This window comes from Medicago truncatula, chromosome 8 (assembly GCF_003473485.1).
Source record: "Medicago truncatula cultivar Jemalong A17 chromosome 8, MtrunA17r5.0-ANR, whole genome shotgun sequence".
Lineage (NCBI taxonomy): Eukaryota > Viridiplantae > Streptophyta > Magnoliopsida > Fabales > Fabaceae > Medicago > Medicago truncatula.
The window spans coordinates 14,093,951-14,158,488 of record NC_053049.1 but is presented as its reverse complement, the minus strand read 5'-3'; the positions used below and the strand labels follow the sequence as shown (position 1 = coordinate 14,158,488).

General features: G+C 31.2%; 3 protein-coding genes across 3 annotated transcripts; 1 reads left to right on the top strand and 2 right to left on the bottom strand.

The window, feature by feature from the left end:
• Nucleotides 1-3,927: 3,927 nt before the first annotated feature.
• On the bottom strand, nt 3,928-17,262 carry LOC25501052 (uncharacterized). The gene is made up of 9 exons (XM_024773287.2): nt 16,656-17,262; nt 15,475-16,582; nt 15,011-15,286; nt 14,368-14,895; nt 11,795-12,378; nt 11,404-11,451; nt 8,411-11,265; nt 7,565-7,640; nt 3,928-4,159 (listed from the first exon to the last, which is right to left on the bottom strand). The coding sequence occupies exons 1-7, from the start codon at nt 17,156-17,158 to the stop codon at nt 8,415-8,417; spliced, it is 5,898 nt and encodes a 1,965-aa protein (XP_024629055.1). The 5' UTR covers nt 17,159-17,262; the 3' UTR covers nt 3,928-4,159; nt 7,565-7,640; nt 8,411-8,414.
• An 8,950-nt stretch (nt 17,263-26,212) lies between these two features.
• LOC25501049 (uncharacterized) lies at nt 26,213-27,147 on the top strand. Its single transcript, XM_013589596.3, has 3 exons — nt 26,213-26,373; nt 26,466-26,684; nt 26,785-27,147. Exons 1-3 carry the CDS (start codon nt 26,320-26,322, stop codon nt 26,917-26,919), a joined length of 408 nt encoding a protein of 135 aa, XP_013445050.1. The 5' UTR covers nt 26,213-26,319; the 3' UTR covers nt 26,920-27,147.
• A 22,133-nt stretch (nt 27,148-49,280) lies between these two features.
• Nucleotides 49,281-55,926, bottom strand: LOC25501046 (protein DETOXIFICATION 43). The gene is made up of 13 exons (XM_024771743.2): nt 55,898-55,926; nt 55,351-55,395; nt 54,579-54,700; nt 53,397-53,685; nt 52,421-52,571; nt 51,916-52,051; nt 51,625-51,721; nt 51,448-51,548; nt 51,087-51,250; nt 50,049-50,237; nt 49,855-49,950; nt 49,642-49,763; nt 49,281-49,435 (listed from the first exon to the last, which is right to left on the bottom strand). Exons 1-13 carry the CDS (start codon nt 55,924-55,926, stop codon nt 49,381-49,383), a joined length of 1,596 nt encoding a protein of 531 aa, XP_024627511.1. The 3' UTR covers nt 49,281-49,380.
• Nucleotides 55,927-64,538: the final 8,612 nt, after the last annotated feature.

Genomic DNA, 64,538 nt, shown 5'->3' with positions numbered 1-64,538 from the left:
ATGTTATTCGGAGTAACGGTGTGCATTGAAAACATACTCATAACTAGCATTAAAAGTGTTTAATATGCCATAAAGAATCAGTTAATGCAAAAGTATTTAATATAACATGAATCCATATCCATTGAACCCGGCATGCTTAATCGAGGCGCTTACTTTGTCTCATACTTTTATTTGTATTAATTTCATTTACTAATAAAAAGATATTATACTTTTAAAGTAAACAATTCTGTGGATTTTTTTTCGAAAAGAATGAGATTTTCCTAGAAATAAAATGAACATGTTCATCATCTTTATCTTCTTCTTTTAAATCTTCATCTTTTTCATTTGGATCTTCATCATCTTCCTTAAATAAAAAAATTTGCAAATGAATTGATACGGTCCAGTTAAATAATCAACATAACGAAAAAAGTGGCACGACAGCAGGAAATCAAATTCAATGGGATACGTAAGTGCAGTAATAAGAAAATAAGGGAATTGAAACATTAAGTGCAGAAACCAATTCAATGGGGTACGCACGTAGCAACAATAAAAATTAATAGGGATTGGAAATTTGGAATTCAATTGACACAACAATGGAGACTAACAATAATTTGAATTAAATAATCATAAAATCAAAGTTCTCAAGGTTCTAAACGATGCAATAGCTAGCGTAAATTAAATAGAAAAAATAATTTAAATTAGAAACGTGAATGAGCAATGGCATCGTGAATGAGCAATATCAATGGCAACGTAAATGCAAAGAATAAAGAGACAATTGAAACTTTGTATAAATTGAAAGTAGTTTGCAGAACCTCAACTATCAATTTATTGTTCCTAATTTTTTTTTTTGAAAGGAAGTTATTCCTAATTTAATTATTTAGAAGTTGAGTTTTGATTTTTGGACATATATTTGTGTAGAATTTTTTTTTATTCAAGGAAACGATGAAGATCCGAGTGAAGAAGATGAAGATTTAAAAGAAGAAGATGAAGATGATGAACATGTTCATCTTATTTTTTGATTTTTTTTTATTTTTAAAAAAATAAAATTATGTATTTTTTAGAAAAAAAATGAGAAAAAAGATTTATATGTGCTTTTATGAGAGATAAATGACTTAAATGGGAAAAAAAAAATATAAATGACCAAAGTGTTACAAATAAATAAGATAAAGGACCTCTAATATAATTTTATCTTATTTTTAATAATGAAATATTTATTTAAATATTTTTTGAAATAGAAGAAAGAAAAAGTCAAAAAGAGAAAGGGAATAAATATAGTGCGAAAAACAACACAATAACATTAGTGAGGTGTTTAATCTGATGGTTCAAAAAAGCTAGTCTACGATGGAACATATTGAGCAGGTACACAATACATACCATGCAACAATCAGCACAAATGCCATGTGACGCATTATTATTGGATGTAGAGTAACTTCACTGAAAAAGTCAATTGAATGACTTCACCATAGAATTTCCCTATTTTAGGTAGTATATCTTTTTAAATTAGCTTTGTTTTTATATTTCTTTTTTGAAGGATTGTTTTTATATTTCTTGTTTCTAGGATTAGTTTTGTTTTTATATCTCTTATTTCTTTTTTAAAAATACCAAAATTATTTTTCTGTTTTATTTTAGGCTAGAATATATATATTTAAAATTAAAAAAAAAAAACTCAAATCCTCTAATTCTCACTCAAACTTGTAGTTCCATTATTAGAAACGCTATGCCTAAGAAAAGAAAGGACAACCGTGTTCCATTGGGAAAACAACCGTTAAATTTGTTTTATGTGATCTAGGATCAAAAGTGAAAATGAAACCATCAAATATAACACTGACCTTCGCTGACGGTGCAATTAGAATTCCAGAGGGTATATAGGAAGACGTGTTGGTAGAAAAAAACCAAGTAATATTTTCGGCAGATGTTGTAGTCCTCGATATGAAAGAAGATCATAAATGCTCACTACTTCTTGCGAGACCATTTTTGACAACAGCTAGAGCCTTAATGAATGTTAAAACAGGAGAATTAACTTTCAGAGTTGGAGGACAGAGAATGGGATATAAGGTGTTCCAAGGAGGCAAAATCATCGGTCGCCAGAAGCGTCCACAAAAGAAGAGACAGCCTGGCCGAACTATCCCAGGAGAGAAAGAGATGAAGCATGCCACAATACTTGAAACACACATTAACAAATATTCCATTCAAATGAAAAAAGAGAAGGAAGATCCTGAATGAAGGGAAAAGTCCTGGTAAGTACCATGATCAATTCAAGATATCACATTAAGATCTCACCATTTAATATGAAAACCTCTTAAATTTAATATGAAAACCTCTTAAATGTAGGGTAAGTACCATGATCAATTCAAGATATCACATTAAGATCTCACGCATCTAGGGTAAAACAACGCATTTCACTGTCGTGGTAACCACTCAAATTTAATATGAAAACCTCTTAAATGTGGCATTATGATCACTCTAGCATGGTACTGCGACCACTTAAATATGTTGCTACCATCATTTTAACCTTTAACTTCTCCAAGGGAAGAAAATAATGAAAAGGCTATACTTTTAAAAAATTTCTTAATTTTGAAGGGACGTTAGATTATCGAAGGGATAATAGATTATCGAAGGGACTATGCTCTTAAGACCATTTTTTATTTCGAAGGAACGTTATACTACAAAAGGGACTATGATCTTAAGAACGCTCTTTGTAGTTATTCCTTGTTTAGGGTTTGATGATGTCTTTTATTGCTGTGTTATTCTAATTAGCTCATAAAAAAGGGCTTAGTTATGTTAAAGCACCCTATTTAATCTCTGTCCTAAAAATCATATACAATAGAACTTTTAAGCTCAAGTGTTTCTTCCTATTCAAGTTTTCTCAAGATGCCTTGTTATGTAAAACTTTGATTCAATCGAAATAGTTGTTATACAACCTTTGAATCAATTTATTGCTTTTCTATTAAGATTTGTTCAAGAGTTTTGATTCGATTTAAATGTTGACCTTTAGGCTTTGAATCAAATCATTTTATGCCTTTGGGATTTGTTTCATTGCAATTGAATCGTATCAATGTTCTTTGAATCACATCAATCTTCATCTAGAAATCATGATTCGATACATATCATTGTCTATGAAATTTAGAGTCGATTCATTCTTCATCTTAAATTGCTTTGATTCAATTCAAAGTTCTTAAAATTCGTTTCAAAATTCATAGCAACCAGGTTTTCATTTTACATTGTTTGATTCAATTCACACTTAAGTTGATTCAATTCAAGTTGGTTTTTCCTGTGTTATTTTGAGGCAAACTCCTCTCACCTATATGTACCTCCTCCCACTCTTTTTGTCATTCATAGAATCAATTTGCAAACATACTCTTGAGTCTCAAACCTCTCTTTTTCTACAACTTTCTTCAAACTAAACATTTTTTCTAAGAACTCTAAATCTCAGCATTCTTCTTTCCCTTATCCTTTTACTTTCAGCTCTTTTTCTTAATACATGAAATTATTGAATGTTTTAGTTAATATACGATAATGATTGATTACTTTTTACAAACCTAATCTCAATTGCTTCTTGATTGAGATCTACAAACACTCAATTCAATCACAATTCATCTTGTCAATAATTCATTTCGATAATCTTCCAAGTAGTGTGTTTTTGTTTATCAATAGGTTTGGCATGAGATAGTTATAGTTTTGTAAATTGTTTATTGTATTGAATTTTGATTAATCATAAAACAATTCATACTTAAATTTAGTTTTTTGCGTTGAACTCAATATCACTTTTTGATTTTTTTTGAACTGAGTGAAATCCACTATTTATATAGAGATTTCATAACTGAATTTAGTTAAAATTGCGGGAGCAGTTTCGTTAGTTCCACAAATCATGTGATAAAATCAAAAAGAAACTAACCCGACCAAGTGTAACATCTGGAAGAGATGTCCGGTGCTAGAGACCAAGGAAAATATGATAAAATTTGAACTTTGATAAATTATTTAATATTTACAAGCATATGATACGATGATTACTTAAAACCAATTAGATGGTACAACAGAAAACAAATGATAAACTATGACATTTTTTTGAACAAGTCATAAACTATGACATTGACTGTGATAAGTAAGAAAGAAGCTCTACATTGAATGGTTGACGAGTAGTCCGTACATACTTCTGAACATTCCAATATCTAAGGTAAACCTGAAACATCACCCCAAACATAATGATCACAAAAACTTAGCAACATCTATACTATATATAAAGAGAATTTTTTTGAGAGAAACACGTTTAGGGCTTGATATATATAACCAAATTTACATGGAAATTAGTGTAGCCGAGTTTGCATGGAAATTAGTATATTCTGTTTGTAAACGTATTAAATAAGTGTAGAAAATATTGTCAAAAAAAAAAAAGGCAACATGATAGGAATGAAATAAAGGCATGAAATTGGTTAAAAAAAATGTTTAAAATAGAAGACATCAAACGTGATCATTGATATGCTCATAGTTTCTAGAACAAATGTGCAACATCAAACAAGTGTATAAAAAAAAGGCAAGAGTATAGGAATGAAATTGGTGCCATACATTTTTTTAAATTGAATTTGTTAAGTTAAATAATTGCAAACCTAATAAAGCAAATGAGCAGGAAAAAACTAGGTTAAGTTGATGCAAACCTAACAAAATTAATAAATAAGGATATAGTATAGATGTCATCATCTTGCCTCAACACTGGTCATATAAAAATTAGTTGTTGCAGGTTCGACTTCCGACTTCCGGTTCCATTAGTCCTAAACCTCAATGTATATAAATAAAGGTCAAATGCATCTAAAGGTCTTTTAAGTTTTTCATTTTTCCCAAAGTCGTCCTTTAAGTTTCAAAAGTCTCAAACAAGTCATTTTAGTTTTTGAATCGTTTCAAACAAATCCTATTGTATATAGCATAGTTGGTAATTGCTTCTTTGAACTCATTTTGGTATCAAATCTGGCTCCTAACATCCACATAAAATTAGTCATCTTTTTAGGTATGACAAATGGTGGACGATGCTCTTTGTTGCTATCATCTAAATCATCACCATCATCCTTTAAAAGGACTTGTTTGAAACGATTCAAAAACTAAAAGGACTTGTTTGAGATTTTTGAAACTTAAAACGACTTTGAGAACAACGAAAAAGTTAAGGACCTTTAGATGCATTTGACCATAAATAAATGACTACATTTTATTCTTCAAAATTGTCTAGGCTAGCTATTTACTAGCCAAATTTACGAATTGAAAGTATAGATATTGTTTAGTTTGATTAAATTGTGATCTTTGGTCTACCAAAAAAAAATTGTGATCTTTGGTGTGTTTTTGTTTTTAAAGTGAAAGATTTTTTTTTTTTTGGCGTGTTTTATTTTTATTTGTTTTTCTTTGTATACTACTTGTTTATTGTTTTGTGAGGAAAAAAAAATCCACTAACTTATGGAAAATTGTCATTGTTACTCTATGCAAATATAGAATGTTCAGCCACAATATTTCAACTATGGTCAATAGTAAAAATACGGTTAAAATATGGTTTGGATCCCTGCAAATATGTCTCATTTTGGTTTTAGTCCCTGTAAATTTTTTTTGTTGTTTTTGGTCCCTGCAAAATATTTTGTTTTTGAACATAGTCTTTGACTATTTTCAAAAGTAAAATATTTTGCAGGAACCTTTTTAAAAATTAAAAGATTTTGCAGGGACTATTTTTCTAATAAATGAGTTTAGTCATCATGTATCACGTGTGTAAATCATCAGAAAAGTGGGGCTATGGACCAAAACCAAAACATACATATTTGCAGGGACCAAAACCAAAACAGACATATTTGCAGGGACCAAAAACAAAAAAAAAAATTACAGGAACTAAAATTAAAACGAGACATATTTGCAGAGACAAAAACCAGCCTAAAAATTCAGATTTAGGATTTATAAGTTTTGGGTTTGAATTTCGTTAGTGGCTTTGGAGGCTCCACGCGATGAGATATGATTTGAAAATATATTAACTAATGGGAGGCTTTACTTAAATAAGTTAGTGTAGGTTTATAGGGTTGAACTTCGTCCAACCCAAACTCTAAGATAGTATCAGAATTTTTTTTTTTTGAGGAACTTTAGAGACTTGCATTTAAGGTTATTAAATAATTAAGGCAAAATTAAATAATTTGATCACTTTCGTCATTTATCTTACTTTTTTTTTTCTTTTCGATTTCATCATTTATATTATAATTAGATAACACTTCTGTCCTTTATCTTATTCTTTTCTCGATTTAATCTTTTATGTTATAAAATGTCAACATTGTTATCCTTTTTTATGGAATTTTTTTAATGAAAATTGGGTTTCTATGTTAGTATGATGAAGATTTGGGTTTGTTTACGAGTTTGATGAATTTTTTTATAAGTTTTTTCTTTTCTGAATTTATTGTTTTTGTATTGATAAAAAGGATAACAATGTTGACATTTTATAACATAAATGACTAAATTAAGATAAGAAAACGATAAAGGAAGAAAATGTTACCTAATTATAACATAAAGATTAAATCGGGAAAAATAAGATAAATGACGAAAATGTTAGCTAAAATTAAGTTAAGGGACGAATTGTGTAATTTTGTCCGTAATTAATTTTTAAAATGATATAGTAATTATTTGTGTAAACTATGTTGCTTTTTTGTTTCTTTTTATGCAGGCAACAATGGAGTTCCGCAGAGAATAAAGATGGGGAGAAAAACCAGTGTTGGCCTAACACATTTTGTGGCCTAAAGCGGAGTATAATAAGAGGCTTTTTTAATGAGAGAAATTAATATAAACTCATAGGTGTTAAAAAAACATTACAGTTAAAAAAGAAAAGTAAATATTGCATTATAAAAGTGGAAGTGTTGTAAGTGAAGCACTAGTGGGAAAAATAGTGCGCATTGTAAAGATGTATAGGGAAGTGTTGAACTCATGTTGTAAGTATCATAAAGCCTCGCGTCTACCATCTTTGTTTCATGATAAGTTGTATAATTCATTTGTTGTGTGACCTTTACACACACACAAATTTGTCTATTGTTAGGCCTTTATTCTAAGTCCAAAATTCAGAGGCCTAAAGCGAGGGCTTGGGTCGCCTTACCCTTAGGCCAGCCCTGAGAAAAACTCTCCATGGTCGAGATTGAGGACAAGGTTAGGGCAAGTTGGGAGGAGTGAGACAAGGAGTAGGGGAGTACTCTCAGCTCCCACCACGTTGACATCCCTATTGGTCTCCGTCGATTGTTTTAATTTTTGGGGAAAATGTTAACTAGTGTCCCGCCCCCGGGCACTAGTTAAGAACCAAATATAGTATGCATCACATTGGAAATTGTGTTGTCAATGTCTTAAAAGTCAATAAAGAGTCTTTTTTTATTTAAAACTTTTCTTTCTTTTTTTGGTTTTCTTAACCAGTGTCTCGGGGAGACCGGTTAAGATGACCCTAATTTTTGTTACTTAGTTGGGAGCTTTAAGTTTTCTTTGAAAATCTCGTTGCATTTTCTGTTGCATAACAATTTACGATACTATCTTTCAGGAAAATAAAAAGGAATCAAAAAGTCATATTCTGGAAGTTGTAGGGCAATAGAAAGCTTACACAAAGAATCATGTGGAAAGCTCTGATGTACTGCTTTGTTCTGATAAAAGACGAAAAAGTGTTTCCTCGGTCCTCCCTATGCTAACAAATAATCGAAATCATCAAGATTCAAGATAACAAGTCAAATCAGTAGTATAGTACATAAAATTCAAATACTGAAGTGGATAAGAAGAAAATTGCGTAATAAAAAACTGCATGCAAATATCATATCATAGAAATGAGAAATAGTAAGGGAAGAAAGAAGCCAAAAACAATACAATGTATATGTACCACTCATCCATCTCCTAATCATTTCAAAATTAATCTAAAGCAACCCATGATCTAAATTAACCTTGGGAGACCAGTTTGATGATTATTGATTTACTTTTTGCCTATTTAAATCTATATAATTATTTATACCTACCGGTTAAAGTTTAGATTTCAGTTTTAAAGTTTTACCAAAAAACAAGTGAAGATAAAGACTAAACTCAAAGTACCTCTAAATAAGTGTTAGTGATGCATAACATTATGGAAATCCGGAAATTTCAGAAAATCTTCAGTATCTCAATATTTCAAAAGTAGATAGTTGCAATCGAAAATGCTACAGTGATACAGAAGATAAATTATTGATTCTTCCCATTTTCATTGGTCAAATAAGAATTTATGATTTTTCATTATTTTTCCATTTTCATGGTTAACATAAACTACTAATTTGGCTTCTTCAAAAACATAAACTGCTAAAACAGCAATTTAAAAGTTCACCTTTCAACTTAAAAATGCAAATGAGAAAGCCTGAATAAGTGAAGAGAAGAAATGCAAGTATGAGTTATTTTTTTAAGATGTATAAACTAGAAGGAATGTGGGTACCTTTTTAATGAAGAGATGATAAGATTATCTTTGGTACATGAGCAGTTTTATCCCAAGTTTCACCTGTCTGTGTCTGGCACTCTTCAACTAAGATGGGACATCCGATGATTTCTAGGGTCTGTAAGTTGGTTAGATTGAGCATTCCTTCAGGCAGTGATGCCAAATTTATGCAGTCATACACCCTAAGATGCTGAAGCGATGAGAGGTTGCATATCCAATCCGGCAATGCCTCTAGGTCTTCACAATTATGAAAGGCAATTGTTTGTAGAGATGGAAGGTACTTTAGATCATCTTTAAACCAGGTTTCGATTTGCTGAAATGCTTGGCGTGAAAACCAATTAATTTGAAGAAGCTGGAGAGAAGTAAGATTTTTCATCCAAACATTTGGGATACTTTTCACATCCAGTCTAACTCCATCAATGTGCAAGGATTTGAGCATGGAAAGAGGAGGGAAGTCATTCATTCTTTCTACTGCTGCTGTGTTCAGTGTTGCTATCAATGTTTCCGCCCTACTATTGTACAATTCCAACCCGTTCTCAAGATTTGGAAAGGTGGGCATGAAAGTCAACATCAGACATCCTATGATTGATAATTGACAAAGGCGAGGAAAGGGAGGCAATGAGAGATTTTGTGAACAGTTGTTGAAATCATCTCCAATCCTCCACCATCCCTTCAACTTGTAACAAAACTGCAAGGAGAGGCTCTCCAAAGATGGAAAGAACGCTGAAGTAAAATCTTGTTCATAATATATGTACTCCAGTTCTTCAAGGAAACTTATATGAAGTGACTTAAGGAATGGGAGACGCTCCAACGGTGGGAGATACTGCAGACTTCCGCACAAAAAGAAAGATATTTTAACAATATTTGTGAGTGGTGAGAGCCAGTTTGAAAAAACCATCCCTTCATATTGCCAAACGCTCAAGTTTACAAATTCAGATGGTGTCTCATCTCTGGAGGCTTCCCAATCAGAGATGTGAAGGTTTCTCAAATTGATTAATTTTGATACAACCAATGTCGAAAACTCCACCTTTTCATTAGGTGCCAATATTAGTGTTTGTAAGAAAACAAGGCTGCTAATGGATTTGTGAAGACTTCCCAGTCGTCTGCAGTGCGATAAGTTAAGATACCTTAAATGTTTCAATTTTCCAATTGAACCAGACAACTTGGTTAAACAACAGTATGACAGCTTCAAGACACGCAAGTGTTCAAAATTTAAAATAACTGACAATTCAACCCCATTCAATTCCTCCTCCTCATTGGAAGACAGAAAAATCAAAGTTTGCAACCTGCTTGCATCTAATGAGTCCAGCAAATGAACTGCACTGGGTTTCAACGATACATGCATGGGTTTTTGTACACATCTTTCTGCCTCACTATCCAAGTAACAACAATCATTGCCAGCTACTTTCATTGCAAGATCATGCATTAAATTATGCATTTTGAAACTAACTATATCTCCATCTCCACCCACTTTTGCATCTTGGAAAAATGACTTTATCAACAAAATCTTCACAAATTCGTTACCGGCATCTTCCATGAGTTGTTTTTCATCTGTGCATTCAAGATAACCCTGTGCCATCCAAAGTTGAATCAACGCATCCTTCTCAATTTCCCAATCCTTGGGATATAAAGAGCAATAAGCAAAACATTGTCTCAATTGAAGCGACAAACTTTGGTAACTAAATTTCAGGATTGACGAGATGCTTTCTTTGTCTTCGCATAATTCCCAAAAGTCACCTTGTAAGACATCGATCCATTCCCTTTCTTCACTTTTCCTTTGCAGTAAGCCTCCCAAAGTTCTAATTGCTAGTGGAACTCCCATGCACTTTTCTGCTATTTTTATACCAATTGATTCAAGTTGTAGATTCACTACACTGAGTTCTTTCCCAAATATAATTTTCTTTAACATACTCCAAGATACATCTAGAGTCAAACCACTCAAAACATAGAGCTCGCTTGCTTCAAGTCTCTCTGATACAACTGCACTACGCCTTGTCATTAAAACCTTACTATCTTCAGCACCACACATCAAATAAGTTCTCAATTGAGTCCATTTTTCATGACTAGCATTGCAAATGTCATCCAAGACTAACAAGTACCTTTCACCAGTTAAATTTTCATGAAGTTTCTGTTGTATGTATTCAAATGATAACTTATCATCAATTTTGCGATCGATTAATGACTCCAACATTTTCTTCACAATGGTCTTGACATCAAAGTTACTAGATACACATACCCACATTTTCTTTTCAAAATGCTTTTGCACTTCCACATCATTATATACGAATCGAGCAAGAGTTGTCTTGCCAATACCTCCAATACCTACAATAACAATTGACGAGATATTTCCATGTGGTTGTGTCAAGAGATTTATAATCTCCTTTTTATCATCTTCTCTTCCCATGATGTTTGATTCTAACAAAAAAGAGATAGATTTGTTCCTTAAACTGTCAGTTTGCTTAACCACTGGAACTTTTGAGCTTAAATTCAACTTAGACATTTGTTCTAGCACAACATCAAACTTTTTTTGTACTTTTTCAATTTCAGGAGCCATTTTTTGGTGTAGAAAATAATTGCTTGAAGAAGATGAATGAATCCATGTCACTCGGTTATTATCACCTGCATCCACTTTGTATCTCATACCTTCAATAATAAATTCATCTAGCAAGTCATCTGCAAGATGAAGCACATCTGTGAGCCTTCTTATCCAATTCTGTACAACAAAATTTTGTTCCTGTTTATCCTGGGCGTCAAGGAGCACAACTCTTACGCATTCAACAGAGTTCTTAAGTCTTTCCAACTCATCCATAACACCAAAAACTTGTCCAAGTTCACGAAAGGCTGCCGAAGTCAACCTATTGAAACAAAATATTAAGTGCACTAATTAATTGTTTTCATTTTAACAATTCTCTTGTATTTAAAAAAATTGAAAAAATATTTGTATCTTATATATGACAGGTATGATATTTATTAAAAGTAGAAAATTTACTCACCTGTTAAAGAGGCTTTCAGCAACAGCATATGGAATTTGCTCAGCCATCCTTCAAAAAGAGCAGAGAAGACAAAGTGAGGTGGTGTATAATGTGGGGAAGTGCTAAACTTCATTAAACATGGGAAAGACTTATTTCCATAATTGATATATATATATATATATAACAAGGATTAATGACTTATACCTATAATATATATTTGAGTTTTAGTTTTTACACAATTTTTCATATTTACAAAAAAAAAAAAAAGGGTCTTAATGAAATAAAATTTTAACAATGAAAATGCCAAAAGATAAAGGTCAAATAAGATGGATTTAATCATTGAAAATGAAATATTTTCATTCAAACAATCAATTTTAAAATACTACTATAAAATGAAAAACAAATTTTTAACCTTTTGTTGACATCAACACCATTCACCAAAGCCTCTTTATAATCTGCATCCTCTGATTGATTTAGAATTTCTTTGTGTCTTTTACATGCTTCATCCACATCTCTTTGATTATCACACCTTGAGGGACCACCTTTGGACTTGGCATCAACATCATTCTTCAAAGCATCTTTCTCATCAGTATCAACTTCTATAGTAATTGACTGGTCATATATAAGATAGACAGTTGTCTTCTTAACAATCAACCCGTCCCCAAAAACTACAATTATCTCCACCTTGTCACCAACACCTAAATTTGACACTACACCTTGCCAATCTTCATCGTTAAAAGAGGATAATGTGTCTCTCTTGTATGCTTGGATTGTGCATTTTGTGTAATTAGTGATTAAGACACCGTTAAGACATTCGGCTACCATGTTTTCAGGTGTTGATGAATAAACAACACATAAAGTTATTCCCTTCAAGCAGCAATCACTATCCTCAGGTACTTGAAAATTTACTGAAGATCCTTCACCTGTATAGGCTAACCAAGAAGGGTAATTGTCCCCCGGAAGGGAAAAATCTCCAGAATCATTGGTTGTTAATCCCTGTATCATGAGCATATGCTAACTTAATTAATAATGTTACTCTACTATTCAAATGGACTTTTTCTGAATGTCAATCCAAATTCCAAAAGGTTAATATGTTCAAGAAAATAACTGTGTACTGCATAAAGAAAAATATAAACTAGGAAGCTAGTTGAAAGAGCTGATACGGTCTCGGGGGATACCCTCTTTCCCATTAAAAAAATACACGGCTTTCAACTTGTGATGATTATGTTAGAATATAAAATAATATTCCATAATATCTTGATATTATGTTTAGAGTATATTAAATATCTTAGAATATATTATATTAGAGCGTCTTAGTTCATGTTCAAGGATCAGTTTGTAATCTTAGAATATCTTAGATTATCTCGTAGGATTAGTTTCATATTTATTAGTTATTATCATGATTTCTTTCAGATTTCTTTATTTATTCAGAATTAGGAGTCTTGAATCTCTAAAAAAGGAGTTAGTGCTTAGTCTTATGTATCAAGTCAAGTTAGTATCATTAACTTTCAAAGTTCTTGTTATTTTTCTCCTCCTTTTATCTAATACGCATAAGTTCAATAGGGTATCTAGTCTGTTTTGATCCTCCGTGACATTTCTCATCACTATTCCTCTACCGAGTTCACAAATCTTTGAGAACGTAGTAATAGTTATATTCAAGATTTATTTTACCAAACCATCTTTTTCTTCTTTGATTCAATCGGTTTTCTCCTTCTGTCGCTGTGTCATCCTTTTTTCTGACGTGTTTTGAGCTTTTCTGGCTTCTGAGCCGCAGTCACCTTTGACAACCACTGTCACTGTCATATCCGGCAACCATCATGGCTGCCTGCCACTGTCTTTCATCATACCAAAGCACTTTATGATAATGTTATCCAATGAAACCACCACAATGTGAATCATGGTGAGCCAATCTGCCTTGTTCCAGAATATCAAACAAAGTGCATAGCTAAGGCGCTGTCACGCATTAATCTCAGCCACAACAATTTTCAAATCCAGCTGCCACTTCAGCCTAGTGTGGCGTCATATGAAGCAATGTTTCCAGACAATTCTTTCTGCGTTGGCGTCACCTCTTTCTCGTCTGCTAGGATATATTCTTGTTTGGTTGTGGTTTGACTCTGAGACACGACTTACTGTTGTTACAATCACATTGCTTCCTATTCTTATGTGCTTGTTGTGCAATTCTTTTCTCACTATTGAATTGTATCACTATATCAGTGACTTACATTCCCACCGACGATACCTGGTGGTGACCCTTTTCCCACAAATGAATCATATTAACGGTGACTTATTTTCCTGTTGATGGTCATTTTGATGGTGACTTTTGTTGGTTATGACTCACGCTAGCGCAACACTTCGTCACAAATGCACTAGCCTCAGCCTTTCTCCTTTTATTTAAAACCCATAACTTCAACAGGGTTAATGCCCGTTTTCTCATGTTGGTCCACTCGCCTTTCATTTCCTCTTTATGATTCCCACATAGAAAAAAGTTTGACCATCTCTATGCATAGGATCGATCAATAATAATTGCATCATTCAATTTCTACATGGGTTTTATCATCTAAGACTCGAAATAGGGGGCATGCTTTATTATAGATGCAAAGCATTCTTTGTATTCTGCCATTTATTTCCGACTGAGGACTACACAGCCATATACTTCAATTGCTGTAAGCGCATCTTCAGACATTTGGCATGTTTTCCTTAGTCATCCCAGCTCACTCGTCATCCATCTATTGCATCCTAAAGCTGATTTGGGCATTAGTATCTCAACTGCAAGTATTTTATAATTTCTATCGTAGTTCAAGAATATTTTCGGAGAGCACAGCAGTTCTATTTCTTCTGGTTGTTATACTAAAGACAAATTTTGGAATTGATTCATATTCATCTTGTGATCGCCATCATTGTTTCAGTTTATTCTTTTCTTCAGGATTTAACATATTATATTATAATAGATAAAGGTTAGAAAAGGCAAAAGGATAGAAAAGGAACCTGTGATATGCTCTTTCCTATTCCAATCAAAAGTGATCTCAAGGAAAGATCCGAAATTTGTGATGCATGCGATGTTCCAATTTTAGTGAGACCTGCACCGTATAGACCTTCAAGAAATCTTCTTAATACTTCTTTCAGATGAATCTCTGATTGGCAATGTACCGAAACACTTCTATGTTTTGAAAAAACCACTTCTTTTACAAGTGTATTATTTGTAATCAGTTCTGTCAAGGATTCCATCTGCACTATGTCTTTTTCCAACGAGCCAATCTTCGTACAACCTAAAAGGATGAGAGTCTTCAATGATTTCAACTTAAAGATATTCTTTGGAAACTTGCTAAGACTTATACAGTTCTTCAAATTTATCAGATGAATATTATTGAGATCTCCAATGGAAGGGTGTATCTCAGACAAACATGGACAATCGTTCATGATGAGCTTTTCAAGATTGGGTAATTTTGAAAAGTCTGGGGAGCTTTCCAAGTAAATTGAATGACTGAGATTGAGAATTTTTAGATTCACCAGCACCTGCAAGAAGATAAATGTTTAAAATAAAAATTAGAGTAAAATGGAAAATGAAATGGTGGCAACAACTATAATTGTGTTGAACTTTTAGTTTCAAAAGAAAATGTTAATTTTATACCTTGGTTTCGTTCCATACGTGTTTAATATTGCTGTGTGTTAATTCAAAAACAACTAGATTTCCTTGATGAAAGTCATCAGGTATATAGTTGAAGGTAAATCCTTTCCAATGGACCCACCTCAGTTCTTTAGAAAGGTAACCATAATCTCCAGTGAGGTCAACACGATCAAGTTTCAGAAGTCTAAGGTCCTTCATCCTCTTGAAAGATTCAGTACTGAAGCAAACTCTGCCAGTTCTTTGCGACTTCAAAACCAACCCCTCTACATTTTTCCTTCCCTGCATGCGAGGAAAATATAAAATTAATGGGAAACCTTTTTCTTTTACTGGAAACAAAGTGATGTGTAAAGCTACTGTATTGCAGCCTAAGCACACTTGTAAGGAACATGACAAGAGAAAACAGTTCTGAAACAAATAAAAAGTCTTATGATTTTGATAAGAAGATGGAGGGTGGTTATAGTTCTTACAGTATTTTCTGTCAAAACATCGTGTATATCGTCATGAAACCACAATCGACTACGCTCCCCTGGCTCTTTTGCTGAACTTTCACGAACAATTTCTCTTCCCATGTCTCTTATTAACTTATGCATTCCAAGGGTGTTATTGTCCTCAACTTTTAAGAGGCTCCGCTCTATGAGGACAGCTATTCCAATATCAGCACAAAGTCCACAGCCATTTAGTATCTCTGTAACATAGGCTTTGTCCTCACCAATAAAGAAACAACATATGTCAAGAAATACAGCCTTTACCATATCATCCATTAAACCATCATAACTTATTTTCAGTATCTGCTGCATTAGATAATGGGGAATTTTCTCAAATTTTGACAGTACACTTCTCCATTCTTGTTTTGTCCTGTAATGTAACATAGACCCAATGATTTCAAGAGCCAGTGGTAATCCTCCACAATAAGCAACTACGCTCCTTGAGAGTTCACTGAAGTCTTCTATTGGACTAGGTTGTCTAAAAGCATGCCAACAAAAAAGCTCAAGAGACTTACCTTCGACCATTTCCTTCATTGTAAGCCTATACTTAACTTCAAGTAACCTAAGTATGCGTGTATCCCTAGATGTAACGATCAATACGCTTCCTGAACCGAACCATTTACTGTTTCCACATAGGGCTTCTGCTTGCTCAAGTGTGCTTACGTCATCGAGTACAATAAGTGCCTTTATCCCACTAAGTCTGTCCTCAATTGTGGTTATCCCGGATGCAGTGTTATATATCTTCTCATTAAATCCCAAGACATTTGCAAGAAGCTGTTCTTGTAAATGAATAATCCCTTCATCACCTCTTTCACAAACTTGTCTAATATTCGCAATGAAATGGTGATACAAAAATGTGTGATAAATTTGATTGTAGATGGCTTTGGCTGTGGTTGTTTTCCCCGATCCACCCATACCCCAGATCCCCATAGAGCAAACATTGTTTGATTGATTTTCAATAATCTGGATCGCTTCTTGCACATGGGTATCCAATCCAACTGGAAATTCCGGAATAGACAATAATCTGCGGCTGCCCTTTAGCTTTCTCAAGACGTCTTCAATAATTTTCCGCAGTAGTTCAGCTTCATTCCTTGGATGGGAAAACAGAGTGAGGATAAAAAATATTAGTGAAGACTACAAGGTCAAAAATATTCTAATGTTACCTGAAATTGGAGGCATCCCAACCTGAGATGTTAGCAGCTTCTGAGAGTGCAACCCTCCAACCAGATACCACATGTTCCCTCATTCCCTTTCCTGAGATTCTTTTTGCAGCAGCTCTAAGTTTTTTTCCAAAATGACCCTTCTGGTAGCGCACATCCGATGGAGTAACATCATAAAATAGAGGGACAACCATCTGCCCATGAGTTCTGCGACACTCCATGACTCTTTGCAGCTCGTCGAGGCACCAACTAGATTCAGTGTAGTTTTTGGAGAAAACAAGGATAGACATACGGGACATTTTTATTGCTTCAAATAGTTCTGACTCTAGCAAGACTCCATCGTGAAGCTGATCGATGTCGATGTGTTTGATTCTGGCTTTTTTAAGGACAGCATAGAGATGAGAAACGAAACTTTTGCCAGTGTCTTTTGATCTAAAATTGATGAACACGTCATATATCCATTCAGGATTTAATTGTAAAGGTGAAGAAGATGAAGAAAAAGCCATTGATTCGATTTGAGCGAGTGCACAGGAATTGAAGTCAACGCATGGATAAGGCAGTGCAGAAGAAAGAGAAACCACAGGTTTGTTTGTGTGTGTTAGTGTTACTACAGTATATACACGGAACGCGATCCCTTCAACTACCGTCTAGTCTCGTTCTTCTTTTTTTAGGCTTACTTTTGGAATTTTGCTATTCTCACTTTGATTTTTCTTCATTCACACATGAAATTTACCTTGTTAATTCCATGAATATGCTTTTCCCTCGACACAAAACATTCGCGCCCAACTGAATATCAAATATACCCCTGCGTTATTGTTATATTATATGTAATTTATTACAAGCTTCTTCTAATAATTATGTACTTTTTTCATAGGAATTATTACTAATTTGATTAATAATCAACGATAATTGTTATGATAGAGGAAAAAAGTTAATATCTTTTGAAGGTTTTTAAACAAACATTTGTACATAAATAGTCCCACATCGGGTGTTTTGAAAATATTAGAGAGTAAGAATGTATATAAGAGAGGTGGATGATAATGAGCATAAAGTGAAACATGGTATGAGCTACAGTAGTAAGTGCTACTGCCTTTCTACCTTCATAGTAACGAGCCGAATACGAGTTAAAAAAAAAATCGTTTCAAACTCGAGTCAAGTTTTGAGCCGAACCAATTTTTATCGAGTCGAGCTCAGACAGGTTCGACTCGACTCGAATCATTTCCAGCCCTATTTGCAAAAGATGGTAACACCTCGGTCGAGTATGGTTGCGGTGTACTAGATCCACTTCCCCCAAGTTGCTCAAAATTGGTCCAACGTTGAGCATATTATGTAATATGTAATATGTTGGTTGGGAAATTGATTTGGGTTTTGAAGATGTTGGTTGGGAAATTGATTTGGGTGTTGATAATTGTTGGGATTTTGGTAGCTAAATGAGTAATCAGAAGAATTTTAGGTGTTGAATTGATTATTATTGGGATCCATTTCACTAAACAAAAACTAGAACTTCAAAAGAAATGCTAATAATAAAATTAAGAGAGTGAAAATTTTGGTTTTTTTTTTTTCTGTGTCCAAATCAAATGATCCAAGTCTCTATTTGTAGAGAAAAAAATATCACGAATTTTGGTAAAAAAAATAAAAAATTATTTGCAATGAAATAATTTAATCCAAATTATTAAGAAGATAAAAATCCAACCAGCCAATCATGAAAGACCACGTGTCACAGCTTTATCCAAACAACCTTCTCTCTCCGCGTCCACCTGCAACAAACGCGCCCTGTCGGTGCGTGCATCACACGCGCTCAATGTGGCCAACCGGATCGCGACGTGTGGCCTTCCGGATAAGATTTTCAACATGTTGAATTGGTTCATCATCTCTTTCATCCACATCATCTTCAATAAGCCTTCTCCAATGGCTCGATAGGTTGAAAATGGCTTTCAATAACCCCATTGGGGGTGGTCTTACTACAATATATACACGGAACGTGATGCCTTCAACTACCGTTTAGAGGGGTTGCAGATTTAAAATTGCAACGGTTAGGAACTGTTGCAACATCCTTTGCGACGGTTGGAGCGACTGTTCTATGAAGGGTCGCAAAAGACAGTTGCGACCCCAACATCCGCGACTGTTGGGGAACAGTCGCAAATGTACATTTGCGACCCTTCTAACAGTCGCAATTAGCGATTTTAAAAGTCGCAAAATGCAGTTTTTCTTGTAGTGTTTGGCTGAGAAACACGGTTAATTTACTCAAATACCATTCGGCAGTTAACTGTCGAAATTTTAAAGAACCGGCTGCAGTTAACTGCCGAGGAAAACTTCGGCAGTTAACTGTCGAAGAATTTCAAACCTGAAATTAAATAAGGAAATACACCTAAATTTTCCCTTAATTAAATTTAATTCTTTACTACATGAATTCTTTTTGTAACGTTGTTGATTTCATTGATATAATTTTGTTGCCATAAATGAAAAAATATGAGATCCTAGAATTACATATTCGATCACGTTTCTTACTCGTAATAGAAAAGAGGTTTTATTAATAGAATAATTACAAATTACAAATATAGTTATTTGAAAGAGAGATGAATAATATCTAAAATATTATAAAGCAATAATAGGTTAGTCAACATAATGATAGACATCAATGAAATTAATTACAAATATAATTATTCTATCATTTATAATGTTTTTTGTTGTTGCATTTTTTTTTATTGAATCACTATTTTAGGTCCATTAATTACCGATGGCAAACATTTTTATTTTTTGTTGTTGCGTTTTTCATGTTAATTAAAGTAATAATATCTGAAATATTATTATAAAGTAATAATAGGTTAGTCAAACCTATGAATAATGACAGACATCAATGAAATTAATTACTAATAATTACAAATATAATTATTATATCGTTTGTAACGTTTTTGTTGTTGCATTTTTTTTATTGAATCATCATTTTAGATCTATTAACCACTGATTGCAGATATTATTCATCTATCATATTTCTTTATTTATGGCAACAAAATCATATGAATGAAATCATAAAAATAATTATGTTTAATTCCTTAAAATGATTAAAGAATTAAATTTAATTAAGGAAAATTTATTTGTATTTCCTTATTTAATTTCAGGTTTGAAATTCCTCGGCAGTTAACTGCCGAAGTTTTCCTCGGCAGTTAATTGCAGTCGGTTCTTTAAAATTTTGGCAGTTAACTACCGAGGGGCATTTGAGTAATTTACTCGTGTTTCTCAGCCAAATCAAATGTGTCAACAACAATACTCCTTTTTTTAGGCTTACTTTTGGAATTTTTCTATTCTCACTTTGATTTTAGTTCATTCACACATAAAAGTTAGTGGATTGAAGGCATAGACTAAGGAAATGTAATTGTCCGTTTAGGTTGAAAGGTTTATTTGATAAGGATATAAATGATTAGTGGATCGCAATGCTTTGTGGAATGCACAACCATGACTTGGAGGAAAAGTTATCAGGACACCTTCTTGCCGGTAGACTTAGTGCGGAGGAGAAGAAAAAAGTTATCGACATAACAAAGAGTTTGGCGGTGCCTCGGAATATTCTCACCAATTTGAAGCAAAATAATAAATAAAGTGTGACAACTATCAAGCAAGTGTGCAATGTGCGAACAAGAAGGCGCAAGGGGCAAAGATGTGACATGACGGAGTTGCAATATTTGATCTCGAAGTTTGTGGAGCATCAATACGTCTATTACACAAGATGCAATAGTGAGGAAACCACTTTTGAAGACATATTTTTTACTCATCCGGAGTCAATTAAATTGCTCAACACTTTTCCGACCGTTTTGGTCATGGACTCCACTTACAAAACCAACATCTATCGAATGCCGTTGTTTGAGATAATTGGTTGCACCTCTACAAAAATGATGTATTCTGTTGGTTTCGCCTTTCTTCACTTTGAACTAGAGGATAACTTTACTTGGGGCACTTACGATGGTTAAAGGGCTTTTGTCCTCAAAAGACAACATGCCTAAGGTGATTGTCACTAATAGGGATGGTGCTTTGATGAATGTCGTTGGCACAACTTTTCCTGAAACATACACTATGCTTTATTTTTATTTTATTTTTCATATTGGGAAGAATGTAAGGGCTACGTGCATCACGGATTTTAGAGTAAAATCAAAGCCTCCTATGGATGCAAAAGTTGACAAGAAACAACATGTGCCAGACCATTTATATCAATTTGGCACCTTAGGAGGCTTTTCAAAAAACAACCGCTCCGCTTTTCATCTTATATGGTTATCTTGTGTGTGGATGATTTGGCTTGAAAGGAATGCTCGGGTTTTTCACCAAATAGAAGCTTCGATTACTTAATTGTTAAATAAAGTTAAGCTTCAATCTTACTGTGGCTGAAAGCAAATCGTCCTAATTTTGTTTTCTCCTACCATTCTTGGTGGTTAAATCCTTTACCTTACTTGGGAATTATTATGTAACAGGGTAACTCTTTTTTTTTTGTTTTTCCTGTTTTGTTCCCCGTATTTTTTTTTATTGTATTTGATACTCTTTAAGCTGGGTTTTTGACACTCCTTGTGCTGAAATCTTCAGACGTTCAATAATATATTCTATTTTAACTTGTTCTAAAAAAAATATATTAAGCGCATTTAAGAAAACCTGTGCAATAAAAAAATGTACACTCTAAAAAATATTGATGGATTGAGTTGTTCTTATGCAAGATTTATGATGAGGTGGCACTCTAAAAAAGTTTTCTATCATCTCTCAAATCTCTTAATTTCACACAATGTTCAATGTACACAAATGCTTTAGAGAGAGTTCTCATCTCTAATTAAACATTATTGACCCACTAACTTTCATAACTCCATTTATTAAATATGTATCATTATTTGATGATTAAAATGCACTAGGTGCAATCAAAAGGTGAAACAATCAAACCCCCTTTAATATAGTACAACCCTTTGAAATTCTTCTCATCTATCAATTGAACACTAATAAAAAAAGATTCTACAAATTAATTATATTTAGATGCCTTATATACAATCTTTGTAATTCATGTAGGCTATGGAAATTTCAATTTTAGAGGATTGTACCATTGTATCTATTGTAGAAGAAGAATTTTATCGAGCTTTTGTGATCTTAATGTGTATTCTGTTTCATCAGATTCAACAGGTAAAAGTATTGCATGCATAGGGACACATTTGACAAGTTAAGCTTAGTGGGAATCGTTTGCCACTGGTATGCTTCAAAGCAAATTTAACTTTGAAAATGTCACATGAATTCAAGCGCAAAAGCATTTTTATTTTATCTACTCAGGTCTATCCTTGAACAATTAAGAATCCTTAACAAGAAATTGGATATATATCATTCTTTCTTATTGAGTCATTTCCTTACCTTAGTCTTTTTTTTTTAAAATCCTTGATGAATTAGCCTATGTGACCGATATTTTAGGGTTGGATATTTTTTTACTACTCCATACTCCATCCGTCCCAAATTGTATGTCACTTTAGAAAAAATATTTGTCCCAAATTGTATGTAACTTTCAAAAATCCTTGATGAATTAGCCTATGTGGCCGATATTTTAGGGTTGGATGATATTTTTTTACTACTCCATACTCCATCCGTTCCAAATTGTATGTCACTTTAGAAAAAATATTTGTCTCAAATTGTATGTCACTTTACAATATCAATGAAACATTAATGTTACTTTTCCTATATCATTAACTATTTTTTACTCTTTCTTCTTTCAATTCTTTCATTTATTTTTCCCATATCATTTATTAAGGACAATTTTGTAAAACAACTCATCATTTCTTTTTTCCACACAATATTAATTACATTTATTAATATGTGTGAAATGTCCAAAACGTCGTACAATTTGGGACGGAGGGAGTATAAAGTTTCTAAAGCATTTCATTTATCATTTTTTTTCGTTGCTAAAATATGGATTTGGTCCCTGCAAATATGCCTCGTTTTGGTTTTAGCCCCTGTAATTTTTTTTTGTTTTTGGTCCCTGCAAATATGTCTCGTTTTGGTTTTGGTCCATGACCCCACTTTTGTGATGATTTGCACATGTGGCACATGTAGACTGAACTCATTTATTAGAAAAATAGTCCCTGCAAAATCTTTTGATTTTAAAAAGATCCCTGCAAAATATTTTACTTTTGAAAATAGTCTCTGGAGGGACTATTTTCAAAATTTCCAGGGACTATTTTCAAAAACAAAATATTTTGCAGAGACCAAAAACAACATTTTTTTTTTACAGGGAATAAAACCAAAACGAGACATATTTGCAGGGATCAAAACCATATTTTAGTTTTTTTGTTTAGGTAAAGCAGGAGAAAGGACATGCATCAAGAAAAAGCAACGACATCCCAACTAAGTTGACACCCTGATAAACTCCCACCCCACACCGCCAAACTCAAATTTTATTAAAAAAAAGGAAAAAATACAAGAGGGGAAATAAACCAAAACCCTCAGAAAAAGAAAAGAAAAAACATAATTAGACAAAAAACCAAAAAAAGCATAAACAGCCACCTACTTAAATTTATCATTTATCATAAGATTTCAATATAGATATAATGGTTTAAAAAATGTGAGTTTATGCTATTCATTACAAAAAGCTTTGATTTAAATTTATTTCCACTCCAAACAATTGAGTCTTACTACTATGGAGTATTTTGTGACCCTTATATTCTTTTTTATTTTTATTTTTTGTACACTAGACCCTTCTATTATAACTCCTCTTATAACATAACAAATCCCACTTAATCTTTGAAACTCTCAATTAGTATTGTCATTCACTTTTGTAACTTCAATTAGCATTTAAATAATTTTAAGAGTCATGTATTAGAAGTTTTATTTCTTGGTTATTACTTATACAATAAAATGTGACATTTTAAATTTCTCTCGCTCTTTTTTATATCCTATGCAGTTTCAAAGTTTTTTTTTTTTGTCATTCTCTCATTTCCATTTTGGAGTACTTTGACTCTTCACTCTTCTATTCAAACTCTCCCACTCTCACCCTTTAAGGGTGAGAGTTAAATTAAGTAAATAGTTCTTCTAAATAAGAGTTTTGGAATACTTTAAATCTTCTATTCAAACTCCTCTAATTTTCACCTATTAAAAGTAAATGATTCTTATAATTAATATAAATATGAGGGGATATAAACTTAACCAACAAAATATAAGAATAAAAGTGATTATTATAATTCACTATGGAAGGTATATATGTTTTTTTTCGGTTAATAGCATATTTGGCAATCGTACTTCATGTGTCATTCAGTGATTATAGGCTTCAAATAATTTCCACAAATGTTTTTTTTCTATGTCGTTCAATTACTACTTTGTTTTGGTCTATACATTTATTTACACTATGTAGAGGAAGAAAATAAAGAAGTGATCAATTGTCTCACATAAACTATCTTAGCATTCTATCTGTTGCATCCAATTTAATCTCAAACTTTGTTATATTAAAGGTTTTAGCCGATTTTAAGGTGGGTTATAAGCTTATATTTTACATTTTTAACACTTATTAATCTCACAAGCTATGTTGATAAAGCTTATAAATTTTTTAAGACAATCTTACATGTTTGGTGTTAAATATAAAACAACTTTTTTGTTAAAATAAAAATGTTAAATTTTAAAAACATGAAATCTAATTTGAGCACAATCTCTACATTACTTGGGACTATAATTAGTGTAAATGGGACCATATTTTGCCTTTAAACACTGATTAAGCCACAACATCAATTAAACACTGATCTAATAATTACAAATAGTCTTTCTAAATCTAGATTTATAGCACATAAAATTAGTACATAAAATTATAATATTTTAGTTAGTATATGCCTCCCTCTAATTTTTTAGGCAATATTCGCTGAGGATTTCCTTGAAATTTGGGATTTTCTTTACTTTTTTGGTCAGACTATTTTTTATTTTTAAATTCCATTTCATCTTTTTTTGTTATAGAGCAATTGTTTTTCAACCAAAAATAAGGTAAAATATAATTGCCTTTAAATTCCTTTGCATGTCTTTCACAAACAACAAATATATTTTTAAAAATAAAATAAAATTTACAAGCATGCACCTTTTCTTATATGACAAAAGAAAAACATACAAAAATTATCAAATAAAATCCATTTAAGGTTGTACCATCAAAATGTCTATAGAATTCTATTTATTTTCTTAGTGTCAATAAACCTTCAACTTTTTTTTAATCAACCAGTTCCAATTTTAATTCTATCAAACAAAATGCTCATTATTTTTTTAGTTCCAAATTTTTTTGAAAATTGTTGTTTTAAATCTATATATATATAAACAAAACATTTTAAATCAAAATTTAGTGTATAAAATGAAAAAATTATAAGTGCATTCTATCAAGATTACCGTTTTTTAATCCATTAAATAATTTTTCATTATTGAAATCATATCTATATAGTTTTTTAACTATAACATGTCATTGTAAAGGTTAATTTTATTCAATTATATACTCATATAAATAAAAGAAACGGAGGAAGTAACTCTCATTTCTTTAATTGATCTGTGTTCAAAGATTTTTTTTTATTAGGGCACTGTTTACTGTAATTGTTTAATTTGGTTCCATTTTATTCCATGCTTAAACCATTTTAAGCTATTATGTTTTTCGATGTTTCCTTGATTCCATTGTCTCTTGCTACTCCCAAAGTTAGGGTCGATACTAAAATATTTGATGTATTAGGCGAAACAATAAAGGTACATCTTTTTAACTATTTAAATACTCATTTATTTTCTTTTTGTCAAAAAAGAAATAATTTTTTTTTTTTTGTATTTGTCTTATCAAAACGAATAAAAAATATATTATAATATTAACTATTGATAAAAGTAATAATTGTGATGTTTCTATTAAAATGTTGAGGTGCCGTTCATCCGGTCCACCATTGGAGCCACCCCGCCCAAGGCACATCACGAGTTTGTAGATAGAGACATTTTTCCATAATCACAAATATGAATGAACAATATTTGATCACACACATAAAAATGCATTTCTCCAAAAAATTAAATCATTATATTATCAATTTCATTTTTATTATTAAAAAAATGGCTTTAATATGAATGTCCGAAGATTATTCATTATGCTTGTGTTCATATTAGAATTTCTATTGTGCATATTGAAAAAGCCCCTCACTTTCTCATTCCTAGTTATGAATGTTGTGCGTGAATATTTGAGCTAATTACTTAATTTGTCTTTGCAAATTGCAACTATGAAAGACAAAACAAACAAATTAAGATGCATAGCTCTACTCTGATTGACAATAAAAAATCCTAGTCCTAGTTATGATAATCTTAAATTTTCCAGAAACATGTTGGCAGAATCACATGAAGTGAGTTACACGTGGTATCAAGTAATTGCATGCATGATATCCGCCACCATCACGTGTCCACTAAATAAAGACATTGAGTTATCTCACCCTTACCATTTCAAGCCATCACACGTCATCATTACACGTGGTGAAAGATGGTAGTAGCATTCCACAGTAGTATTTTGACACGTGGCAGATGTCATTTATTTATATTTTTATCCAACCTTCATTTTTCATTTATAAAAGCCATAGCTACAATCGAAGTCCAATCTGAAGCCATAGCTTGAATTGCAAGACTACTCCTAAAGTATTGGGTTTGAGTTAATTGTTTTTCTGGGAAAGTGATAGAAAAAATGGTTGCTACTGAGGTACCAATTCTCTCTAGGATTGACCGATTGGATAACATGGTGAGTATCCCTTTTAAGCCTAGGTTTTTTCTTATAGTATTTGAACCTAACAATGCTTCATTTTTTTTTCTTTTTTTTTTTTTTTAATTCAGTTGAGGCAGTTAGAGGAAATTAGAGGATACAACCGATCACCAAAGAGTTCATGTGCATCCACTCCAACAAGTGGAAGTGATGGACGTATTTCATCCGTTGATTTCTCCCCAAAGAGCTTGGAGAAGCACTGCCGTCCGATCGAGACCGTGATAATGGAGACTGAAGTCAAAGGAACATTGATAGAAAGGCTCAAACAAGTGGAGGATCGAATGCTGAAGGTAACGTTCACGTGTGTTATTTTTTACCCTAAGATATTGTGGTGTATGTATGATAAAATGTTATAGTGTCTAATGTTTTGTTTGAAAAATTTGTTTATAGCTAGAGGAAGATTGGATGGCAGAGAGGAAGAAAGAAGAAGAGGAAAAGAAAATGGGAAAGAGGCCAAAAAAGGGTTTGAAACAACTTGTGAAGCAGTGTATGATCAAATCAAAAAGAGAAGATCATAAGAAATAATATTAAGTACGAGTTAATGAATTACGACCATTGTAATTTGTATAGCTAAGGCACTTTTTGAGACACGGTTTCCATAGTTGTATGATGTTAATTCTAATGTTGATTCCTTTTAATTTCATGCATTTTATGAGGATTACATTAACTTTTTATCATAGTTTTGATCCAATAAAATGACTTGTATATCTTTTAATTTTGTTAAGAGGATACCCTTTATTGGTTGTTGTTCTAGTTTCTTATTTTTTGATGGATCCGATATTTTAATCATCTTTTTTGTATGGACACCGTTGTTAATGATATGCATGAGTTTTCTCCTTCAAATTAGTATAAAATTTCATTTTTTATATATAAAAAATTCACTTTTTATATATAGAAAAATCAATATATAACCTCTTGGGAACAAGGGTGGCTTTAAAGGAAAGGAATAGGAAAAACATTTCTATTCTTTCATTTGTTCGGTGGTGCAGTGTCGACTTTACAAAATTTATGGTTGAAACATACGTATCTTAAGACATCATGTCCTAGTGGAAGCATGATGAAATAACTAAAGGAAGTTTCTGGCACTTATAATTAAGACAACACTGCTGGACAAATCTATGAAATGTGAATTTTTTCTTAAGGTTTTCCTCATGAGTTTGGAGGAAGAGAATGGGGTCTTCGAAAAAAGGAAAAAAACCATGTGTAAGAAATGATAGATGTATTCTAAGGAAATTGTGATTTTTAGGTTAGATTTTTAATTTATACTTTGATGTTACAAATGTCACTAATTCAAGATTAAATACAATAAATGTTTTGTACTAACAAAGTATATGATGTGTCATAAGAATTAAAGTGAAAGTGAGAAATGTATATAATTCTGTTATGTATATCTAGAATATTGTTGTGACTATTTTAACAATAATAACAACAATAATTTAGGTGGTTGTTCCGTCCGTTACTTATGAACATTTACTTGGAAAACTGCTCATAGGTTTGCTAAAACTTTAAAGTTGGTTAGTCAGCAAATCAAGTGGGCGCTTAAGGTTGCTAGATGGTTGTTGCTTTTTTACTACCTTATTGCTATCTCTTCTTTAATCGTTTAGGATTGGTGTTTGTGTCTCTTATTTGTATCTTTTATTTTACTACCTTGGTGCTATCTCTTCCTTCTTGCTTTTCAGATTAGACATATAATTAAGGATGATCAAAATTTTGATATCCATGAATAAAATTTATTATAGACCATTACAGAACAAATATCTTAATTGATACCCATAAACAGAATATAATAAATCATATTTTTTTTTGGTCAAGTAATAAATCAGATTTTAAGTACCCGTAAAATAATAGATGCACGTGCTAATGAAATTAATTGGATTTACTAAAATTATTAACACACATAGAATATAATTAACATTTGTTAAATACCCGAACTTATAGAAATTAGTACCCGTTATTAAATTAGTAAAATTATAATAATGTTGTATTACTTAAATGAAAATCTTTAATCGTCGTATAAATGGATTTTTTAATTAATGATTTTTGTTTAATTAGGAATTTTTTGTCAAAGTGAAGATGAGTGGTATAATATTTGTCTAACCAAAATAGAAGGAATAAGTACAAGAGGTGTCAACTTACTTTGTAATTTTTAGAGACAATGTTCAAATCTCAAATGGAACAGTTGTAAAATGATCATTAGTGCCACAATTTATAATACTAAAATTTAAGTAATAAATCCCAGTGAACGTAGCTCAGTTGGTAGAGATATTGCATATTATATGTAGGAGCCGGGGTTCGAACCCCGGACACTTCACTTCTCCACATAAGTAATAAATTTTACATAATTTTAATTATTTTATAATGATTTTTTTTTTTTTGCATAAACAAATCATTTTACACTTTTATATTTATAAATATTTGTAACTACCTTAATATCCACTAATTCTCGTCTAGCAGGATATTCATAGGAATGTAAGAACGACGTAAATATAATTTTTACCAAATACTGAGTGTTAACTACCATGTATATGCATGGACATCCAATAGTATAGTAAAAATAACAACAATAATAAAATAAATATTATTATAAATAATAATAATAATAAAGAGAGAAAAAGTCTTGATAGAGTCCAAAAGGATAATATAAACCTTACGATAATTGACTCAAAGTTGATAAATGTTTATTTCACATTCTAAATAATTGCAATAATGTTAATATATAAGGAGGTAAACATCTAAGAAGAACAAATAAAACAAAACTTGATAAATTTAAGTTTTTCTGTTTGTTGCTTGATAAAGGAAAATGTTCAACATCATTTGCTTTTTCCTTATATGCCACAACGCATCCTAAAATAAAATCAAAACATACTTAAAAATAAATAAGTATCTTTCACTCTTTATTCCTAGTAGAAAAAATATGAAATACCCAAACAAAAAATAAAGAAGATTGAGATGAACAAAATAACATACCCAAATAAAAATTTATAGAAGAAATGATAAAATATACTACACATGAATAAAATACATAAAAAGTGTGAGAATAATATAAACTGCCAGTTGCCATAGAAAAGTGTGAGAATAATATAAGTTGTTAGTTACAGGATGAACTTAAGTTAAGTGTTGAAATTGGTTATTTTATTGAGGAATGCAAGTAGCACACATTTTAACACAAACTTTTAAACACATTCTCTTTGATTGATTAAAATTCACACGATTCCACCAAATTATATGGGTCCCATATAAGTTTTGGTTCGATGTGAATTTTAATCAATCAAAAAAAATGTATTGAAAAATGTATGTTAAAATATGTGTTGTTAGCATTCTCCTATTTTATTTGTCATGTATTTGGTGCAAGCAATCCTTCTCAAGTTTGAGATAGCCAAGAGATTCAATAGTTTGTTTTTTCAATTGTGAAACCTATTGGTTCTATTCACGAGAGTTTTATGTCATAAGCTTATATATTACTCTTCTACAATGCGTAAAATACATTATATTTGTGAATCTCATAGTGTATATTAATTTATACAAAGAAACACATAGTCAAGTACATACATAGGTTAGTTTAATGGTAATCAAATTTAAATAGGTCAATCCTTCAAAAAAAAAATTAAATAGGTCAAGTTTACCTAAAAAAAAAAGAAGCCAAGTTTATAAGTTTCTTAACATCCAATATAATTTTTTTTTTTTTGTAAATCTAATACAGTATTCTATGTGTATGCAACTTAAATTTTAATCAAATTAAAGGCCAAATACCATTTTTGGTCATTTTAGTTTGACATAATTCCCAAGTTAGTCCTTTAAGTTTCAAAAGTTTCAAATATGTCATTTTATTTGATAAACCATTTCACTGTTACCTTTACCGCCACTCTTCGTTTAACTGATGCTGATGTGACTGTTAAGTTGCTAACTAGGATCAAAACACTGTTTTAAAGCCTCCAGGGTGTCAAAATGTTGCGTTTAATGGTCAAAAATGATCATTTATAAGGCTAGAAAGGCGGTTTTTGTTGTCTATCTGGGGTGTTTTATGGTCACAAAACGCTGCATTTCTAGCCCTATAATTGATCATTTGTGACCATTAAGCGCAACATTTTGACCACCTAGAGCCTTTGAAACGCATCATTTTGATTCAAGTCAGCAACTTAACTGTCGCATTAGCATCAGTTAAATGGAGACTGCCAGCAGGGGAAATGGTGAAATAGTTTATCAACTAAAAGAATCTATTTGAAACTTTTAAAACTTAAATGACTAACTTGAAAATTCTGTCAAACTAAAAAGATTAAAAGAGGTATTTGACCCAAATTTAAATAGGCCAAGTTTCACAAATAAATACAACTTTTGTAAAAAAAAAAACAAATAAATACAACTATCATTTTATCTTATAAGAAGTTATCTGTCTAACTTCCCGATAAATACATAAAACTAAGTAAATAATCATATAGTAATGAGCATCAGTAATTTTAGGATACTCATTAGCCATATATAAAATCAATGTGCCCTTTCATGTAAGAATAATCTAAAAAAATAGCATGTTTTTTTTTTTTTTTGGAAATTCCATTTGTTTCCAGTGACCTTTCAACCTCCTTTAGAGTTTTGCTTCTGCCATAATTAGAAGCAGAGTTATTATTATGTAAAATAAAATAAAAAAGGTATGAGAGAAGATGATAGCTGGCAAATATTAGTGAATTAGTATAATGTGATTAATTGTATGTGTAGCTTCTAGAAATGGTTACTTGACATTTGAGATGGAAATGAATATAGGGTTTAATCGTACATGATAAGAAGGTGGTTGTCGGTGTTTTGTTTAATGCGGTGGTTCACGATGGTGAAAGAATTATGGTGAGCGTTGGACCGAATGAAGGGGCGTGTACTTGCAGACACTCCGACGCTCAAGTCAGTAGAGGTTTAGAATGGGGGGTTTGAGAATGAAAGAGATTCTACCTTGGAGGCTGCGAGAAGACTCCTATTTATAGAGGTGGGTGAATGCATGGTCGTTGTAATGGCACACACGTGTAACCGCCGCTTAAATATTCACGGGAACGTGGGAAAATAGATGTTATTGTTCGTTTGAACATGTCTCAGTTGCTCCGAGCACCCCCCCCCCCCCTCGCGAAGAAGGGGTGTGTTGCGAGCAAATTGCCAAATGCAGCATTTGGGCTTGGTTTTTAATTGGACCTAAGTAGTCAAGCCAAGGTCTTTGATCGGTTCAGAACAGGGTTAAATATGTTTTTGTTCCCTATAAATATGTCAACATTTTGTTTTAGTCCATTTAAAAAATTTCTTCAACTTTTAGTTCTTAATTTTTTTTTCATCTTCACTTCTGATCATTCCTTTAAAGTAAACTCATATGTATAATTTATATTTTTGAATAAAATTTAGCAGAAAAATTCATAATATTATATGAATATAAGTGGTTGCATCTGTTGTTGTATAGATAGATATAGATTCCTGAAATGAAAGAACTATTGAAACTAAATGGTTGAATAAATTTACCTCCATATATCGTATAGATGGTTAGTGCAATCCATATCCAATGAATTGTTTGCTCCTATCGGAGTAATGAATTGCACTTAGTGGAACCATGTCCAAAGTATAATCTATTAATAAAAATAAATAAATTTTCAAATGCACGTATAATCAATTTAATTAGAAATTATAAGTAATATTAAAATTAGAAGTATACTCAAAATTATAAATTTTTTTAAGGATGTAATAATGATGAGTATCATGAGAATGAATAGTATGAAAAGAAAATATGAAAAAAATAAAAGAAACGTGACCTAAATAAAAGAGAGTAGTGAAAAATTGCTCAGTAAATTTAGATGCAGATAACATAAATTTGAAAATAACAAAAATATTGTATCAATTAAGAAACGTGATCAATTACTAAGGAGTAAGCAGAATATGCAAAATCAGAAGATCTATAGTTCAGTCTCTTTCTCCTTCCGTTTACATCTCCTGGTGTACGTACTTATTTGATTTATTTGGTGATGAAACTAGATACATTTTGAATTAAGCTATTCAGCTAGAGGACATGATCCGTGATACCGGCCTGAGTCTTTTCAACGAGCGCATGTGTATGACAATTTGTGCCCTAACTCATTCGAATCATTGACACACATGCACGTATACCTTGTCTAACAAAATCGGTCACTGACTCAAATGACTTCATATAAAGCACTACTCTCTAGTTCTTATGTTTCATCACTCTCATGCTTTGATCTTTTTTTTTTCAGTCTTAATTTTATTGATGCATGATGATTATGTTTCTATTGTTTATCGGTTTTAATTCCTTTGATTTTTTGTGTTTGTGATTTAACTTTATTTTGTTTAATAATATTTTATATCAATGTTTCTGCTGTATAGCATTATAATATTTGTTAGTCGAAATGCATTTGATTTGCAAACCTCTAAGTACATAGCAAGAAATAACATAATATATTAAAGAACTTTACTGGAGAGACATAAAAAGATACTTTTTTTTTTGTTTGGAAAATAAAAATGGTATTTTAATATATTTGATAGTTTCTACCTGAATAAAATGTTGGTTTAGTGAGAGATAAAAATTCTTGTCTGTTCCTGATATTTGTTTCGTCTAGTTCTTTGAGTAATTTATAGTTTCTAAATCAATATATGACCAGTTTATAATTTCTAAATCAAACAAAGTTAAAAAGAAGAAGAAGAAGAAGAAGAAGAAGAAGAAGAAGAAGAAGAAGAAGAAGAAGAATGTCATCTCCAATAGATACTTTTTTCTTTGGTTGTTGTTGTTTCCAAAAGGATGGTTTTAACACCGTCAAATCATGAATTGAAAGCATGATACAACCCAGAAGAAGTTCGTTGCTTCATCCATCTTTTTCAAGGACACATTAACATAATTTGTACAGGCAGTTGCGACCAAGACTATAACTTAAGAAAGAAGCTCTGACCAAGAAAGAATGGTAGATAACTTCTTTGTCATTTTTAGTATTAGTTTGCGTTATCTAGCATTCTTTAAAATTTCTTTCCTTCGTGTTATTTTTTAGTCTTACGTTGCATGCAAATGTGTTACGTTCTATTTTTTTTTTTTTTTTTACCATTCTACGTAACTTGTGTTACCATGGTTACCATTATTTCATATGTATAAATTGGGTTTTTGAGTTTTAGAAATTATAGATTCTTTCCATTGGGTTTTTGAAAAACCTGTACTCGTTAGAAAAATAAGGAAAATCTGTTCTCTAAAAAAATACACGTTTTTGCTATATTATTGGGTTAATTTATGCGATAAATCGCATATTTTCTTGTGATTTGCTGTTTTATTTTGACAAGGAAAAAACAAATAGGAACAAGAATAACACAAATATAAATTTATGGGATACCGTTGCTACCTTTAAGATTTGACATATAAATAAATTAAATACATTCTACAGCGTTTGTTTCATGGTTACAAATTGAATTCCCAGGAATCTAAGATGGGAATCATTTATTCCCATATTTGGTAGAGATGCATAAAACAATAATTCAGGGAATGAATTATTCCGATAATTTTCTTTTACATTATACTGCATTGTTTTTATTCCCAACAAAAAGGTGGGTTTTATTTATTCCCGGCGGTTAACATCCTCTCTGTTTTGAAAGACCATTTCTACCCTCCTAAATAACCGCCGCAATATACCCACGTTTTTTGGTTACATATCCACGTTTATACACCAATTTATGTGCCACTCAGAATTTTTTCTTCTCCTTCTCTGCACTAATTTTGCCATGGGACAGATCATACGACTTTTAATATTTGGATGTTTAGGCGGTACACTTTTATTGGAACAATAAAGGTCACATTGTTTTTTCTATTATTACAAGTCATATTATATTTTGATTGCATCAATCATAGATGAATTGATGTATGAAATAAAACTATCAAATAATTTGATTGTTCACTGATAAGAACAGTAATAATTTGAAATAATAGAGAAAAATGAAGACACATCTCTATTACCAAATATGATATAAGGGTATTTTGATAATTATATATTTTTTTTACCAAATATGATATAAGGGTATTTTGATAATTATATATTTTTTTTAAAAATAATTCTCAGGAACTTAAATTTTCAACCAAACATATTTTTTGAACATTCCTTGGAATAAAGTTCACACCTTTTATTACTGGGAAAAGGTTAATCTTGAGAATAATTTTGGTAACCATGAAACAAACGCTCCCATATAGTTTAAGGGAGGGAATCTTAAATTATTTTGTGGTTATGTTTAATTCATTTCTATGATTCATGATTTAGTTTTTCTCTTCTTGTAATGTGGTTGCATCTACTTTTATGATTTTCATTTTTGAATCATGTGTAAGGTTATATAAAGTCAAACTCTTGTTCTCAATAAAATAAGAATAAGACATTCTCTCGTAAAATCAAGTATGGTAGTTATTAGTTTTAACACAATGCTTAATGTTGGATTTGAAACTTTGGGTAAGGTAGAAGAGATTCAAGCTATCTCATCTAAACGTCATTGACTTATCATTAGAATTTAGTTAAATTATCAAAAAATTTAAAGATGCAACTTTAATATCGTAATACGTAATAAGCGTAGGCCAAAAAACTGACCATAACCGCAATGACTATTAAATCTATAAAAATAAAAAGGAATATGAACTGCTATGTGGTAACCGAAAGAAGAAGAAAAATGAAAATGAGCTTTTATGTGGCAACCGAAAGAAAACAATAATAATAATAATAATAACAACTATAATAATGATGATGATGAAAAAGAATGGCCATAAATAAAAGGAACCAATAATGAAAAGATACTGCTATTAGAAAAGGAGACTTTTGTGGCTTTAAAAAAATGTTTTAGTACTGTATACCCAAAAAATTTCAACAAAATGAAAGTCGCCTAGTGGTGAAAGTTGTGAAGGGTAGACATATGGTACTCGGTTCAAATTCTTGTGGTGACGTTTAAATTGTAACAAACCCAAAAAATGATGTTTATCTTTTTCATTAACAATAATAATTTAACAAATATAATATAAATCTTTATCTTTCTTAATACCACTGTTGTAGTGTGATATTTCCTATTTTAATGAGATTTAATTTTTTAATTAAAATTTAAAATAATATTATTAAAGGATAAAATAGTAAATAAAATAATTTAAATGAAGGGTTAAATAGGTAATGAAAAATCCAACCCAGACTTATGTATTTTAAGCTTATTTAAATAAATTTTACAATAAATTTGTAATTCTAACATATATAATGTTCATTCTCATATGACATGCATGACTTTGCACCAAAAAAAAAAAATATGACATGCATGATTCAAAGATCCATATTTAATACACAAAGAGTGAAGAAGATATGCATTCTTTGAAATATATATTGGTGGTTCGTGTATGTAGTTGACAAATCAATTATGTGTGATTTATCTAATATGCAAAATTGATTTTTATTTTATTTTAAGACAATGATAAATTACTTGTGCTTTTTATCTTTTGTTTAATTAATAAAGCATGCATTATCAAAAGTTTGGTAGATTTATTAGTTCACGTTTTTAAATGTTTTAGTAACTAATTTCTTAGCATAATTTAAATTATTTACTAATTTTATTGCATAAAATTTTGAAAATTATGAAGGGTGTTTTTCAATAAAATTTTGATTTTGATTAAAAGTATAAATATAAATGATTGTTACTTTCAAATTATAACAAAGCAAACTAATCTTGTTTATCTATTTCAATGACACCAACAATATAACAAAAAAAATATAATCTAAATTCTTATCTTTTTAATGACACCAATAACAATCATTATTATAGAAAAAATTGTTTTAGAGTATAATTTAGATAATGAAAAATTCAGCCCAAAATCTTATGCATACTCGATCTAGTTTTCTACACATTTAAAAGCATAAAAGAAAAAAAATTAGACATATATTCATATTGTGTTTGTTACATTTTTTTTTTAATTTTGAATTCACTCCCATAAATTATCTTTTTTACAAAATAGGAGATAAGGAAAAAAAATTGATATATCATGGACAATAAAGATTGAGTTTGTTACACATTTATTTATAATATTTGAATATACTCTTATCTATGTGTTATATGTGTAATTTGTATTTAAAGTTTACGGTAATTTGAGAAAGAGAAAAGTTAACGCAAAAGAGGCTATTTTCTTTACATATAGTATAGATTCGACAGTTTTCCTCAAATGTATTTATGGAAATGCAAATCTCACAAGAAATGATCGACACATGACACCTTGAAATAAACCAATTTTTTTCATGTATTTGACTTTTAATGCTATTCCAAATTGGTTTTTGTAACCTTTTATATTTTTTACCTGTATATTCTCACTACATTCATCCTAGCCAATTTGGGCAACATCATTTATGACATTATATACTGTTCTGGACCATTTAGACGACCAATCTCATACTGACACGTGGACTAATGTCCACCGCCTTAAGGCTCGGAACTTGAAGGAACACGTTAATATTAGTGCACCGTATTACATTCAAACACACCTCCGCGCGACGATCACCATACACGTGTTCTCTTACCGTTCCTTAATCACAGACCGCAAAACTCGAAGACGGTTATTCTCACGCGCGCTTATTTAAGGGTGACTTAGCTTCACCTTCAAGACATTATTCACTTTACACAACACTTTCTACACACTCTTTCTCAGTTTCATTACTCACTTGAACATTGGAGTCTTAACGTGCCTGCAGACACCTTTCGTCACACCGCGAAGACTCTTCACCACCATACGGTTAGCCTGTACTTTCGACAGGCTACAATAAATACAATAAATTAAGTTTGACTTAGGGTTTGAAGAGAATTAAATGAGTTCGACTCACAAGTTGGATCGAGTTTATGAACTTAGAGAGATTTTGTCGTTCGATGGTGAAGCTTCAACAAGAAGGCAAGATATCGAAGAGAAGTTGGTGCCGGTTAACAAGTCAAATAACAGTTATTGTCGAAGAGATGTCATTTGAAATTCAAAAGATGTCTACAGTAGCTATTAGCGATTATGTTTGAAAATTTCTGTATAGGCAATTATTTAGTATAAATAAGAGTTTTTTCATAGGAAAAACGGGTCACAATTCAATTACACACAAAACTTACACACTTAAACTATCCGCGCTTAAGGAGAAACGAGTAAACAAGTTGCAAATGTATGAACATGTGTATTAATTTACATTCATTTATACAATTTTAGTTTATCCTTTTAAATTCCTTGCAATTTACTTCAACAGATTCGACACGTGTTTGATTCTGACGGTTACATTCATATTTTACATCAAGAACATTCATACATTCTGGAAAACATAAGCACAATATGCCTTGAGATTTACTGGTTGATCTCGCAAGTACATCATTTTGGAAACCAACGTTTGTTTACCCCAAAACCAAGGTAAACACGTACCGGAGCACATTTCGCCATCGCTGCCTCTCATCCATCCTCATTGGACAAATCATTTTGGGCTAGAAGGTGGGGATCGTTCGCTAACCGCCACGATATAATGATCCTCCACCGTAACTGTTTTTTTGTTATGAGCTCCTCTGTCGTAACTGTTTTCAGTTACACGTTCCTACACTGCAACGGTTGATAGTTACTGCTCTATCCACCAAAGTAATGGTCGAAACTCGTAGAAGAGCCACCACAAGTCGCTCCTCCACTGCACAAGAATCATGTCTTGTGATTCAAATCATCCAAGATCTAACAATTCCACTTCTTGAACCCATGAATCAAGGAGGAAACGTAAACGACGATGTCCTCAACGTAGCGATCGGCGCTTGTCCTTCCCCCAACAATGGATACAAAGCTCCTTCCTCCACATCCTCCGCGAACGGAGGATGTTCCTCTTCCTCCATCTCTGCCGCATGCAGAGGACATTCCACTCCCTCTTCCGCCAGAGACGAACGAAATCCTGACGAATCTAGTGAACTTGCTCCAACAGCAAAATAACAGACTCGAACACTTGGAAATAAATCAAGAAAAGTTTCCGACGGAAATCGCTATACAGATCTAGGTTGCTTAGCGAAACAAACACCATGGAACACCGGTAGCAGTAGATGACACCGCTTCAGTTCTGGCAGACCGTCGCAAAGGCGGTAGAAAGCATCCTGACGATTACGACAAAGGAAACATGAGTTACTCCCCTGAACGTACTCGTCGCGGTAAGCCTTTAGGCCACCACAGAGGGAAATACTCTATCCCACACCGAAACCACTGAAGGAAGGATGACTATTGCCGGGAACGTCGCCGCCAGGACCGGCGTGAAAATCCTTTCACTTGAAAGACAAAGGGGTGTCCTGTCTCTCTAAGGACAGTGAAGTACGAGCTGCTCTTCATGACGCTCCACTTGATCTGGGTGCGAACTTCAGCACATCCACTTGTGTGTATTTGAGTTTATAAATTAATGATTTTAGCATTTTGTCTATCTACCAAAAATTTTGTCTACCCAATTTAATTTTCAATACAATAATTTTAACTACTTTTTATAGTTTATTAGTGCTCTATCGATATACACTTATTTTATACGTGTTGTGTCGTCACATCAAATTAATGAGTATGACAACTATGTGTTTTCATGTTCATTAATTTACGTGAACATAACATATAATTTGATTCATATGTAAAATAATTTTAAATCGATAGAGTATACTAGTTAAATTCCTTCTTTTTATCAATTATACCATCTAATTAATTAATTTGTATATTTTTGAAACATGCACAATAACTTCATTGTGCCACTTTTTGTAGGTTATTTTCTAAAATATCCTTATAAATATCTACTTGATATAATTTGATTAGTTGGTTGCACGTGTAATTTTTTTTTACACGTCAATACATAAAAGTTGTTTAATAGAGTACTAATTACATAATTTCCAATTTAATATGAATTTATTTTCATGTTGTTGAATAATTTTGTTTGTATCAATGTTCTGTTGTATAGCATTTAATATTTGCTTGAAATACATTTGATTTGCAAAACTTTAAGCACATGACACGTTATAAAACTCCATCAAAGAGAGATAAAAATATAGTATTTTTTACATTTGAAAATAAAAATGGTATTTTTAATATATTTTATAGTTTGTCCTGTGAGCATAGTTCAGTTGGTAGGACAATGCATTATTATATGCAGGGGTCAGTGTTCGAACCACGGACACCCCACTTATTCACCTTACAAGGTAAATTCTAATCATTAGACTATCTGACAAAAAAAAAAAATTCATAGTTTGTACACGTATAAAATGTTCTTCATGGTTTAATGAGAGACAAAATTTCTTCTCCGATCCTATGAGTAGTTTTAGTTTCTAAATCAATATGACCGGTTTATAGTTTCTAAATACTTATTCATTAGGAAAACCTTCTTTCTTTTGAAGGAAATGATTAACTAATTGTTTTTGTAATCTAATCTTAATGTTTTCAACATAGAGATTCACAAACATTATTATTAGGTTTAGGATTTTATACCAAGAGGGTTATGAAGTTATTTATATTCAAATTGGTTTGACAATTGCTCATACTTTATTCATTTTTATCAAGTAAACAAGAAAGAAACATTTGTAATATTTTTTATGCATCAATCTCTGTTTATGTCGGTATAAAATAAGTAAATCCAACATGATCTCAACAGCTTTGAGAATGATGTGAAAAAGCTACAGGCCTATTTAGTTCGACTTTTTGTTGTGCAGATTTGACTTAATTATATCACTGAAGAAAGATATCAAGTGGAAAATTGGAAGGAGCTCCTATCTTTCGATTTTGCAATGTCACAAAATTTCGAATTTTTGGGCTACGGATGTGTTTTTCCTTTCTCCTGATAATATTCTAGTCTAGTTAATTATGATATTCTTTGTTTGTTAAAGTATCAAGTTTCAATGAACATCAATAGTGTGTATATGCAACAATTTGTTGTCAAATGTTCCGCATTCATTCGAATGTAAGAATACAAAAGCAGTTGATTGTATCCCTCCCCTTGAAAATTCTATCTGAATGGTAGCGACAACAGTCGGTTCATCTTTCATATTTCAGTTGGCCAATATTATGCGATTTTGCTACTCATTATTGCTGAATTGTTATAAATCTGAAAGAAGTAAGTTTATGAGGATTACCCAGGCATGTGAAATCATCCATGTCACTAAAGTCACTAATCTTGGAAACTCACTGAAATTTTAATAAGGTCCCCTGTCCAATTTCATTTTGAAACAGTGTTATTTATTTGGTAAATGATGAAGATGCAAATTACGTAACTATCATTCTTGATAATTTTTCTGAAAAATCAAGAATATCTGTCAATAAGAAAGAGAAAAATAATCGAATAAGAGTGACAAATCTTGAATATTGCAAAAGTTTATACGTAGATTCTTCAATCAAATTCTTGAATAATATAAGGTTTCTTTATTTACATTCCAATGTTAGATTTCTTGGCCAATTTACAGCATGCTGGAAAATTGAATTTCCAAAATCACACTTCATCATCCATATCTTTGCTTTTAGGAATTTTTAACTTGCATGGCAAAATAGTATACAAGAGTTTACTTGAATTTGAATGATTTTGGAACAACAAAGAATTGTATACATTCATCTTACCTTGACATGTCATTGAGGATGAACTTGATGGATCAGTAAGCAAGATTAAAGAGTTCAATATTTTAGCAGATGACCTTGACGTAATATTAGTTACTGCTGCTATTATAAACAACCGCAATTAATTGCTCTTCGACATAAGATGAGTCAAGCTACATGAACTTGGCCCCAACATTATGGTTTTATTGGAAGAGCATGATGGGAGGTTTTGCTAAAGTATTCAACTGTGCTGTTTCTGGTGGGTCTGCTAATGTTGTTCATGCTGCGGAAATTCTTATATCCGTGGTTTTTTCAAGATTACCTTTGAAGAATGGTGGGTAATTTACCTACCAACCAATGAAAATGAACAATTTGTTGGTGGGGTCAAGATAGTTCATGGATACCATTTAAAAATGTGCTTCTGTGGCTAATGTGTATTGATTGGGGTAAATTACCCACCATTCTTCCATGGGTGTACCCTAGTTGTCACCTTTGTTAAATACCCCTATTATATATTATATTTGTGACTTTTAAATCGTAACAAACCCAAAAAATCATGTTTATCTTTTTCAATAACAACAGTAATTTAACAAATCTTTATTATATACATTTGCGCTATTTTTTTTTTAAAGTACATGTGGCAACCTATTAGTGAAAGGATCATTTAATGTTATTTCTTATGTACACACAATTTAATGTTATTTCTTATTTCTTATGTACACCCAATATATGATAGAGTTTATAATAGAAAAAAAAACAAACGGAATTTGAATTTGATTAGGTAACCGAAAATGTTAGCATTTTTTTTCCAATAAGTTTCAACACATTGAATTACATGCATTATACATATTTAAATTTGTCATTTATTTTGATTGATTTATGGTGAAAAATAGCCAAAAAAAAATTAACGTTCAATGTGAAAATTAGCCAAATTTTCTTCTTATTTTTAAATGCTAATAATTGCAATAGTTTTCCTAATAAATGCATTACTAACTATTTAACAATTAATTAACCATTAAGTTTAGCATATTTCATCACTTTTTATATTTTACGATCTATAAATCATGCAATTGCTTATGTGAATTTTATTAAGTCATGTGGTTTTTTTAATAAGACCATCATCATTTAAATTTACTGAATTCCTTTGATTACGTCTTTTCCACCGCGTCTTTATTAACCTAACTTTACTACTCCATCTGTTCCCTTCTATTTTATTTTAATCCTGTTTTTTTGTCAGCATTTACTATGTTAGTGCAAATTTTACAATATCATATTTCTAATCAAACATTTTTTAGAGATATATAATACCAATTAACGGATAATTATTGTATTTATAGCAATATCGTTGACAATCAAACAATTTCAATGTATTTCAAAGTAAATAAGGATGCAGATTTTTTCTTGCTTTTTAAATTTGAAACATCGACCATTATTTATATTATTTGCACTCCCACATATTACATCTATTGAAGATCAAAATTTGTACATTTTCTTTTGTTGGGTACGTATATGTAACTCATTTACCAAAGATCAAAAGTGAAGGAATTTAAAATAAGGGTTAATGGTGCTTTACTCTCCTGGAATATAGGTCATTTTTGGTTTTCCCCCTGTAAAATATTTTTTTTGATTTACCCCCTGTAAAATATATATTTTTTGGAATACCCCCTAATAGGTCATAAAAAAAAAAAAAATTCTGCAAAAAAAAAATAAAGTCATTTTTTTATGACCTATTAGAGGGGGTATTCCAAAAAAAAAAAAAAATTACAGGGGGGTAAATAAAAAAAATTATTTTACATGGGGGAAAAAAAAATGACCTATATTACATGGGGGGTAAAACATCATTAACCCTTAAAATAATATAAGTATGCATCTTATCAACTCATCATAAGACATTGACGTTTTTCCATGGTTTGTTCCCAACCAAAGACCAAAAACGAAGGGATTTAAAATAAAGTAAAAATTTAAATAATTTTTCTATTTAATATAATTTTTTTTAGGCAAATGACATTAAAAAGCTAAGAAAGCAATTCATCTTAATGTTCATAGTTCTGCGGGAGTATACAATGAGTTGAATCATCATATTCGGCTAAGAGAATCCCCACAAATGAGATTGACACCACATTTTGACCCAAAACCTTAAGACATTAGGTATACGGGTCATCTCACTAATATGTTGTTTAACAACTACTCTTGCATCCAATAGGTTAACTCACACTTGATACATTAACATCTCTCTTTTAACTATGAGACTCTTTGTATTTGTGACTTGGTGAGATACCTAATAAGGCACATCATGGTATAAAAGGTGGGTTGATGACGGTTTTAAAGAGGAATTTTTCTGTTTTTTTTACTTCTTTTATGAGAAGAGAGAAAGTAAATTAGAAAAAGAAAGAAGATGAAAAAGGAATTTGAACATAGAGAACTAAATAAGGGAAAATAATAAGTTCTTAATTTTATGGGTTTGTCGAAGGAGTTTGAGATTATAGCTAACTATACTACAAAAATAATATACTAATAAAAAAAAACCAATATCAATTTTAAATGTATAGTAAATATGTATTTTGTTAATTAGTATAACACATCTACGTTTTTCTTTTGTGAGATCTTACAAAGGATCAAAGGTGAAGAATTTCTTTATTTTTTTAATAAAGGAATAGAATGCAAAAACTTTAAGAGAAAGTTATGACGTCTTAATTAGGTTGGCACCTCATAACTACTTTTCTCATTTTCCCATACTCTAATAATGGGGAAGAACTTTGAAATAATAGAGGTTGACCAAAAAAATACTGTCTTGCCAAAACAAAATTGCATGAATGTGAATGACATAAAAAATATAGAATTTAAGATGAAAAGAAGTTAAACAAATAACACACAAAAACCAACAAAACAAATCATAAAAATATTGATACATCTCATGGAACTTACATTGGATTGTATCAACATATTAGACTATATGACAAACCACACAAGTGAGATTAATATTACATCTTTATTTAAAATATCTAGGCATACATATATGAGTCATCTCACGTATATGTTATTCAACATCTACTATTACATAAAGTGTGAGACTCTCTGTGTCCGTAATTATATGATATAGTCAAATATTCTGAAATAGATGCACAACAAGATCAAAAAGGTTGGTTGGTGGTGATTTAATGGAGGGAGATGCCGGTTCCTTTATTTCATTAGAAGAGAGAAAGAAAATTAGAAAAAAAAATAAGATGAAAAATAAAATTGAGATTGTGATAAATGATACCGGTAAAAAAAATTGTTCTTTTTCCATGAAGTTATAAAGAATAAACTGAGTCGAATGATTCGGAGATTTTTGAGCAATTAATTTTCCAAAAATTAGACTTAATTAAAAAAACACAATAACATTTAAGAAATTTTAATAACACGTATTTTGTTAATTCAAGATAACACATTAGAACTTTTCTATGGTTAAATCTAACCAAAGACACAACATGAAAAAATTTAAAATAATAGGGATTGATTAAAAAAATTACAGGAAAACGAACAACAGCCAAAAATTTAAATTTAATATAAAAATTAAACATCTACTCTTACATTGATCAACACATACTCTTACATTTACATGTGTCTCGACATATACAATTGTATCTAATATGGAATTTTAAATAACAATTGACACATTAACATATCTTTTTTATGTGTGAGACTTTTTGCGTCTGTGATTTGGTGACATAATCAAATAAGGTAAATAGGTGATTGATGGTGATTTTATGGAGAAGAGTTTATGATTCTAACTTTCACGAAAAGAGAGAAATGAAATTAGAAAATGAAAGAACATGAAAAAGTAATTTGAAAATGAGAGAAATGATAGGAAAAAAGTAGTGATTGTTTTGTCCGTGGAAACATTGAAAATAGAGCGAGTTATTGGTTATTTTATGGTTTAGTTGAAGGAGTATTCATTCTACCCAAAAAATAAATAAACTCAATAAAAAATGACACATGATTTTAAAGTGTCGCTTTGTCAACTCAGCAAAAACATACATTTTTTCATTGTTAGATCCCACCAAAAAGCAAAAGTGAAGGTATTTTACATAATAGAGGTTGAATAAAAACATTTGCATGAAAGTAAACGACATTAAAAAAATGTATATTTAATATAAAAAAAAATTAAGTAAACGAATTTCAAAATATAACAAAACAATTTTAAAACTTAACAAAACTATTAATCATGTTGTTCAGAGTGTTTACAATAGGTTTGATCATCGCATCTGACCAAGAAAAAACCCACACGTGAAATTCACACAACTTCTAAATTCAAAACCTTAAGACATTGGATATATTAATCATCTCACTTATATGTTACTAAATATCTACTCTTATAAGTTTAAATGACTTATCACTTATATGTTACTCAATATCTACTCTTATAAGTTTAAATGACACATGACACATTAACGTCTTTCCCTCAAGTGTTATCTACTCTTATTTGATTCACAACTTCACCCAAAATCTTAAGACATTAGATACATGAGTCATTTCACTTAAATGTTTCTCAACATCTACTATTGCATTCAATGTGTTATTTTAACTCACACTTGACACATTAACATATCTATATTAAGCATGAGACTCTTTGTATCTACTATCCACCACCACGGACCACTTCCGCTCCCCAAAAATGTTGAAGCAGATATGATATCACCATTGGGACTTATGTGGAAGCCAACGCTTGTGTGAATCGACACATTGCAGAAAGAGCAATCACACAAGTGATAATGATGTTACATCTTCATCCAAAATTTAAAGTATATGAGTTTATTTTCACTTATTTACTCTTCAACCTCCAATATTTTATCCAATATTGAGATTTAACATATATTTAATACTTTACAATATTCTCTCCCTTAGAGATGACGAAATTTTAGCCCGTGCTTGGCACGGGTGTCCATGCTAGTATAATATAAATCCTTATTATATTTGTGACTTTTAAATTGTAACAAACCAAAAAAATCATGTTTATCTTTTCCAACAACAACAGTAATTTAACAAATATATTATAAATCCTTATCTTTATAAATACCATCAACAATATATCATTAAGATAGTCTGTCAAAAACAAAAATATAACATTAAGAAAGGAAAATTTGTTTAAGGGTATAATTGAAATTATATATTATTTAGCCCAAAATCTCTACCCCTTCAGATATAATATTGATAATATTGTTTGGGATATTTCCTATTTTATTGTGATTTAATTTTTTAATTAAAATTTAAAATAATAATATCATGATTTAAATAATATTGTTCGGGATAATATTTAAAATAATAATGAAAAATCCATCCCAAACCTATGCATTTTAAGCTTATTTTCTTTATATATACTATAGATAAATTATTAATATCATGATTTAACTAAATTTTACAATAAATTTGTAATTCTAACATATATAATTTTCATTCTCATAAGACATGCATGACTCAAAGATCCATATGTAATACACAAAGAGTGAGGAAGATATGCATTCTTTGAAATTTATATTGGTTGTTCGTGCATGTAGTTGACAGTGTTGTTTGTGGTTGAAATGCATGACTTCAAAATTTGTGTTTAATTCATGAGAATGAGATAAAATCATTTTTCTGTGATAAATTACCTGTATTTTTTATCTTTTGTTTAATTAGTAAAGCATGCATTATCCAAAGTTTGGTAGAATTATTAGTTCACCTTTTTAAATGTTTTAGTAACTAATTTCTTAGTTTGATTTAAATTATTTCTTCTTTTTATTGGGTTAAATTTTGAAAATTATGAACGGTGTTTTTTTAATGTAATTTTGATTTTGATTAAAAGTATAAATATAAATGATTGTTACATTCAAATTAAATCAAAACAAACTAATCATGTTTATCTATTTCAATAACACCAATAATATAACAAAAAAAAAAAATCTAAATTCTTATCTTTTTAATGACACAAACAACAATCATTATTATTGAAAAAGTTGTTTTGGAGTATAATTGGGATAATGAAAAAGTCAGCACAAAATCTTATACATACTCGATCTAGTTTCTTACACTTTTCAAAGCATAAAAGAAAAAAAATTAGACATATATTCATATTGTGTTTGTTACACCGCCTTAAGGGTCGACGCCGGAAGTAACACGCCAATATCAGTGCACCGTATTACATTCAAGCACGCCTCCGCGCGACGATCACCATTCACATTTCCTCTAACCGTTCACTAATCACACGCCGCAAAATCCGAAGACGGTTATTCTCATGCGTGCCTATATAAGAGTGACTTAGCTTCACCCTCAAGGTAGGATTCACTTTACACAACACTTTCTACACACTCTTTCTCAGTTTCATTACTGACTTGAGCGATGTAGTGTTAACGTGCCAGCAGGCACCTTTCGTCCCATTGCGAAGACTCTTCACCACCGTATCGCATCACATTTCGCCATTGTTGCCTCTCATCCATCCTCACCGGAAAAATCATTTGGTGCTAGAAGGAGGGGATCGTTCGCTAACCGCCACGGTCTAACGATCATCCATCGTAACCGTTTTCTGTTACGAGCTCCTCCACCATAACTGTTTTCAGTTACACGTTCCTCCACCGCAACGATTGATAGTTACTGCTCCATCCACCAAAGTAATGGCCGAAACTCGTAGAAGTGCCACAACGAGTCGCTCCTCCACTGCGCAAGAATCACGTCTTGCGATTCAAATCCTCCAAGATGGAACAATTCCCATTCTTAAACAGGTGAATCAGGGAGTAAACAGAAACGACGTTGTCCTTAATGCAACGATCGACGCTTGTCCTCCCCCAACAATGGACACAACGATCCTTCCTCTACCTCCTTCGCAAACGAAGGATGTGCCTCTTCCTCCATCTCCTCCGCGCATGGAGGACGTTCCACTCCCTCCGCCACCAGAGACGAACGAAATCCTGATGAATTTGGTGAACTTGCTCCAACAGCAGAATAACAGAATCTAACGTGTGAAAAGAAATCAAGAAAAGATTCCGACGGATATTGCTTCGCAGATCGAGGTTGCTCAGCAAAACAAACGCCACGGAACACCGGAAGCAGTAGATGACGCCGCTTCCGTTCCGGAAAACCGTAGCAAAGGCGATAGAAAGCCTCCTTACAATTCCAACAAATAAAACATAAGTGAATCCCCTCACTGTACTCGTTGCAGTAAGCCTTCAAGCCACCACGGAGGAAATACTCTCTCCCACACCGAAACCACCGAAGGAAGGAGGATTATTCCCTGGAACATCATCGCCAGGACCGCCGTGAAAGTCCTTTCACTTGAAAGACGAAGGGGTGTCCTCTCTCCAGGGACAGTGAAGTACAAGCTGCTCTTCATGACACTCCACTTGGTCTGGGTTTAAACTTCAACACCTCCACATGTGTGTATGTGTGTTTATAATGATTTTCTCATTTCGTCTATCTACCAAAAAATGTGTCAACCCATTTTAATTTTCAATACAATAATTTTAACTACTTTTTGAGTTTATTAATGCTCTATCGAATACAATTATTTTATACATGTTGTGTTGTCACTTCAAATAAACGAGTATGACAACTATGTTTATTATAAGACAAATCATAAGACAATTTTTTTAACAGCTCAAAACCAAAGGCACGATACAAATTCCATAATGATTTCCAATCTTTATTACAGAAAAATCATAAGACGAATTTTCTTTGTTCCCAGATTTTAGTGTATCATGTTCAAAGCATCCCCTCCTCAAATAACTTCTGATCATATTTACTGGTCTATTTGTACTGATAATATAAAGTTTGTTGAAAGACTAATAACCTGTTAGGTACTGCGTTGTGTTTCTCAAAACCATTGTGGGTTTTCATGTTGACGTTGAGGCTGGAATTTGACGCTTTTGGAGATCACGGCAAAAATGTCATTGGGACGCGTGAGTGCTATAGGAAACACATAACTAAACAATCACTAATCTTTCAAATTTTGGTTATAGTATGAGTTCCTTGAATAAATAGAAATTTCCTTAACTTGAAATGTGTGTGATTTTACTTGATAGAAACAAGCATCAATTTATAAATTATTTTGATACATATAAGTACATCAAAGTCTACACACTCATAATGTAATAGAAAGTAACATCTTCCAAAACTCAGAGTAGGATGCAGACCATAACAGTGTAATTGGAACTGTCTAAAACATAATATTACAAAATTATAATGAAAGTACGCATAAAGGCCTAAAACATAAGATTATTATTAAAGAGAAGTACATTGAAAATATATATATATATATATATATATATATATATATATATATATATATATATATATATATATATATATATATTGTGGAAATGTGATATGATAAAGATGGAATTCACAGCTCCATATGGATCTTAGATGCTGAAAATTGATGCAGAACACAACAAGTACTCCCAAAGAGTAAAAGATATATTCTATGGCAATGAGCTGGTTCTGAGATATCTCCAAGGTCCAGTTGCTGTTCCCATCCTGCATTTACATTTGTAATACATGTAATCTAACTTTATAATACAAATTAACAAAATAAAACCCTAGAGATGGATTAAACTATTAAGTCATGTGATATAAAAAAAGTTTTACTTGATATTTAAAATAATACATTTTCATGATTAGATTCACTCGAGATCGTTCATTAGTTAAGTAGGAACGATTCGAACTATAGAGAAAGATTTTACCTCCATATACCAGCAAACATGCGAAGAATCATATAGATGGTTAGTGCAATCCATATACCGATGAATTGTTTGCTCCTATAGAGAAAGAATTCTGTAACAATGCTTACAACCGACACCATGACCTAAATAAAGAGTGTAGCAAAAAAAATACTCAGTAACATAAATTTGAAAATAACAAAAATATTGTATCAATTAAGAAACATGATCACTTACTAAGGAGTAAGCAGAATATGCAAAATCAGAAGATCCATAATTCACACCATCAAATACAAAGGCTAATGAATTGATTGGTTGTGTTGCAGCAACAAACTGGTTGATTAAATGGAATTAAATCAAAATAACAATCATAGAAAAAAGACAATAATTTAATTTCTAATATTTTTTTGAAGGATATTGTGTATATATACCGGGATGCCAATTTTGATTAGATGAACAACATGAACATCTTTTGAGAAAATTCCAGCTCCAAAGTAAAATCCAATTCCAACAAGTATAGAGAGTCCCATTCCTAATACAAAACTCATTTGGAGTGCTCTTGTTGCTGCAGCTGTAGTCTTTTTATAGTCCTTTTCAGTAAAGGAACATGCTAGTATTGCCTGTGAACAATGCAAACCATAACTAGTCTTTTTTGTTGTTGAAAGAAACCATAATTAGTCTTATTTATTTGATTTTTTGTATATATAAATGCACAATGTTTATGTTAGATTAATCATTGAGAAAATGATTTCAATTTCTATTTTTAATCTATGATGACACAGAAGCATAACATGACACCAGTACACCTACACTGATAATAATTTGAGAAAATAAATAAATTGAATTGCAATTACAGAAACCGGACACGCTAGTATGTATCTCAAGGTTTTGATCATTCTGGAAGTTTATGAGCAGGCCCAGCCCTTGGCATGTGCAAGGTGAGCTACGGTGCCGCACGTCTTTAGTAAAAATAATTGCTAATTTTAATTTCGATGGCTAATAATCATTATACGAGTGTTATTTTCAATTTAAATAGAAGATTAATCTTTTCAAAAAATTGTGCGTTTTTTTTTACTAGGAGCCTATTTTTACTATGAGAGTCAAGCCTCCAGTTTTATAGGGACGACCCTGTTTATGAGACTAATCTCGGACCCGACTTCTAAGTGTTTTTCTTGTTGTCGGGATCAAGGATCGAACCTTTGTCCTTCCACCCACACAAGTTTAGCGTGTATTGTCAACTTAGCCACATCCATTAGGTTTGTGTTAAATTACTGACAAAATTTAGGTGCATTTTTTCTTGTGTTATTTGTGTTGTTCTTCGTTTATCTTAATTACAAGTTTGTCTATTATAACAAACTTTGACAAAATTATAGATGAATTTGAAGAAATCATGGGTAGTTACACCTATGCTTTGTCCATAAAATTAATCATTCCAAAAAATTAGGGAAAAGAATGAAGTATTAACATACCTGAACAGCAACAGCCAAACCATCAGCAAGAAGTGATGATGTCAACCAGATTTGTAAGCAAGGTTGAAATGCAGCCATAGGAACAGAACCTAACCTTGCTGCCAATGATGCTGCAAAGGTCATACAGAATGTCACTGCTACTACTCTTGCCAACAATAAACCACCTGTAGTCAACAACCATGGAATTACAAACAACAAAATCCAACATAAGTAATGCAAGTTAAATTTCCTATAATCATTTACCGATGTTGTATATGGAAAATCGGTGTGAAAAATAATACGCGCAAGTCGCAACAACTTACATATAATCACTATGCCACTTTACTATATATATGTTCAGTTTAAAGTTTAAACATGTTACCATTTTTAAGAAACCGGAATATCTGCAAATCCTTAAGGCTTGGAGGTAGGATATACACTTTTCTCATTAATAAAACTAAGAGGGTGAATGCCATCAAGTATCTGTAAGGAGATATTGTTAGAAGTGTAAATCAGTAAATGCATGTTCCATTTATTAAAGTGATATATAAGAACTTACTGGGAGAAAACATGTGAAATGGCTGCACCATTGAGTCCCAATTTCAAATAAAAGATGAGTATTGGATCCAATATGACATTCAATGCGTATCCCGAAACTGCATAAAACCCAATGATCAAAGGAACAAAGTCAGCCAAAATATTTGAATATGAAAATGAAACAAGATATATATATATATATAGAAATATGGAACATATAATTGCTCATATTTATCAATTCACAAGCATACTATTTATGAAGACATTCAATTAAAATTGTAAAAACATTTAAAAAACATATATTTGAACTCACGTATGACATATAAAGGAGTTGTTACATCTTTGAACCCTCTAAAGATTCCTTGCATTGCCAATGAGAGAAGAACGGCAGGAGAACCAAATGCTCTCAATCTTAAGTATTTCACTGCTGGTTTTAGCATAGGAGAATCCTATTCAAAATCAAAGTAGAAGAAATATACACACACCATATTATATTTTTAGCATTAATGATCTACAAGAATTTCATCAAATAAAAAATAAAAAAAATGTTGAAAAGAGAGTGTCACAGTGGATTGCTAACACTTTTCTATTTCCTTGCTTCTTTATTATTTGTCACATTTGTAGATTATTTTAATTTACTTATTGTTTCCAAGTTTAATGCAACATTAATAATTATTTAATCATCTATACCTGTAAATATTTATTGTAGGGTAAAAAATAAATAAAATGAGATAATAAATAATTACAAATATTAGAAAGGAGAAATCAATTTTTTATTTAAATGTATTAAAATTTAGATAATGAAGATATTAACTCACATGTTTTATACCCATGGCAGCTAATAGAAGTTTAGCTCCAAATATAAGTATTGTAGTTTGAATTAGGCCAAGCATTGTGCCGAAAAGGAGTGCTGTTGATGCTGAAGCAATGTGTCTCTTCTTTTTTCCATCTTTGTCTTTACTCTTGTTTCCATTTGTAATTGAGGAATCATGCTTGCATGCATTTGTTTTGGAATCTAAAAAGTACATACATATCATAATTAATTAAGTGAATAGTTAACATGTTATTGGGTTTAAAAGTATATAAATACTCAAACATACCCCTTGTACTTTTATTCTTTTATAAGTTATCACAAAAAGTTCATTTATTTTGTTTAAAACATGAATTAATTTTAAGGCGTGGTAAGAAAGAAGAATTTGAATATCCTTGTAAGTTTAGCTCAGTTGGTAGAGATATTGCATCTTTCTTTTTTGAAAATTTGGTATCTGATCCAAGGACTGACTAATCCGAGGGGACCAATTCCACTGCCCACTTGCGGGGGGCCCCGTTCTAAGCCAGAGCAAAGCTTTGTATGAACTTGCCCACCAAAATTGGCACCGAAGGAAATCGAACCTGAAACCTTGAGAGGAGCAGACTCCAAATCCCAAGTCAACCCCAGATGGGTTCGGATATTGCATATTATATGCAGAGGCAGGGGTTCAAACCCCGGACACCCCACTTTTCTACGTTTAAAATGTGTGAGCTCTAGCCACTACACTACTTGACAAAAAAAACAATAACAAAAAATTGAAGAATTTGGATTTGGTACAGATGGTTAAAGCACACACTTGCAACATTAAACATCTCGAACTGGTGGATCTAAATCGAATGATTGTTTGGTATTTGAATTCTACATTCAAATATTTGAAGTTAAAAATTCATTCTTTCAATCTTGATCCAACGATCAAAAAGGTCTGTGTATATTTTTCCTTCGAAAGAAAATTTGGATGCGAAGAGATTATAAAGAGAAAGCACGTACCATCTTCAACATTTGTGTCATTGTTGGCAGCATATTTTTCAACATCAATATTCTCTTTGTGTATCTTTCCATTTTCTATGTCTTGAAGTAACTGATTCTTAGGGGTTTCGATTCCACTTAACTTAGCATCATCAATATTTTTGGATGCTTTGATATTCATTCTTTCAATAGTATCTTCCTCAGCTACAAAGGAAGTTGTAATACTAACAAGAGGAAATATGGTAATCCTTGAAGCTTGGTTGAACAAAGCAATGGAAACTCCTGCTGCAGCAAGTTCCACCGGTCCTAACCACATGAACAAATAACAAAGTTAGTTTTTTGTTTCTTCCCTTTCTATAAGCAAAATTTTATTAAAAGGGAAAGAAAAAGAAGAGACAGAAATACAAGAGACGAACAACAAATCTCATGAATAAGGACCGAGAAAAAATAAACATAAAAGAAACTAAAAATATACTGCAAGACTATACTCAAAAAAATTGTAATAATGAAAGAAAAAAAATTTAGTCGTCAAAATTGACATCTAAAATACTCAGCGATAAAATTTTAAATATATTTATTTTATTTTATTTACCGTCTAAATTTTTTCATCTTTATTCTACTATTTCTACACCAAAATTTAAATTTCCAAATATAGTCGTCCTTGTCGAGAACAAAATAATTTACATAAGTTATTAAAATAGCAAAATACTTTCACTATAAACTTCATTCAAACAAAAAAATGAACTTTTTGTTTTTGTGAAATTATCTAATTACATATATTATCTAATTTTTAGCTCAGTTGGTAGAGATATTGCATATTATATGCAGGAGTCGTGGTTCGAACCCCGGACACTCCACTTCTCCACAATTTAATTGTGTGAGCTCTAGCCACTAGACTACTTGACAAAAAAAAAAAAACTTCATTCAAACCATAACTTTTAACTTTATGGTGCAACCTCTAAAAAAAAAACTTTATGGTGCAACCAACTTAGATTGCAAATTAAGAATGATGATTTCCTCTCTCTTAATTTATCGTCCATAGTTAGTTGCATCATAAAATGGACCGTAGAGGATCCGAACACCTATAGTATGCAATTTGCAAGTTGAAGGATTAGTTAAGTACTTAAAACTAAATTAACCATTTGTAAGGGATGGGGAAAAGCAATGAAATTAAATAGAGAATGAAGAGATAAAAATACCCAAGTGGCCTATGAAAGCAGTATCAATAAGAGAAGCAAGAGGATCAGCAGCAACAGCTAATGCTGAGGGTAATGCAATCCCTAATATCTCCCGAGATAGTGCATCTAGCTTGAAGACAAGTCTACATTCACAATTTAGTGAAATTCACATAAATTTTATTAAAATTCAAAGAGTGGCGGAATGGGAGTTAGATAATATATCATTAGCTCTAGGACCATAACATGTAATGTTTTCCTATTAAAATTACATGAGTTTGCTTTTGAATAAAATAAAAATTCTGCTTATGAAACATGCACAAAACATGGGATAAATATATAGTAAACCTAAAATATTAATGAACTCATTGTTTGGTTGGATGTAAAGGGAAAGGAGGAAAATTGAATAGTGAAAATATATCAAGAGACTATACTCTTTTAAGGGATTACTTTAATTGGCACAATAATGCTCCTATATAAGGGACTCTAATATGAACTGACATGCTACAACAAATTTTATTAGTGTTTTGTAAAAAAAGAAAAATCATTTGTAATAATATTCGGGTTGCTCAATAATAACAATTAAAAACACATATTGTCACGAGAAACATAACTCAGAGCCGACATGTATATTTCATTATGCATGAGTTAGAGTTCGCACTCCGGATCCTCCACATATTTATATCTATTAATTTTATTTTTTTTGAAAAATGACCTATATTTATAGGTTTATATTAGCATTAGAAAGAAAAAAAATAACAAGGGTATTGATGACTATGTACGTATACGTACGTACCTTGCATCTTTAAAGAAAACGAAGAGAGACATTTTCAACTCTGCACTATTGAATTCCTTAAAAAAAATCTACTATTGAAAATCTCTCACCAAGCAATTTGAAAATCAAGCGTAAGAGAGAGATATATATATAGCAATAATGTGCTACCAGATTGCCTTGAAATATGACAAAGCAAGTGGTGTATTTATAGGAGTCATTGCGATCGAATAACATATATAAATAAATATACAAGAAATTATTTTATCTTAATATACTTTTTTGAAGAATTTTTGTCTTACTAAAAGGGAGGCCACTTCTTCTTTGATTGCAAAAAGAAGGGGAAGGCCACTCATTATATTTTGCACATGATGAATATTACACAAAATAATTTAGAATTACTTTTTTTTTTGGTCTTATATTAAGTATTTTGTTTTAAATGTTTATTTGTTTCGAATTATTTATACATACTAAGAAGTAAATGTTTGAATTCCGGTCGGTTAGTTACTCCCTTCTTTGGACAACGTAGTACTCAATTTATGTTGGTCCTGCAATAGTTGTTGTGAGAAGCTTCGTGTTGTTGGAACAAGAATGGTTCATACAATTCCTCTAGGATTTTGATGATAACAAAGTATTGAATAACAATTGGTATACTAACATATGTTCAAGTGTGCAGAATCAAAGAATGAATTTATCATTGAAGAATGAACGAATGAAGAGCATCATAAGGACATAGAGAAGTCTAGAAGACTATGGTGGAAGATCTGAAGAAAGGTCAATTAGAAGTCAACGTCCTTAGAAGAAGGATGCCTCAAAGAAGCTAGAGAGTTACCTCAACCGATTCTGTGAAGGTCATCAGACTCATAAGCTGATGGCCATAATTGGATGACCCTCAGATTTGAGAAAATCCTGAGGGTCCCAGAATCCACGTAGGATTTGTCTTCTTCTGTGAATTCTCCCTATCATAGTATCTGATAGAGTAGTTTTTTGTCTTCTTCTGTCCACGTGTGCAAACAGACAAAGAACCTCAAGAACAAAAGGAATGCAACAGATAATTCTACTTTCAACAAAGGAAATTCAAACGATTATTCAACGAAATTATCCATATCAGGCAAAGGGCCAACATTCTTGATTGAAGCTTCTCAACGACTCTATTTACTCTGACACTCTTCTCCAGATTCTCTCAAATGACTGCCTATATAAGGAGCTGAAGACCTGAAGAAGATTAACAAGACTCTACTATTTTTACTGTGTCATTACTCTGTCAAATCAAATAGCACAAAACACTTAGGATTTTTGTATTCAAGTTTATATCTTAGAAATGCTAAAGAGTATGTTCATGTGTTTAGTTTACACTACCATTGTTAAATCTGGTGTAAGAACAAATTGATTTGTTTACCTTTGTAAACATTTAGAACGTATCTCACCTGCGTGCTTGAACATACAAGTCTCTTGGTGAAACCTTGTGCACTTAGGAAGTCTCAATCAGTTGTGATTGAGCAAGGGGAAGTCTCCTAGATTTGTCCTAGAGAAAGGAAGTCTTCAAGTAGTGTCCTAGAGCAAGGAAGTCTTGAGAAGTTATGCTTGAGCAAGGAAGTCTCTTGTAAGAGTCCTAGAGCAATATGTAATTATGTGTGATTATAGTGAAATCCCTTGAAAGTGCAAGCGGACTGGACTACTCCTGTGTTGTGGGAGGAACCAGTATACAATTGTTTTATGTCTCCTTTCTCTCTCTATATCCTTTTATCTTTGTGTTATGTATTTATCCGCTGCCAATTTTGTCTATCAGTGACATTTCTTCTGAAGACGACAAATTGTTTCAAAGTCTTCAGCTTCTGACATCACTTTTCAGAGGCTCCATCCTTCAGAGTCTTCATTTCTTCATATGCTTCTAAACGAAATTCTTATTCTGATCAGAATATTGACTTTCTGGTTGACCTTTCTTCATATCTTGTTCATAGTCATATAAGCTACTCCTTTGCTTCATGTGCTACTTTATGCTTTCAGAGTCTTCATATTTCATGACCGGAACTTGACTTATGTCATAATTTAATTCTATAGTCCTGCAATATACACATTAGCATATCTAATTATTCTTTTATTCCATTTTATCATCAAAACTTGAGAGACATTATACAAAATTCATTTTAGTTCAACACAATTAGTATTATACTATGGAACACTTGACTAATCCCTCAGCACGGATATCCGTTGGTGTGGATGATTTGTTTCTGTTACAAATTTTATTCATACGTGACTCTATTTTCATGTTTTTATTATATCTGATAAAAAAATTGGTCTCAAATTTTGTTAACTTTACCGGTGAAATTTTTTGATCTCACATTCTTTTATTTTTATCAAGCACAAATTTTAGTCACATGATTAAACTTACCAATCATAAATCTTATTCATCGATTCTTCTATATTTATCAGTCACAAATATTAGTATAGTTATTGAGGATGATTTATTATAGTTAGACATTTTGTTTATATGTGACTTTAAAAATAATAATAGCATTTTGTTTCGTGTATATATAATAGTTATTTTAAAAAGTTTATCAATGGCAACGTATCATGTGTATTTTAGTTGATGATCGTTCAATATTATTGTAGAAATAAAGTGAGGTGATATTCTAAATAGTAAAAACGTTTTAGCAGGAACTATATTTTATAAAAATCAGTTTATCGCGTGTATTAAAGTTAGTTTAATTAATGACAATTTATACAATGCATTTGAGTTAATTCTAAAACTTTATTAGTGAAAATTTGTCAAATGCATGATAGTTTTATTTATCAATGTCAACTTCTCTTGTGTATTTTATTAATGACAACTTATCTCCCACATGATAGCTCTATGTAATCAATGTCAACTTCTCCCATGAATTTTAGTTATTTTTGAAATGTCAACCAGTAGAAACGTTTTAACGAGAACAAATATTTTTTCATAAATAACAACTTGTCCCATATATCCAAGGTAAGGTAGATTAGTTAGTGGCAACTTATTCGTGTATTTGAGTTAATTCTAAAATTTTAGTCAAGGCCCACTTCTCCCATGCATTTAGTTATTTATGAAATTTTAGTCAATTGCGCACTTATCCTGTGCATTTTAGTTTATGAGGTTTGAATGTCATTGTAGAATTGAAGTGAGATGATATTTTAAATAAGGGTCCTGCTAACCGGTGCTCCTAGGGCACTGGTTAAGCATACCATAAAAGAGAATTATTACCATAAAAGGAATTTTTTTTGACTTTATTATAAATTAATTACATAATTTCAATGCATTAACTACTATATAATTTCCTTTTTCGTATCCTTAACCAGTGCCCCGGGGGCACCGGTTAGCATTTTCCTTTAAATAATATAAATTTTTTAGCAAGAACAATTTTTTTTATAAATGACAACTTGTCATGTGTAGTTAGTTTAATCAGTGACTGCTTATCTCATGCATTTGAGTTAATTTTGAAACTTTATTATTGAAAACTTGTCAAGTATGGATTAATTTGATCAATGTCAACTTCTCTTGTGTATTTTATTAATGACAACTTGTGTCGTGCACGATAGTTTTATTTAATTAATGACAGCCTCTCCGATGCATTTTAGGTAAAGATGGTTTAATATTATTGTAGAAACAATGTGATACTCTAAACAGAAGAAACATTTTAGTAGGAAATTTTTTTCCACTTGTATAATAAGTTTTGACACTTCTTCGACCATCTCACCCGCTATTCCATCATCACCATCTTCTTTCAAAGGATCTTTTTTTTTTTTTTTGGTACAAGAGAGGGCCGAAGCTCAAAAAAGGGTGGAAGATGCAACACAAGGATTTCCCATGAGGTCACCCATCTTAGTACTACTCTCTCAAAGGATCTTCTTTACTTATATATCGTATAGATAGTGGCCAATCAAATGGGTCATTTATATTTGTCAGTCATAAATCATAGTCTATATATATTTATATATGTGTGTGTATATATCAGTCATAAATCTTGATCTTCTGTTATTTAATATTTATCTCTCCCAAATCATAGTTTAGTATTTGTTTTTAAATTTATCAGTCTCAAATCTTGATCTTGTATTTTTTTTTAATATATATGTAACAATCGTAAAACCTGGTCTTGTGTTTTTTAATATTTATCATTCATCAATATTGGTCTCTTCTTTTTCTTAATCTTTTCAAGAAAGAGTTTATATTCATTATTCATTAATAAAAAAATAAAAAACGTGAAAGAAAATGTTTTTTGTTGAAAAAAAATTGTTAATGGGCTCAAAAGCCCAACCCACACATAATATGGAATTATATTAAACTCGGCATATGTTTATCAAATTTAATATGGAATTCTCAATGAAGGTTGACTCAGTTGGTAAGAAATTGAGTCACTCGCAAGATCTATAAGGATATGAGGATTTAAGTTCAATTACTGTTGTCGATATAAGGACATCTTTGTCGAGTGATCTATAAGTGGCTATGTAATGCTCTTTGAGCTTGGGGTATGTCGTGACCTCGGTGAGCACTCACAGCTTAACTAAACTTTTTGTTAGTAATTTTAATAGATGCTTTATATTTTAATTAATAAATTGATGGATAAAATTTTAAATAATTTTTTTTTGAAGAAATCAAAATAATTTTAAATAATTATTTGATTCAAATTAACTTATTTATTTAATCATACATATAAACTTTTTTCTTCTTATGTGTCCAAATTAACTTTTTTTTTTTACATTGCTTCTTTTTTTGACAAAAAAACAAAACATTGATGTTTATGCGTGCTTGACGCCTAACTAATTAAAGTGTGCATGCATGCATGCTTCATTCGATATAGTCCATGAACGTGTTCTCCGCTTTGTCAAACATTTGTATTTTTTTTTGACAAAAAACATTTATATTTTTACACCAACAACCAGTCAATCAAAACCAAGGTGCATTATACAAGCAATTATTTTGTCTTAATATAATTTTTTTTTTTTTGAATAAATTTTGTCTTACTAAAAGGGAGGCCACTTCATTGATCGCAAAAAGAAGAGGAAGGTCACTCATTATATTTTACACATGATGAATATTACAAAAAATAATTTAGAATTACTTCTTTTTGTCTTATCAGGGGCGGTTCCCTTCATGATGATGGGGTAGCCCTTGCTACCCCAAAAGAAAAAATATTTATGAATTGGTTGGTATATATTTATATTTAGCTACCTCAAATAATAAATATTGAGCTACCCCAAGCAAGTTTGGTTGCCGAAAATTAACATAAATAAGAAAGTGAAAAAGTACTACATCATTGATAGATTTATTTGTATTGGTTTGTTAGTTTTAGTCAGAAAAAATTTCAACAACAATAGTGAGAAACAAATTAAATAGATAATAAGTTCTTACAAATAACCTATTGTTTACATTGAAAAGACATTAGTAATCTTTTATTAAACAATCAATTATGGATAAAATTGACTTCTTAAAACATGTTTTGTCCAGAATTATTGTGATTTTTTTTTTTTATGAATCAATTAAGTTTCAGATTAAATTTATTTTTAGTATCTACAACACTCGCAATTTTAAAGTTAAGTTCCTAACATTTTGTTTAATTTTAGTCCTTAATTTATTGTTATAGAGATTAATGCAAGACTAAAAACACATTTTTTTTTTGTAAAATTATAAAAAGATGAGACAAAAATTGAATAAAATTTTTGTAAGGATTAAACCTATAAAATTATAATTTATGGGACAAAAAATGTATTTTATCCATAAATTTCATATGCTGGTTTTAAAAATAATTTTTTTTTGTTTATGGCCCCCGCGTAGAATTTTCTCTAGCTTCGCCGCTGTGTCTTATATTAAGTATTTTGTTTGAAATGTTTATTTCTTTCGAATTATTTATAAGAATTACTTTAAAATGTCAAAATAACCATAATTAATTTTTTAACAATACCCATATGTTGTGGGCCAGCCAAAAGCTTAGTCCGTCATAAATTAGGGTCAATTTTACATAGGCTCAAGTGAGTAGAATCTTCTTCACACCTCGGATCCTCTCCGCCTCAATAAAGCCAAAAAATGACCTAACGACTCATAATGGTTATCGTGGAGGACATTCATAATGGTTTTCCACCATTACTACATAACGGTCTCATCGACCCTATATAAACGGGCTTTTGACAAACTCATAAGGTTTGTATTTCTCTACGCTTCATCCCATTCTTGCTCATATGCTGACTTGGACGCCAGAGCACATGTAGGTACAACACCCCTTCTCCTCAACGGGGTTGCGACCACCACATCCTCGGAGCACCTCCATCAACGGTGGGAGCACCTACTTTGGTCAGTCCACCTACTTTGCGACCACCACATCAAATCGGTCTCTACAAGTCTACTGTCCACTAAACATCTAACATATTCAAACGTATACATTTATCCTTCATCACGTCGTCTTGTACAAGTTCAATAAATAATCTAACATATCTTTAAACTGATTAACAATAACAAACCAGTGAGATTAATTATGTTGTATTTTGGAATGTAACACAACCTATTAGAGAAACTAAGACATAAAGAGTCCCAATATATCAAACGTAACACATACTACATATTTCTCGTCTGAAGAGTGTCTAAGGTATAAAGAATCTTGATTGAGGAAGAACACAAGTCAATTGTGCATGTGCTCGTTATTCGCATCTTCCTCTTTGTGTTTCAACTTTATTGTGGAGAAACTACTACTAGCCATTGATCGAGATATTCCTAATATCTTTGATAAATTATCATGTCATAAATTTCCGGATCATATATATACATGTTCATTTGTTTTAAACGTATAATTATAAGAGTAGTGTAAGGAACTCTTGCTTTAACAATCTTTTTCTAAGATCCGCTTTCTTATTCGGTGAAATTATATACACCATCATTTCACTATTATAAGCAAAAAAAAAATCTAATTTTTAGATTTATTGAATAATTGATGTATCTGATCAGTGTTATGCACTAAATACATCATTTATTCAATAAACATAAAAATTGTTTGTCATTTATAATAATGACCGGGTGATGATGTAGATCCTGCCACTTAATATGGAGCCTTTTTTCAACATGGAGCCTATTTTTCAAGTGTATTAAAGGGTGTTATAATCTGTGTGATGCACATAGGTTATATGTTAATGTGATTAGTTATTTTATTAAAATTAATTCCCAACAGTATGCTGCATTCTGCATGAACTGTTCTAGTGGACCATATACATAAGAGCTGTTAACGAGTTGGGACCGTACATGTTTAGAAAGTGTTATCTAAGCCTCCACCGAATCGAACTTGTTAATTTTACTAAAGGATTGATTTCTCAAATCAGCTATATCTAGAATCACTGCAACTCAGGGAGGACTACTTGAATTAGTTAAATTAAATTCAAGAAAATTTAATTAAAATACTAATCGTACGAAATTTTGGTTCTAGTCTTTAAAAAGATTAATTAAAATACTAAAGATTTTGATATATAGAACTTTAAACCCCAAAATTCTTCTATAATCATTAAAGTTATGACCAGCAAAAACAAAATTTTGTCATAATTATAATAATTTTAAACCTCAACTTATTTTAAATATTTTGTCTTTTGTAACAAAAAATCCTATTTCAAAGAGAGAGAAAATAACTATCAAAATATTGAGATGATTTTATAACAAAAAACTTCTTTCATATAGTTGTATCTAAAAAAACTAAATTATTTTTTAAAAAAAGTGATTCTATTAAAAACACAAAATAGATTCTTATTTTTTTTCAAAAAAAAAATCTCTAAATTATCAATTTTCCAATTATGAAAGTTAATGATCAACAAAAACATAATTTTTCATTCTCTAATATAAAAGTTAATGATCAACAAAAACACAATTTTGTCTCATCATAATTCATAATCATTTGACACTTCGACATATTTTATCAATTTGTGTCTTTTGAAACAAATAAGCATATTTCAAGGAGAGAGAATATCCAAACTAATATCATAGTTCTTATGGAAAAGGTCAAGCATAATTCCTTTTGGTGGCTGAAAACGAACAATGCCAAGTTTGTTTATGGCACGATTAGATGGTGGTCGGACCCGTTTATTGTAATTATATTATGACTGTTTGTTCTTTGGGGTGGCTTCTTTAGTACATCTTGTGCTAAAGAGAAACCATCGCCCGTTAATAATAATATATTCTATTTTTATTCTTAAAAAAGAATATTTCAAGGAGAGAGAAAATAATTGTTAAAAACTTGAGATGATTTTGTAACAAAAAATTATTTTATATAGTTGTATCTAAACAAACTAAATATATTATATAATTATGAAAGTTAATAACAAACAAAAACACAATTTCTCTCCATTCCGCATATATTTACCCTTTGTGTCTTTTGTAACAAAAAAAAATCTTTTATATAGTAGACAATGCATTGTAGATTTGTAATATACATAGGCCGGTGTTTGAGAATCTCACTTATTCGTGAATTATTTTTTTTATTAAATAGTTTAGTGGCTAGAACTCATACACTTTAAGGGTATGTTTGGATGATCAAAGAAAGTGAAAGGAAAGATAGTAAGAGGAAAGATTGTTGAAGGAATGAAAGTGGGTAGAAAGTGAATGGAAAGTGAGATGATTATTTAGTTGTTTGGTATCAAAGAAAGTGGAAAGAAAGTTGAAGGAAAGATAGATCTATTTTTATTAAATGACATAAATAACCCTACATTGATATATACACATACACATACATAATAAATATTAAATTTACGGTATACATTTAAATAAAATTATGTTTTAATATAAAATATTTTATTTTTGGTTTTTGATATTTTTACTTATATGTTCTTTTCATATTTTGTAATTAGTATATTTTGATAAATGATGTTAGATGCATTATTTTAATCCTATACTAGCATTATTTTATTGTATTAATTGAGTGGTTTTTATGACTTTTTAACCAACAGTACCAATCCAAGCAATTTCCTCACCAATTTGAAGAGAAACATTTTCTGGCATGGGACCCGCATAAATCTTTCTTTCAATGGAACCAAACTATGGAAGCACAAAGACCAATAAACTTTCTTTCATCATGTGCTTCTTTCCTTTGACTATCGGTGGTTCCAAACAAACCCTAACACTTTGTTTGGTTGTGAAGAGAAGTTGTGAAGAGAGAAATAGGTGAGAGAGAGTAAGAGAAGAGAGAAATAAGTAAAAAATAGAGTAGATTTGATGGATTGTTTGT

What these genes read in the sequence shown, in the direction of transcription:
- LOC25501052 (XM_024773287.2), bottom strand. Translation starts at nt 17,158, where the DNA reads ATGGCTTTTTCTTCATCTTCTTCACCTTTACAATTAAATCCTGAATGG. An exon ending in TGGGATGCCTCCAATTTCAG is followed by an intron (nt 16,583 to 16,655) that starts GTAACATTAGAA and finishes TTCCCATCCAAG; the next exon opens with GAATGAAGCTGAACTACTGC. An exon ending in TAGGAAAGAGCATATCACAG is followed by an intron (nt 12,379 to 14,367) that starts GTTCCTTTTCTA and finishes CTCATGATACAG; the next exon opens with GGATTAACAACCAATGATTC.
- LOC25501046 (XM_024771743.2), bottom strand. Translation starts at nt 55,926, where the DNA reads ATGAACCATTCTTGTTCCAACAACACGAA. An exon ending in CTGCCATGGGTATAAAACAT is followed by an intron (nt 52,052 to 52,420) that starts GTGAGTTAATAT and finishes GATTTTGAATAG; the next exon opens with GATTCTCCTATGCTAAAACC. An exon ending in ATGTTTGCTGGTATATGGAG is followed by an intron (nt 49,436 to 49,641) that starts GTAAAATCTTTC and finishes ATGTAAATGCAG; the next exon opens with GATGGGAACAGCAACTGGAC.
- LOC25501049 (XM_013589596.3), top strand. Translation starts at nt 26,320, where the DNA reads ATGGTTGCTACTGAGGTACCAATTCTCTCTAGGATTGACCGATTGGAT. An exon ending in TTGACCGATTGGATAACATG is followed by an intron (nt 26,374 to 26,465) that starts GTGAGTATCCCT and finishes TTTTTAATTCAG; the next exon opens with TTGAGGCAGTTAGAGGAAAT. An exon ending in TGGAGGATCGAATGCTGAAG is followed by an intron (nt 26,685 to 26,784) that starts GTAACGTTCACG and finishes ATTTGTTTATAG; the next exon opens with CTAGAGGAAGATTGGATGGC.